The sequence below is a fragment of the Nelumbo nucifera genome, chromosome 4 (assembly GCF_055504915.1).
Source record: "Nelumbo nucifera cultivar China Antique chromosome 4, China Antique-T2T, whole genome shotgun sequence".
Lineage (NCBI taxonomy): Eukaryota > Viridiplantae > Streptophyta > Magnoliopsida > Proteales > Nelumbonaceae > Nelumbo > Nelumbo nucifera.
The window spans coordinates 29,520,922-29,593,010 of NC_142652.1; the positions used below are offsets into that span (position 1 = coordinate 29,520,922).

General features: G+C 37.3%; 2 protein-coding genes across 4 annotated transcripts in view; both read left to right on the top strand.

Annotated features, from left to right (window-relative positions):
* The first annotated feature begins 16,559 nt into the window (after positions 1-16,559).
* LOC104613330 (DEA(D/H)-box RNA helicase family protein) lies at positions 16,560-57,143 on the top strand. Its single transcript, XM_010281108.3, has 19 exons — positions 16,560-17,230; positions 25,636-25,787; positions 25,876-25,963; positions 28,327-28,572; positions 30,095-30,190; positions 34,007-34,195; positions 34,314-34,473; positions 34,552-34,682; positions 37,040-37,207; positions 37,303-37,575; positions 40,254-40,448; positions 53,269-53,472; positions 53,672-53,741; positions 53,866-54,014; positions 54,581-54,889; positions 55,371-55,430; positions 55,584-55,736; positions 55,873-55,983; positions 56,217-57,143. Exons 1-19 carry the CDS (start codon positions 16,817-16,819, stop codon positions 56,685-56,687), a joined length of 3,639 nt encoding a protein of 1,212 aa, XP_010279410.1. The 5' UTR covers positions 16,560-16,816; the 3' UTR covers positions 56,688-57,143.
* A 6,501-nt stretch (positions 57,144-63,644) lies between these two features.
* PSS1 (phosphatidyl serine synthase family protein) overlaps positions 63,645-72,089 on the top strand; it is a 21,434-nt gene continuing 12,989 nt past the window's right edge. Inside the window, exons 1-9 of one of the 3 annotated variants that reach the window (XM_010281109.3) lie at positions 63,645-63,915; positions 67,976-68,169; positions 69,215-69,280; positions 69,403-69,462; positions 69,974-70,064; positions 71,024-71,078; positions 71,207-71,286; positions 71,408-71,524; positions 71,812-71,896. In XM_010281109.3, the coding sequence (XP_010279411.1) occupies positions 68,006-68,169; positions 69,215-69,280; positions 69,403-69,462; positions 69,974-70,064; positions 71,024-71,078; positions 71,207-71,286; positions 71,408-71,524; positions 71,812-71,896 (718 nt within the window). In that variant the 5' untranslated portion in view covers positions 63,645-63,915; positions 67,976-68,005. Of the gene's footprint in view, positions 63,916-63,966; positions 64,105-64,187; positions 64,300-67,975; positions 68,170-69,214; positions 69,281-69,402; positions 69,463-69,973; positions 70,065-71,023; positions 71,079-71,206; positions 71,287-71,407; positions 71,525-71,811; positions 71,897-72,089 lie in introns of those variants that run through there. The other 2 variants (XM_010281110.3, XM_088903256.1) reach the window with 2 other exon arrangements.

Below are 72,089 nucleotides of genomic sequence, written 5' to 3' on the forward strand. Positions count from 1 at the left end.
AGGCTTTGAGAGTGACTCATAGTCCACTCCTGAACTTTGTCCATGCCGAAGAGGCAACTGGGCCTTATGAAGTGCCGAGTTGCTTGTGAGGTGTCGGGCTGACCAAGTGTCGGGCTGCCTGTGAGGTGCCAGGCTTACCAGGTGTCGGGCTGACCAGGTGTCGGGCTGCCTGTGAGGTGTCGGGCTGACCAGGTGTCGAGCTGCCTGTGAGGTGTCGGGCTGAACAGGTGTCGAGCTGCCTGTGAGGTGCCGGGCTGACCAGGTGCCGAGCTGCCTGTGAGGTGTCAGGCTAACCAGGTGCCGAGCTGCCTGTGAAGTGTCGGGCTGACTTGGTGTCGAGCTGCCTGTGTGGTGCCGGGCTGACCAGGGGTCGAGCTGCCTATGAGGTGCCGGGCTGACCAGGTGCCAAGCTGCCTGTGAGGTGCCGGGCTGACCAGGTGCCGAGCTGCCTGTGAAGTGTCGGGCTGACCAGGTGCTGACCTAGATTTATGAGCTTCGTTGCTCTTTAGAGACCTACAAGGAACTAAATGTCAGAGAACCAGGTGTTGAAGAGGCGACTGGGTCTTGAGTAGTATTGTGGCCCTTAGGCTTTGGGAGCGACTCATAGTCCACTCCTGAACTTTGCCCATGCCGAAGAGGCGACTAGGTCTTAAGCAGTATTGTGGCCCTTAGGCTTTGAGAGTGACTCATAGTCCACTCCTGAAGTGCTGAGCTGCCTGTGAGGTGTCGGGCTGCCTGTGAGGTGCCAGGCTTACCAGGTGTCGGGCTGACCAGGTGTCGAGCTGCTTGTGAGGTGTCGGGCTGACCAAGTGTCGAGCTGCCTGTGAGGTGTCGGGCTGAACAGGTGTTGAGCTGCCTATGAGGTGCCGGGCTGACCAGGTGCCGAGCTACCTGTGAGGTGTCAGGCTGACCAGGTGCCGAGCTGCCTGTGAAGTGCCGGGCTGACCAGGTGTCGAGCTACCTGTGAGGTGCCGGGCTGACCAGATGCCGAGGTGCCGGGCTGACCAGGTGCCAAGCTGCCTGTGAGGTGCCGGGCTGACCAGGTGTCGAGCTGCCTGTGAGGTGTCGGGCTGACCAGGTGCCGACCTGGATTTATGAGCTTCGTTGCTCTTTAGAGACCTGCAAGGAACTAAATGTCAAAGGACTCGGGGTGGCTAACCCGGTGAGGTCACTCCGATGCTTATGTCAGTACTCTCATAGTAGACTGCGAGCTAAAAATCACAGTCTGAGAGCTAGAACTTCCTTACTTGCTTCTGGGGTTGGTGCCTTTATACAGGCATTGTTTGGCATGGGCTTCATACACCATATCTGAGATCTCTGCGAGGTCTTATAAATGGTTCGAGATTCCTGGAGGTAACCGCCATGCATGCTGACCACCCTCCAGATCGCTCGGCACGTGGACCAACTTCCAAGGATCGTGGGAGTGTTTGGATATGCATGCCGAATTCATCGGCGAGCACATCTTGCAAGTTGCCAGGTCGGCGCATGTGCCAGGTAGCCAGGTCGCGCCTATGCCAGGATGCCAGGTCACGCTTGGGCCAGGTTGTTGGGTCGGTACCTGTGCTAGGCCGCCAGGTCTGGGCAAGGTTGAGGTGGCACGCGCGGGGCCGTCGTCGCATGGTACGTGCCTGTCAGGTGTAGAACAACTTCTAAAGGTGGCAGGTGCGACGATGTCTAACGAGGGACATGGCTGTTGTCCCCAGATTTGTCGGGTACGATAGTCGGGCAGGAGATCTTTCGGTGGTACGCCGAACTACCCTTTCGCGAGTTACCCCGTGCCGGGCTATCCCATAGGTGGCGAGCTATGCCGAGCTGTTTGGCCCGAGGTGTTTTCACCCCGGGGTGTCTAGAGGTGGGTCAGTAAGCTCCCATCGAGGACTGGACCGAAGTCCATCGGGAGGAGCTCGGGCATCGAGAAAGGTCAGGATACCCCGACCTCAGGGCACCCTGAAGTGCCTTAACCCCGGGGAGGAGATGCAGGCCAAACGACTTTTGGCGAGTTGTTTATCCACCCAGTTGCCAAGCTCAACTCGGTGAGATCCTCCCCCGAGTTGTGGTTATGTCAGTTGCGTTGTCACGCTGAATCACTGTTTGGGCAAGGTCACGCCCATGTGTACCCATGCTGCGAGGTCGGGCCAAATCACCCTCCATCACTAAGGTTTGAGAATGAGAGTGAGATTTGAGAAGTTGTCGGCTTAGAGAGTTTAGAAGAGAAAGAAGACAGAAGAAGAAGAAGAAGAAGAAGAAGAAGAAGAAGAAAGGAGGAGGAGGAGGTCACATGAAATAGCGACGACAATGGCGATGAAAGTAGATATGATCTCTCTCTCTCTCTCGTAGATATCTCTTCTAGACTGCTCTCCCAAATCTTTCTCACACATCTATCAACTAATCTCTCTGTAGTGAATCTCAGATCTAAAAGACCTTCTCTTTTCATTCTTGTTGTCATAAGTTATAAACCGCGAACCATTCCTCGGGTCGAACAGTTCAACAGTCAAACCATTTGGGTCAACAATTTTTTTACTAGGGGCCGGGTTTGGAGTAAAACGAAACCGTTCACCTAGATGTTTTCGGTCTGAACAGTTTAATTGTCTAGGTCAACGATGGTTCTACAACATTGGTTACAAGATTAACAAGATGTCTACTATGTTTCATTCACCAACTGTATTTGAACCTTTAATATATATTCCAGTGGTGCCTTGGGATTGAAAGAAGTTGGTGACTCTAAAAGTCTGAAATATAGAGGACAAGAGTGGACATAGACTCTCTCCTCTCTTCTCTCTCCACTAGAAGAGATGTGAATGTAGTAGAATAGCAATATATAAATTTTAAATCAGTTCACTTGTGAAGTTTCACTGTTGGAGGTCATGTTTAAGTCTAGTGGGGTCAACCGACAAGGTATATTTAAGCCTATTTGAAAAACTCACAACACATTTAAGTTAATTTATGAAAACTCATGGTATATTTTAAGTCTTTTACCCAAAATTTTATTATTGGGAGGGGAGGGGGGGGGAAGATTGGGTCCAAATTCATAAATGAATTAAGAGAAAAATACTAAGGGCTTGTTCGTTTGCTCTGATGTCTATCATCTAAAAGTGCAATAATTGCATTAAGAGGTAGCTTGGTGTTGGTGAACTTTTCTTTCCTTTGAATTCTGAATGCAAATAATTAATGTTATTTTGAATTCTGAATTCTAAATTATGAAAATTGTCAAATGTCCATTTTAACCTCATATATGAGAATTTTTATTTGTCTATATAATTCAATAAAAAAATATTATTATAAATAAAAAATATTATTTAATAATTCATAACAATTATTAATTAATGCTAATTAATATAATAATTAATAATTAATTAACAACTAATAATTATTAATTAATATTTGATATTTAATTTACAACCAATACTAATAATTATAATATTTCATTAAAAATTAAAAAACAATGATTGTGAATTAATAATTATTATTAATTAAATATTATAAATTACTAATTAATAACATTTACTATAATAATAATAATAATAATAATAAACTAATAATTAATTTATTACTAATACTAATTATTATAATAATTAAATAAATTTAATAAGTAATAAATTATATTAATTCATTATTAATTTATAATAATTAACTATAATAATTCTTATTAATTAATAATTAAATGCAAATAATTAATATTAATTATTAATTTTTGTAATTTAATAAACCAATAATAATAATATTTGTTATATTAATTAATTAATATTTAATAATGATTATAATAATTCTGATTAATTAATAACTAATTATAATAAATTAATAATAAGTACTAATTAATTATTAATTAATATTATTATTATTATTATTTAATATTATTGCATATTGTGCCCTTTAGTTATAAGGAAGGAGAAGTATTATGTGCTTTGGGGGTACGGAAAACAAAAAAAAATGTAAGATTCCTCTTTAAGAGAAATAAGATAAGAGGAAACGAAGAGGCCCCAAGTATTGTCCATAGCCACTAGTCTATAGGTAGAACATGTGGTGAAAATACCTTTAAGATTTAGCCTCCAAATAGTTTTATCTTCCTTGTTACCCATAGGGATCACAATTGTTCTAATTCTATCCAAATTTGATTGAGGACTAAACCTTGAATTTTGTTATCATCCATGATTTGGAGTTTTAATTGATGACATCTAATATCAAAAAAATTCTCAGCATTTTGAATATCAAGGCTAATAACTTACTACACTTAATCATTGAGCTTTATAAGGCCTTAGTGAAAACTCCTATCTACAAAAAAAATTAAAATTAAAATTAAAATTCAACTAATAAAATCCACCAAAAGTTCTAATGCAAAGAAATGGTGTTCTCTCTCAAGCAATTCTATATAATATCTATTCTTCTTTAACATCTAAAAAGGAAGAGAAATAAGAAGAATGAGTATGACTCTTAGTAAGTAACATTTCATCTCCCCAGTTGGACTAAGCATGCGGAAAAAAGATGATACTAATAAAAATAAATAATTCATAAAATCTACATAACATTCAGAGGTTTCAAACAATTTAATCAATCATAGAGAAAAGCATTCATATACTCGAAAAGTATTAAACTTCCCCACAGTTTACAAAATCATAAGGATAAGCTGGATGGAACACATGTCGTGAATTGATGCCAATATATTTAAATTAAAATTCAGAGTCACATTGCAATTTCACAAGGATAGACTACAGCCACTTTCACCTCAGTGATAAGGGACCACATATATGCCCTTTGGTGAAGGCCTAAATTCAAAATTGACTAGTTTAAGATGCCGTCGTATTCATCCCCAATGACGGGGTCCAAAACGTAGTAATATAATATTCACTATAACAAATACATCAATCCACACAAGTCTCACAAAATAAAATTAACATAAGAATGATAATATAGCTAAATAAAGGATAACAAGTTAAAAAGAAATCATTGATTCTTTTAAGGAAAAACAAGGTATCAAATATCAATGTATCAAAATAGTCAACAAAAAAATAATTGATCTAGATTCTGAATTCATAATACTCACATGCTTGGATCCCAATTCGAGTAAACAAAAACAAATACACAATACATATATATATATATATATTTGTTAATTTAATCAAGTTGACAAAAAGAAAGAAAACAAAAAAAAAACACATATAACTAGAAGATGCAAAGTCACTTACACAACATGCCGAGTTCAAAGTACCAATATAAGTGAGTCACGATATATCTAAAAGTCTATAAATCAATAAATAATTGTTACCACCAAATTCAAAACTTATATTGATAATTATAGTGTGAAAACTATATTGTATCAATCTACTTAAAACCTCCTGTAATTTACTAGCTTAGGTTTTGAGACTCTAAGATTTCCAGATTTGTTGTGTTCATGGATCCAAATTTTAAGACTCATAACTTCTAGCTCAAATGTCCATTTTGCAAGTGTGATATATCATCATGAGTGTCTCATATCCCACTACAATTTAAACATTACTCTCGACCAAAGTGATCATTAGATGACCCCATTTTAGCGGCATAAAATCTGTTAGTCATTAACAATTTATTGGATTCCCATATTTAGTAGATTTAGGATACCAAATTTAAAAATTCATAACTTCTAGTAAAAAATCCAAATGAGGAGTTGTAGGTACCATTTCAAACATCCCATCAATAACTACAATTTAGAACCAAAATCTAGTAAAAAAAATGTCACCAGAATGCCAGTTTCTAACAGCCTAAAATCGACTGATGTCCCTTGTGTTTCAATCCAAAGTTTAACATGGTTTTCCTTCTACAAATCCAAAAGACACAAGGTTGAATTTGTTGGGTTCCTAATGTCAAGAGGTCTTTATTAAAACCACTTTTTATTGCAAAAGATTGACTAGAAAATGATCATCTAGAAAATATCGTAATTTTAAGTTCAATGCACAAGAAAACGAAAAACAAAATTTCAAGGGAGAAAAAGACTTACCTAAAGAGCAATTTGGTGTCAAAAACCACAGAGATAAATTCCCACATTGATTCTCCAATGATGGATTGTCTTCACTTTCTCTTAGGTCTAGAAAGAGAAAAAAGGAAAGAGTTCTTGCATTAGTTAAAGAAATTAAGTCTTTTTTTCTCAAAACATTTTCTTCTTTTGCTGAGTGGTCCGCCCTCAAAAAGAAATTTCAAAAGCCCCTCCTATAACTCACGACCCACTCTCCCACTTTTATCATTAGTGGGCTTTTTCTTTTCTTTTTTGTTACTACACTGCCTATGGTAAAAGGAGGAAGAAGAAGAAGCGGTGTGATAGCCAAACACTATGTACTACCTATGGTGAAATAGTAATCTAGAAATTCCATACTTCAGTCTTCTATGAAGAATAATAGTTTTATAGATTTGTTGCCAAATAGGGTCGTATAGGCTCAAATTTTTCGATTAAGATTTGTTCTAACTAATTAGAACAAAACATAACAATTAGGATTTCATAGTATCCAATTTGATCACAAACATGAATTCATTAGAAAAAAGAGAAGAAGCCACAAGAGAAAGTAGTTGAAACAAAATAAATACATTGCAAAACAAATCCAAAATATATAAAAACAAAGGGAACAAAAAAGAAACATAGAGATGATTGAGGTTACTTGCAATAGCTTATCATAACTGGAGAAGAGGGCCAATCTCTATGTGATGCTGCAATTTAAAGGTTTTGAGGGAGCTTTGTGGAAAAGCAATGGGAATCTAAGGTGGCATTTGACAAATCTGAAAAGTTAAAAAAGATATTAAATGTGTCTGAAATCTAAAAAGAGGTATAGTTGCTTTTCTACTTTTTAAAAGATCTGAATCCATGAGTGTGTTTGTGTTGGATCAACCTCTTACCATCTGAAATTTATTGATTTTACTATTTTACCCCTAAAATATACAATTTGAAAATGTTGAATTCAATTTACATTATCTCATAAAAAATAATTTTCAACCTCAAAATAATATTGAAACAATATAAATAAAAAATAATAAATTAATAATTACTAATTAATAAATTAAACAATTAAAATTAAAAAATAAATAATGATTATAAAAATATTAAAATAATTAATAATTTACACAAATAAAAGTTAAAATAATTTTTAAAAATTAATGAAATAATTAAAATTTATTAGTTAATAAAAATAATTAATAATTAATAAATAACACAAGTAAATTTAATAAAAAATATCATTAATGTCTAATAAAAATATTTTATAACTAATAATTAAAAAAAATTTTAACCGAAGTACCGAACCACCTAATGTTGCTTGTTGCAACGGCGGTGGTGGTGGTGGGAAGATAGCAGGGGAGGGAGGGAGAGAGAGAGAGAGAGAGAGAGAGAGAGAGAGGAGGAGGAGAGAGGGAGATAGAGAAAGAAGACAAGGGGAGAGAGTGAGAGCGAGAAGATAGGGGGAGAGAGAGAAGACAACGGCGGTGGCAATGGTGGGAATATAGGGGAGAGAGAAAGAGAGCAAGTGAGCGAGAGAAGACAAGGGGAGAGAGAGAGAGAGGGAGAGCGAGAGAAGGCGGGAGGGGAGAGAGCTGCTGCTACAAGAGAGAGAGAGTGAAAGAAGACAGCAGGGATGGTAGGAATATAGGGGGCGAAGAGAGAGGGAGAGAGAGAGAGAGTCAGAGAGAGGTTGAATGTTTGGGTTTTCTGGGTTTGGGGTATCAAGGGTAATTCGGGTCATTTATGAAAATTTGTAAGGATATTTTGGACATTGGTCTAGCTCTGAAACACATCTAAACGCATTAAGAGCCAACCCAAGGTCTATGATTTTCAGATCTGAAAATTAGTTTCAAACCCAGTTTAAGAGGTACAACCAAACAAGGGTTGAGGTCTGAAAAGTAGCATTTTCAGATTCAGACCTCTAAAAGGTGCAATCAAATGGCACCTGAGTGTTTCAACTTACAATCCCAAAGTACAAGGGGAACTTCAACTTTGGTATTATAAAAAAAATACCTAGAACTAGAATTGACCACTAATTATTAAATCAATGGTTTGACCATATTATCACAATTGAAGCTTTCAATCATGCCACGAGCGTGCCAACTAAGTGTCTTTGTGTATGTCTTGGGTGGGATATATGTATTTTGTATGTGGGGGATTGCCAGTGGCAGTATTGTAATTATTAATATGATTTTTCAATACACTTGATGTTTACTTTTGTCACTCCCCCAAAACTTAAGATATTCTTTGATGGGAAGTAGGTAATTGAGTGGAACTAAGAACATATAAATGTTAAGCACGAGGTCCCCTCAACATGAACTTGTGTGCTTGTGTTTGCCATTTCGATTGCAATACAAAGTGCTTTTTGAATAAATTATGTGTCATCGTTGTTGCATTTGTTGCTTGTCGCTTTGTTTTATAGGATTTCTCAACACAATCGAGAACAACGTGTGCAGAGCCCAAATGGCTTGCCCCTTCATTGTTGGTATCAGAGCAAGAGCTCATCAACACCATTGGGCCTTCAACGTAAGCAACACTATAAAGCACAACAGAGACATCATGGAGGAGATCGAACATGGACTCTCCTAGTCCCACTGAGTTAGCAATGCACTGGATGATGACACTCTTAAGGGCAAAGCCCTGCATCCTTCGGTGTGAGACTACAATGGGTGAAACTCATGATCGAGTGGAAGAAATCCACTTCAATGTCAAAGCCATCGAAAATGCAGTGGTGGAAATAGAAAGCTGCTTAAATGGAATCATCAATAAAATTTGAGACATCTTCAATGACACCCTCAAGGAAGCCCTTAGGTCTACATCTCATCAAGAGGGGAGCTCCTCTCAACCAGCCCTTCAAGACTAAGCTGATGAATTAAAAGCCAAGTGGGCAGGGTGGAAGAGAGACATTCCCTCATCTACTGCCATTCAAAGCACAACTAGAAGAAATCAAAAGGGCATGCTTGACGCTGAAGGCCTCCATGTCCACTCCCTCCAACATCTAAGCCCAACTAGATGACATGAGAGGGAATTGATGCTCAAAAAGAGGTTAATGGCTAATCCTACCAACACCTCCACCACTCTGTCACTTCCTCGCATCCGAATTCGTGAGTCTAATCCATTTGCGGGTGCTCATGATGCTCGATAACTTGATAATTTCTTGTATTCGATGTACTAATTTTTCTTTTTAGCGAACCTTGATGATGAATGACCAAAATATGCACTGCAATCATGTATTTAACTAATGTTGCTATGTTGTGGTGGTGCAGGCGATACTTAGACATTTAACAAGGTACGTGTGTTATCAACACTTGGGCCAAGTTTAAATGCGAGATAAATAGGCAATTCTACCCAAAGAATGCAGAGTAACTAGCCCGTGGAAAGTTGAAAGAGCTCTGACACAAGGACTTGCTCGACGGATATATCAATGAGTTCTTGGTCTTAATGCTTGAAATCCCCACCATGTTAGAGAAATACTTACTTTTCAACTTCATGGACGAATTGCAGTCATGGGCAAAATTGGAGCTCCAATGACGACATGTTCAACATCTCATTATAGCAAAGGCCATGGCCGAGCAGCTTACAAAGACGAGATGGTGCAAAAGCCATTGAAGGCTGACCCCATGGGGTAGATTTCCAAATTGGGCCTTGGAAAGGAAAAGATAATCTATATGTTATACCCCTAGATGACTTCCAAGTTGTCTTGGGGATGGATTTTCTAATGTAGGTAGAAGTAACCCTTATGCTTAGGGATGGCATTTTTTCCAGTCCCCAATGGGTACTCGGGCTCCCCGACCCAGTGGGGTCGGGTATGGGGAGTGCTTTGGCGGGGTCGGGGTTGGGAATGGGGCTAAAACTGAAACACCGATCGGGTTTGGGGATGGGGATGGGGAATGCAATCCTCACCCCGTTCTGGCCCCGATTAATATATATGTAATATATATTATTTATACAATATTTATATTATAGTACTATATATTATTTGATTAACAAATAACAATTAACTAAACACAATTACACAAATAGCAAAAATTCAAAAAGAGTAGAAGACAAAAACTCTTGAGAGTCTCTTGACTCTTTTCTACTGACTGACCTAAGCTAATTAACTCGATAGACAAAGAACAAAGAAAAGAACTTGTGGTGGCAACTGAAACTCAAAACCCTATTCTTCTTCTTCTTCTATTCTTCGTCTTCAGTAATCAATAGTCAGTACTCTCTCTCTCTCTCTCAACTCAGTATTCACAAGTCCAATTTCTGATTTTTGAAATCTCAAACAGATGTTACAGATTTTAAACTTTGCAACTCGCAAGTCGCAATTTGGGAAGAACAGACTGATTTATGATTTATTGATTAGTGACTTATGTCATTCTAGTTTTTAGTTTTATCATATTCTGAAAATTCACGTTGATTAACCTCATTGTACTTTAATTAATGGTTTGATTGAATCCACTTAAACCATTAGGTTTGTGTTTTTGCATTTGATATAAGTTGGTAGTTGATATTCATCAATCAAAGATCATCATATACAGATATACTTATTATTTAATTCATGTTTGGTGTTTATTTTTTTAATTTTTAGATTAATAATTAATGGGATCTTTTGATTTCTAACTTTCATCTCAAGTTTTAAAATATGGAAACTCAAACTAAAAGTTCTAAATCGATGACACCTATTATTAGTAATCAATCTCCAATTAGGGTTGAATATGAGCACTCTCAAACTTTAGCTTTATCAACTCCAATTGGTTCTCCAAGTGAGTCATTCGTTGAATCTCTTGCTCAAAATTTTAATGAAATTTTAATTGATGATTCAAACTCACATAATCAAGCCATCGATGCTAATGTTGGTATAAAAAGAAAATTAACATCAGTTGTTTGGAATCACTTAAAAAAGATAAAAGTAAATGAGGAGGATAAGGTGGAGTGCAATTATTGTCATAAAAAGCTTGGAGGCAGTAGTAAAAATGGGACAACTCATTTGCATGATCATTATAAGATTTGTCCAAGAAGGTGTTATAAAGATATAAGGCAACGTGTTCTAGTAAAAGAACAGAGAAAGGCTTATGGGAAAGTGTGTGTTAGTAATTATCATTTTGATCAAGATGCTTCAAGGAAATACCTAGCCACCATGATAATTTTACATGAATACCTATTTTCAATGGTTGAGCATTGTAGATTTAGGAAATACACAACTAGCCTTCGCTCTCTATTTAAGGTTCTTTCTCAGAATACTATTAAATGTGACATCTTGAACATATATGACTATGAGAAATAAAAAACATTGCACTTGTTGGATAAGAATCCTAGTAGGGTTGCAATAACTACTGATATGTGGATAGCTAGCAACAAAAAAAAGTCTTTATGGCTATCACGGTGAATTTCATTAATGATAGTTGGGAGATGCAAAGTTGGATTATGAGGTATTTAGTTTTCAACATGTTACTTTAAAATTTAATTTTCTTAGTTCATTGTCAAAGTTCTTTTTGTATTACTAGTTTATTATAAACAAGTTAATTTGATTTTAAAACAAATATTTGAGACTTGTTCTTACTAGTAAATTAATGTTGCATTTTTAGGTTTGTTTATTTGCCTTGTCCACAAACTTCAGAAGCACTAGCTTTTTAATGTTTTAGTGGATTACATGATGGATTGGAATTTTGATAGGAAGTTGTCAACAATGATAGTTGATAATTGCTCTACTAATAATTTTCTCGTTGAGATTATCTTGAGTAAGCTTAACATTAGTGCACTTATGTTAGATGGAAAATTGTTTTACATGTGTTGTTGTGCTCATATTTTCAATTTGATTGTCCAAGATGGTTTGGGGATCATTGGAAAAGGCATAGAAAGGGTTATAAATAGTGTGCTTTTTGGGTAGCATCACTCAAAAGAGAACAAGCTTTTAGAGAAGTAGCATGTCAATTGCAAATATCACGTTAAAAAAATTGGTTCTTGATTGTAAGATCCGATGGAACTCGACATACTTGATGCTTAGTGTTGCTTTAATTTATAAAGATGTGTTTCATCCGTTGAAACAATGAGAGCCTTTGTATAAATGTTTGCTAATTGAAAATGATTGGGATTTAGCTAAAGAGATTTGTAAGAGGTTGCGAGTATTTTATAATGTGATTGAAATATTTTTAGGACTAAATATTCAACGACAAACAAATTCTTTCCATTTATTCGTGAGATTAAACTTTCATTATCTTAGTGGTTCTCATGTTCTAATGAGATTATTAGAACAATGGCATAAAGTATATTGGCTAAATTTGACAAGTATTAGTGCATCATTCATGGAGTAATGGTTGTAGCATGTGTTTTGGATCCAAGGTTCAGTTGAAGTTATTAGAGTATTTCTTTCATAAACTTTATGAATTTTTGCTTCATATGAAATTATGAGAATTCACAAACTTTGTTGTGATTTACTCCATAAATATCAATCAAGATCTAACTCTAACAAGAATATTCATCAATAGAAGGGAATTTCTTCATCTTCATTCCGTTGTTCAATAATGAATGATTCATAGATTCCAATTTTCTATGTAGGTATGGTTCATTCATTGATGATTCTGATAATATGAGGATGAAATTTGAGTTTGATCATTATTTAGAAGATAAAGTCTTGCCAAGAGATACAGATTTTGATATATTGGATTGGTGGAAGTCCAATGGAATCAAGTATCCAACACTGTAGAAGATTAGTAGGGACATTTTAGCTATTCCCATTTCAGTTGTGGCTTTCGAGTCCGCTTTCAATATCAGTGGTAGATTGGTGAATTCTCATTGTAGTAGACTTCATGTTGAAACTTTGGAAGCGTTAATGTGTGCTCAAAATTGGTTATTGAAGGAAGCACAAGGTATTGGAATTAATATTATAAAGTATTAACTTTCTTTGATGTATATCTAATTTGATGTAATTTTATTTTATTGTCTTTTATTTTTAGGTGTTCATTCAAAAGTTACAGTTGCATATTACCACACAATTGAATATAATTCAGATATTGATGAGGTAATAAATATGCTTTTTAATTTGATTATTGATGTTCATGAATTTCGTGATTCTTATTTATATTTGTAATCGATAATTACTTTAATTTTTGCAGGAAATTGTCTTGACAACAAGTCAATAAAGTTAGACTACTTGAATATTCAATGATGCCATTATAAACCAGGAATGATTTGTTTTGAAGTTAAACTTTTTTTTTAATTTAGTACATTTTACTTGATGGTGTTGAATGTTGGACAAATTTTAACTTCAATGTTATCTTGGTGACTTACTCCCTTTTTAGTCAGTTGTTTTTACTGATTTAGGTATGTTAATGGATTGCATATGTGCAATCTTTTTACTAGTTTCAGGTATGTGTTGTAACCATGTAGTATTATTCAAAAATTAGAATTTAAAATTTTTTAAACTTCATTTGTTAGTTGACTTAGTCAAGTTGGGAAAGAAGCCAAACGACTTGAATAATGGATTGCATATATCTAGTGACGTTTTCAGGTTGAATACTATATTGTTTGTTTTAGATCCAAAATATTAATGATAGATTGACAAGGTTCAATGGAAAAGAGTAACAAGGCTAAGTGGAAATATAATGAAGATGTCAAAGTCCTTCACTAAAAGGAAGGATGCTGAAGCAATCAGCTTGGCAGTTAAGTCTTTAAGAAAGGAGGCAAGGGCTTGGTTTTATGAAAAAATTGAGTCAGGTACCGAAGTTGAAAATGTGGATATATTCCTAGTAAGTTTTCCTAAAACCATTTATATATGTAGATGAGTTTGCTTGAAGAAAACAATTTAATTTAGCTAGCAATTGTTACCGATTGATATTGGTACTTTGTCCTGAGTTGATAAGTTAATATCATGCATATATATATATGTATGTATGCATATTTTATAGCTTGCAAATTTCAAAATAACATTTACGGGAAGATACAGACTATATCATACAGTAATACACCTAATGGAGCATTAACTGATTCATAATATGTTAGAAATTTATGATTGGAATTATGCAATGGATTCAATAATTGGAAAAAGATAAAAATTCAATGGTTGTAATGTTATATGGTTATGTAGTTGAGTCAGGTACCAAAGTTGAAGATGCAGAATTTATGATTGGAATTTAGCTGACAAGGATTGTGACACTTACATATGGCCAGTCTGCGTGCTATTGGTATAAGTCTAAAAGAATCTATTAATGGGTTTCAACGGTTCACCTGTCCACTATCCATGACAGTTAATTGTATGAAGAGTTTAGCAGTCCAGTTAGTTGACCTATAAAATGATTTTGATAGTAATTGGTAACAAAGTAAAAGAAAACCTATAAAATAGAGTTTAAAAAAATGACTCGTGTAATATTGTCAAAAGCAACTGGGGATCTGGGTCTTCGACGAGAAACTCATCCCCAATGAGGTCGGGGATGGATGAGCATTTCTTTCCCTGATGGGGATGGGGGATGATTTGGAAATCGGGGTCAAGGATGGAGAATGTAATCCCCACCTCGAACTCGCCCCATTGCCATTCCTACTTATGTCTAGCATTAACTCATTATGCATTATGGTGAATCCCCTTGCATGGTGCTTGTTATGACCTCCACCAGAGTCCATAGGAAACAAGTGTCAACACTGCAACTTTACCAAAGCAAAGCAAAGTTTAGAACCATCATGGAGTATGCACCATAGAAGACCCCCCACCCACCCCCCTTGACATTGCCTTGGCCACAAAGCACTAGTCAATTTGAAATGCCAATATGAAGCATCCACCTAGCAAGTTGCCCTCAACATTCCAACTGTTGTAGTCACTTAGCTTTCCATTAACAATCAAGCCCAACAGAAGACCCAAGGGCAAGGTTGACTCTAGCAACCACCATGCCTACTATCATGCTAATTGGGGAGAGCGAGTGTAGCCCAAATCAAGGTGGGACCACTTCATTCATTGCCTTGAACCAACCATCTTAGCAACATTGTGAGGAGCCACACTTAAGGAAAACCTTTTGGGAACCAACACCCCAACAATTCATAATCTAGGATCCTCTTTTGTTCCAAACCAAGACTCAAATTGCCTTCAATTAAAAACATTCCAATGTCTTACCTTCAAGCTGTGCATAAAACAATTAATCCAAACTTTAGCTATAGGACACCCCAAACCATCAACAATCCTCAAGCCTACCACCTAAGCCTTGGGAAATTCGATGTTCGTGGAGCAGTAGCAGAATCCTCTCACCGGCAAAGCAATTGATCAACTTGAAGTCAATCTCTAAGGACATTGATTGAATTGAGTGGGGGGATTGTCACAATTGAAGCCATCAATCACACCATTGACATGCCAACCAAGTGTCTTTGTGTGTGTCTTGGGTGGGCTATATATGTATATTGTATGTAGGGGATTGCCAACGGTGGCATTGTAATTATCACTACGAATTTTCGACACTCTTGATGTTTCACTCTGTCACTCCCTCAAAAGTCTAAGTTATTCTTTGAGGGGAGGTAGATAGTTGGGTGGAACTAATAACGTGTAAAATTTAAGCATGAGGTCCCTTCAACATGAACTTGTATGCTTGTGCTTGTCATTTCAATTGCAATATAAAGTGTTTTTTGACTAATTTATATCACATTGTTGTTGCCTTTGTTGTTTATCATTTTGTTTCATAGGCTTTTTCGACATAATCAAGCATTGCATAAGGCTTAAACTTTTAGCCCCATGACAATATGGTCATTATTTCGTGACATTTAAAAAAACTAACGATAAAAAAACAATTAAAATAAAACTAGCCTAAAAATATGTTCGAGTCAAGTGGGTTGATTATTTGACGACCTAGACATTGATCAATTTAATGGTTTTTGAAAAAATAATGGTTTAGAGTTGAGACAGATCTAATACCTTGATTGTTTTTTGGGCCAAACAGTCTAACCATCCAAGCGAACAACAATGTTAAATTGCCATCACACCCTTTGAAAGAGGCATTTATTGGGTAATACGCGAGAGTTCACTTTTGTTATGAGTAAAACAAAAAATCATGGCCTGGGGTCTGCTCATCACTGAGAGCCTCTCACACAGACCCAAAACAACCACATCCCACCTTATATTGGAATTTGGAATATCTCCCAATGAATAATGAATACAAGTCACTTCATCTAATTTAAGGTGCGACTATTGAGGCTCTGGACTTCTTGAATCTACTATAGAGGCCCCACCAAGAAGTAATTTCATCTAATTTAGGCTATGTTTGGTTTGAAGGAAAAGGTATGGAAAGGCAGGGAAAGACAGAAAAACCAATACAAGGGTTGTAAAGGTTTTCCTACATTTTCCTTCTGACCAAACATAACCTTAAGATGGGGGCATGGTAATAAATCAAAGGCTTTGATTTCCTTGTTTTAGGCTTTCAGCTGAGGGCTAGGACACTATCGTAGCAAATGTGGGTTGAATATGGATGTGGCCATGTGGACGAGTACTGGGTAGCTCTCTCGTTTAACCATGCTAAAGCTCAAATCCTCATTCCAGATTTTTTTAGGCAAAAAGAAATGACATGGCAATTGTTTTGTCCACGTTGGACATTGGGTGACTCACCCGCGGTGGATGCTTTTCCTTTTGGGAAGCACTATTATTTTCTTCAAGGAATCAATCAAAGGTCCGAATTTCTTCCCACTACAGAGTAAGGAGCTCTCGGTGCTTCTTCTCCACATCCTCCTTCCTCGTCACCACCTCTCCGGTCATCACCAGCACCACATAAACAAGTGACAACCTCCATGCATTCTCCATCGCTCGCTTAATCCAATTCAAACCCTAACAAAGAAAGGATAAAAGCGAGAAATGCTAGTTGAAGAACCCGGCGTCGTATCAGACATCTGAAACCACAGTCATACCATACCATGCCCTACTCCGCTTTTCTGCGGGGCTGCCTCAGAAACGGTCTTCGCCTGACCATGTCTCTGAGACCAACGGCTCTGCATTTCACAATCCGTTCTTATCCAAGAAAGCCTACGACTTTCAGAACCACACTCTTTGCCGCCATGAAACACCGAGCCCTAGCCTACGGTACTGTATGCGTTCCTCAACGCCTGAGCTCTGTCATAACATGCTCCATTTCTCCCGTAGTCTTCACTGGCTCTCTCGACTTCGATTGGCGGGAGGATCAAGGTATCGTCTTGAACCCCAGGAGCACTCCTTTCCCTTACTTTCAGACGCAGCAGCTGCAACAGAACATGCAGTATGGTAGGTATGCTTATGATGATTACTCGGAGGATGACTCTGACCAGGACGTCCAGTCGACTTCGTCGCAAAAGGTAAGGCTTTTCAATTGCTTTACTTGAGGGATTTTAGGATGCAAATTTGATTGAAATTCTCTCAGCTTAGTAAAGTAGAGATGCACTTTCTTTTGCAAGCGATGTCGTGGAATCCGCGTCGAGAACAAAGAACTGAAGAACTGATAATTCACCTTTGTTATAAAGTGAAACAGAAACTATACCAAATAGCAGTTCTGCCACGGTCATTCAAAATGTTCAATTCATTTCAGATGCCTCCCCCATTGGGTTTAATGGTTTAATGCCTTCCTACCTTCATCCGGCATTCTTCTGTAGATTGGGGAAGAATAGGCCTAAGATGTCAATATCTCTCAATGATGAGAAGGAAAGAGTCGTGGTTGAAAGTTGAAATGACTAAGATTCCCCGATCGTCTTGATTAGGGTTGTTTATGTGTGCTAATAGTAGGAGGACCAGAGGACTTCGATGGGTCTTGACACCCCCCCCAATCCTAACAATTTTTGACATGAGAATTGTAAACTTGTAATGAGAGTTCGGCAAGAGATTTAATGCCGGCTTCCAACCTGTCACAACCTTCACCTTTATTTGAGCTTGGGATCAGAAGTGTAATACAAGTTCACATTGGTGGAATGGAGTTGTTCTAGGGAAACGCTTAACTGCACAACATAGAATGATGGTGGTAAATCTGTGCATTAAAATATAAAAGGAGAAAAACTAGAACAATTTAGGGATATGCTGGTAGTAAAAGGAAAGTACCACAATTTAAACTGTGCCATTTTTGCAATTTGCGGATGGTACCATTATTTTCAGCAATCTAGATATGATGACCTGCTCTTTCTCTGATGTCTCTTCATTTGTTTTGAGGGCATTCTCTGGTTTGAAGATTAACCTGCAGAAAGAGTTAGCTGATTCTTGTTGAGGTTGTACCTCAAATATATGAGTTAGCTTCTACATCTCTACCCAGCGATGCTGGGTGGGTACTTTGCCAACGAAGTATATGAGCCTTCCTTAGGTGGCTGGCTACAACTCCATAGCCATTTGGGATCCTGTCATTGAGCATTTCAGACAAAAGCTCCTTAGATGGAAGCGGAGATATTTGTCAAAAAGGGGTAAGGTTACTCTTTTTCCGAGTGTTTTATCCAACCTTCCTACCTATTATCTAGCATTGTTCACAATCCCATCATTAGTTGCAGCTATACAGGAGAATCCGCATAGAGACTTCCTTGTGGGAAGGGCCAAATGAAGAGAAGGAGTTTCACTTGGTGGCATGGGATAAAATCTGTGAGCCTAGGGAGAAAGGTGGTGCAGGTTTGAGGAGCTAAAAATAATGAATAAAGTGTTACTCAGCATGTGGCTATGGTGTCTTGGGACAAAATAATCAGTTATGGAGGCAGGCGGTGGCCAGCAAATATGGCACTGCCCCTATGGTTTGGGAAACTACCATGCCTGTTCAATCTTATGGTTCTTCTGTATGGAAGGGATTAATGAATTTAAAGGAGGTTTTTTTGACAGGAACATACGGCTGAAACATGGGTACAGTGAGTATATTTTCTTTTGGAAGGAAAGTAGAATTTAGATGAAGAGGCTAATGATATGTGGCTTGAAATGGCTAATTGTATAAATAATGTAGGAAATAACACTTTAGGAGGATTTAAAAGAAAATGGCAAAGTGCTAGAGAAACTTGGTGGTGGAATAAAGAGGTTCAAAATATAATCAAAGTGAAACGAGCATTCTGTAAGGATTAGAAAAAGTCTAAAAATGTAGAGAATTTAGAAAAAAAATATAAAACCATAAGAAAGGAAATGAAAAAGAAAGTGATTGAAGCTAAATTTAAGTCATTTGATGAACTCTCATAAATTAGGCAGTAAAGAGGGAGAAAACGGAATATGTAAACTAGCAAAGACAAGAGAAAGGAAAAGCAGAAATTTAGAGCTTGTTAGATGCATTAAAGAGGATGGTCAAAGAGTCTTGATAAAAAGTTGAGTAAATCAAGGAAGATTGTTTTGAAAAATTACTAAGTGAAGAACATATGAAGGGTGCTAATCAGCGAAGGATTAATAACTCTAATAGTACAAAAAATAATGTGCTTTTTATAAAATTAGAATTTTTTGAGTGAAGGAGGCATTGATGGTATCCCAATAGAAGTGTAGAAAGTATGTGGGTGGTGGGCCTATTATAGCCAATTGAACTATTTAATAGGATAACAGAAGCAAAGAAGATGCTGAATGAACAAAGTAAGAGCACCATGTTGCCTATATTTAAAAACAACGGCAATATACAAAATTATAATAATTATTATAGGGTCAAACTTAGAATCACAATATGAAACTTTGGGAGAGAGCAATTGAGCAAAGGTTACAACATGAAACAAGTATATCAAAAAGTCAATTTGAGTTTATGCCAAGAAGACCAATCATGGAAGGCATCTTTCTATTTAAACAACTTATAGAAAAGTTCAGAGAGAAGAATAGAAAGATCATCACATGGTATTCGTTGACCCAAAGAAAGCATATGATAAAGTCTCTATAGAGATAACTAATCTTAAAACACTTGTAAAAGAGAAGAGACATTAAATTTTATAGTTACAGTGGGTCTTCACCAAGGCTCAACACTTGGTCTTTATTTATTTGCACTAGTCATGGATGAATTAACTAAACATATTTAAGAGGTCACATGGTGCTTGTTGTTTGTTGGTGACATAGCATAGTTTTCAATGCGTCTAGGCGATTCTGGGCAACACTGGGGTGCCTAGTCGCCTAGTTGCCTAGGCAGATAGGCGATACAAATTTATAATGTAAAAAAATAACTTTTGGTTAGTCCCCTAGTTTCATATACCATTCAGCTTGTATATTAAGTGAAAAATAGCCATTCTCTTTTATTTAGAACATTAAATTTCCTCTAAAAATGTGGAAAATCATCACGTCTAAATGATAAAAGTCTTTTACATGTATTAACGTTTTCTTAATATATTTTCTTTTTATTTATCTTCAAAAAAATTCATTATTTTCAAAAACAATACTACTATAATAAGTATTTAATAGAGAAATTTCATATAAATTAGCAGGTAAAGAAGGTTATTAACTTTATATGATAAATACTCGAGATGGAAAGTAAAATAGAAAAAACAAGGATGGGGTTTCTATTTAATTTAATTAGAGAGAGAGAATAGAAAAAAAACCTCTTTATAATTCTATTCTTTCTTTCCTCTTTGTTTCATTCATTCATTCATTTATTCTCTCTCCTCAAAACCCTTCAATCTTTTATGTTTCAATGGTAAACATTAAAAAAAAGTATATATATATAATAAAATGTATTAACACATAAATTAATATGATACAACAATATGAATAATGATATTATAAAAGGCGCCTGCCTTGTCATTTTTGTCGCCTAGACAGGCGCTTAGTCGCCTAGAAGGGTGCCTAGTTGCTAAAAGTCAAGATACCCTTGGGCGCCTAGTCGACTAGGTGATGCCTCGACAACTATGTGACATAGTATTATTAATTGATGATGTTTTGGGGACCATTGTAAATTTTGTAACTTTGTTGGGATTAGAATGAATCCTTATGAGTGGATACACCTTGTCATTGTAATATCTAGGTTCTCATTATAATATAATTTTCAAATTTCTTGCTGAAAAAAAATAATAATATTAATTGATGAAACTAATGAAGGATTAAATAAAAAGTCGGGTTTATGGACAAATACCTTTGAAAGAAGTGGTTTTAAAATAAGTAGAATTAAAATATAAAATATACAATGCTACTTTAATACTAACAGGTAACAGGAGTGCAAATCAAGGTACACATGACTAGGAGACTTGTGATTTAAGAGATGCACCTAGGTGCATAGGTGAGGCGCATTTTAGAGTCTGCACCTCGTCTAGGCCTAGGCGTAGTTGGGCCTAGGCCAAGTGATTGGGCCAATGTGCTTTTTGCCTCAGCCTAGGTGCATGCCTTTGTTATATCTTGTGCATTTTTTTGTGATTTTTGAAGCTCGGTGATTGGGCTGGGGGCTCTGCCTCCGGACCCTTGACTGATCTCCTTGAGGCAAGCCCAAAAAAGACCATGTTACGGCCTTAAATTCTTAATCCCTACAAAAAATGTTTTATAGTTTTAATTATCTTTTATTAGGAAGAATGAAAGAACAACATTAGCAAATAGTGGGGTTCTTGGATATGCAATTAAGAAAGAAATAAAGAAATTGAAAGTTTGACATACTTGAATATGTTTTATATGCTATTTTTGATTTTATTGTTTGCATTTTCATTTTGAATATGCTTTATATGTTATGGTTATGCATTTTAATTTGAGCTAATGAGCTTTTTTAAAATATTTAGTTTAAATTTAAATTTTATATTTTTAATTAATGTTAATTTTAATATTTTCTTAATTTATTTTGTCTTTTACATTTTCAAAATTTGCACTTTTTTGTTATTTTTATTTTAAATTTGATGCCTTGCTCCTCGGGCGCAAATGCTATTTGTTCTTTTTTTGTGCCTTGGGCTTTTAAAACACTATGCGAGACTAGGAGATAACTCAATGCAACCTCTTCCATTTATCTTGATTCAATAATCCAACACAAGGGAGAGATTGATGAGGATGTTTGCTATCAAATTAAAACATGATGAGAAAAATGGTGGGGTACATCTAGAGTCTGTGTGATAGACAATTGCCATTTAAGCTAAATGGGTAATTTTATAATGAGGGTTGGGTCACAGGCATTAATCTAACAAGGGGTTGTAAAATAAAAATGGGATTAATTTCTAATCAAGATGGGTTGTAAAATAAAAATGAAGCCTTTGGAGGATAGGTAGCTGAGCTTGCCTACACAAAAGAGGGGTTGAAAGCACGGTTGTATTATATGTACCCATTCTTTAATCACAAAGTTATAAAAAAAGATTGTTACAGATAGAAAAACCTTCTTTACCTTGGCCTTGTGGGAAGCATGTATAAGATCATCTCTAAGGTTTTGGCTGAGAGGATAAAAAAGTCCTTCCCTCTTTGATCTCTCCAAACCAAAAGAAGAGGAGAAAGGAAAAAAGGGTTGGTGTGCAAATTGGATTTGGAAAAGGCCTATGATTGGGTGGATTGGGACTTTTAGCTAGAAGGTTTAAGGTTGAGAGGTTTTGGAGTGAAATGGTGTAAATGGATAAAGGGTTGTATTTCCTTCTCTCATTATTCCATTGTAGTCAATGGAGTAGCTAGAGATTTCTTTACAGCTAGAAGGGGCCTTCGACAAGGTGATCCTCTCTCCCCTCTCCTCTTTACTATAGTCATAGATGTGTTGAGTGATTTGATCCCAAGGGCTGATGTTACAAATCTGATAAAAGGTTGGAAAGTTGGAAGGGAAGAGGTGGTGGTTACACATTTACAATTTGCAGATGATATTGTTATATTCTGTGAAGGGGAAAGGGAGCTGCGTAGTGGGATTAAATAAAGAGCGAGAGTCGAGAAGAGGTAGAAAACCTTGCTAGGTTGTTGGGGTGTGAGGTAGGGGACTGGTCGATATTGTACTTGGGACTACCTTTGGGGGGGACCCAAATTCCGATAGCTTTTGGTATCCAGTAGTGGAAAGATTCACAAAAAGGTTGGTAGTGTGGAAAGGAATTACATCTCTTTAGAGGGAAGAATAACACTAATAAAGTCAACTTTGACTAATCTGCTAGTGTACTATTTATCTACCTTTAAGATCCCTACTAAAGTAGCCAACCAACTAGAGAAATTAACGAGGGACTTCTTCTGGGAGCCAGGGGACACAAAGAAGGATCGCCTAGTGAAGTGGGAGATAGTGTCCAAATGTAGGGATAGTGGGGGTTTGGGGATAGGGAATATTAAACTAAGGAACGTAGCACTGTTGGGAAAATGGTTGTGGTGATTCCCCCTGGAATAAGATAATCTGTGGCATAAGGTGATTGTGAGTATTCATGACATGGAAGATAATGGGTGGGATGCTGGTCTTGACCTTAGGGCATCTTGGTCTTCTCCTTGGAAAGCGATCCATGGTTTATTGCCTTCCTTTCTTCCGTATATCAGGTATGGTGCTTGTGTAGGCAATGAAGTGTGGTTTTGGGAAGATGTTTGGTTTGGGGATTCCTCTCTTAAAGATAGATTTCTGTATATACCTGGGTCATTCCTGTTTGGACAACAAAATTTGGTCGGTGTCATCCTTTGGCTACTTTACATTTGCTTCTTTGTTCACTGCCCTCCTTCAGTCTTCTAACATTGCATGTTCTTTTCCCTTAAAAAAAGTTTGGTGTAACCCAGTACCCTAAAAATAAGGGCTTTTTGTTGGGGGGTAGTACTCCAGAAAATCAACACTCTGGATAAACTACAAAAAAGAAGACCAAATTGCTGCCTTTCCCCTCATGTTTGTTGTCTTTGTTTGGGCTGTGGGGAGACAATTACACATCTTTTATTGTCTTGTCCTTTTGCTTCTTTTGTGTGGAATTGGTTTTCCTCTTTGTTTGGCTGTAGGTGGACCCCTCCTTCTGACGTGGCAAGCCTTTTCAAACCAAGCTTCTTTAGACTACCTAAGAAAAGAGGTAGGATGATGAGAGCCATGAGAGCTGCTATCCTTTGGTCATTATGGGAGGAGAGAAATAACAGAAATTTCCAAGAGAAAAAAAGATCCAAGGAACAAGTCATTGATAACATACTTATTAAAGTCATACATTGGCTGAAATCAACTGAATCGTTCAAGGATTATTCAGTGGAGGACATTTTTAGAGGCCGGTCGCCAGTGGCAAACATTTCTACTGATAAGGATGTGGCTTAGCCTCAATGGTTACCAGCAGCACACCAAAGGATAAAATTGAACTTTGATGGAAGAAGTTCTTTGGGCAATCCGGGACCCTCGGGAGTTGGGGGAATATTCAGAAACGGGGAGGGCAGGCTAATAGCACTGTATTCTGGCCCAATAGGTATTGGCGATTATTTAAGAGCTGAAATTATGGCCCTACTTCAAGGTCTGAGGCTGGCCAAGCAATGGGGTTTCCAAAATTATGAAGTGGAGGGAGATTCTAAGCTGTTAATTGGATAGCTGCAGGCCAAAAGTCTGGGGGAATGGACTTTTAGACAGCAGATGAGGGAGATTTATTGTTTAGCAAGGGAAGCTGGAGTTATCTTTATTTGGATAAGGAGGTCAGCCAATAGTGTGGCCGATACTTTGGCAAAGCAGGGGACTCAAAGGGAAAATCCTTTTTGGGCTGTACTGTAAATCTTGGGATAAAATATGGGGTCAACACTCATGCTGAGAGTGTTTGGCATTGTATGTTTCTCAATGAAAGTTACCGTTTCCAATAAATAAAAACCTTCTTTACCTCTCCTTAATCTCCTTTTTTTTTATGCATCTTTGATGATTTAGATCTGATTTCTTAGCTTTTTTAGCATTGTTATATCTCCATAAATTTCTTTTCTCCCCATTTCTACTTGCTTGCTATGCCTTGTAGCAATATCTCCTTATTCTTATAGTTTGTTGAACTTAATGTTTTTACTTTTCAATTCTCTAAGGATTTCTTTAGTCACTTTCTTAATACAATTTGTTATCTGAAACCACATATCATTAATTTCTTCCTTTGCTTCCTATTTTCCATCAGGTTTTAAGTTATCCTTTAATCATGTTATTGTTCTCCCTAAAAACAATAAAACTTCTCCTTTAAAACAATAAAGCACAATATAAATATTTCTCAACCTAATGGAATAATACTTAAGTAACCAAAACTAGTGATTGGAGTAATATATACAATTCAAGACCTAACTAGATTAAAGAAAAAAGGAAAGAATAGAAAAAAAAAAAGAAAACTCGAACCTAATTCAAATAACTAAAGTAAAAATCTATCTTTCCAATAATTTTAGGATTAAGCCTGTAGACATGTTTTTATAAAGAAACTGAGTTCTAAGTAAGTTGACAAATCTTAGCTGTCCTGAATTTTGAATCCATAAAAACTTGGTTAATTCACTGTTGTGATTGGATATGGGCTGTTTTTGTCTAAAATTATAGCTGGTTTTTAGGTAAAAAGGTCTTAATGGTGGTGCTTTGTTAGTTGCTGCTATTGTTTCAACTGTTGTTCTGTTTGTTGGTGGGCAGAAAGGGTTGCTAAGTTAGCTTTTGGTCCATTTCTTGACCTGCTGTTTAGACTAGGTTGCTGTTAGACTTTGGTGGCTGTTTCCTTTTTGTATAGATATGATATTTGCCTTAGGCTTCTGCATCATGGGTATCAACTGACTGAGTAATGATTCCTTTAGTGTGACCCTCAACCAACTGGTTGTAACTAGTTGATACTTTTATAACACTGCAATTAACATTAGGATTTACTTCTTTTACGTGTGGTTTTCTTTCGCCTGTCATTACTTTTGGGCTTATATTGTTTTATATGAAGGATGTATTTGTTAAACCTCTAATGTTTCTCCTTATTTTGATTTTCAGGGTTCTACTCTTGATAACATTGATGAATGGAAGTGGAAGCTAACCGTGCTTCTGCGCAATAAAGATGAGCAAGAATTGGTATCAAGAGAGAAAAAGGACCGACGGGATTTTGAGCACCTTTCAGCATTGGCTACTAGAATGGGTTTACATTGGTATGCCAAACTTTCTAGTCCCAACTACTTGTCTTGCATTTTTGTCTATACAATGTCTTGGATCTTGAAATTAATTTAATTTTGGCAGTCGTCAATATGAAAAAGTGGTCGTCTTTAGTAAGGTTCCACTGCCGAACTACAGATCTGATTTGGATAACAAGCGTCCACAGAGGGAGGTATTATTCTAATTACTTGGTACTTTTGTTGACAGTAATACAAGAAATTTCATTATAAAAAGAATCGTGCAAGGGTAAGCAAAGAGCTTTCATCACAACTGCAGCAGAAAATAGAACATTGCAACTTAATTCATAAAAGCAACTTAAGATACAATGGTTTATTTCTTTCCAAATACCTCAACGTATTGCAAACATAATTAAGGCTCCATAAGATTTTTACTCTTCTGCCTCCTGGAAATACAGGCCACTTTTGAAAAATTTTGTTTGGAGCCTTTGGTTCTTGAAAGGAGAAAAGAAGCAGCCTTGCAATGAATAAATACTTCACGAAATATTCTTCAAATCTTATGCATACTTGCATAGTAGCATAAACTGGTCATCTGAAAGCCACAGCAACCATAGGTGGAACTGGAGTGCTCCATACCACTTTCAAAAAAAAAAAAAGCTCCATTTAGTTCCTGATAACTGTACCATAAAAGGACTTTAAAGAAAACTTTCCATCTGTACATATTTTCCACTGACTAGCATCTCATGTGCCTGGGTCAATTTCAGATGTTTCCAGCATGCTCAGAAAAGAGATGTACTCCTTTAACTCCCTATCTTTTTTGATGGTAAAAAGAAAGAAATTTTATTAAAGATAAAATAAAAAAGGTACAATGTTAAAAGGGATACTATACAATCTAATAACCTCTTCTTCTTTTGAAGCACTGATTAACAGTAATGCCCTCAAAACTTAAATGATAGTCAAGGCAAAGATCACAAAGCTTCTGTTCCCTACTTTACTCATTTTCCTAGTTCTTAACTCTAGACCTTTTCCCACTAGAAATTTATATTGTATACCCTGCAAACTCTTGAAATTTCATTGTTCTCTTCCACACACAAACCCCATGAAATGACAAATCTCCCTAGTATCCCAATCAAATCTTGCTACACCATATTTGCATATGGCAACCCTTCTCCATATAGCTTTTCTTTCTAACCCACAGCCTTGTTACCACCTTTAGTCATTTTCCTTATCCCTTAAGAAGTCTCTTTGAAACACCATACTTGATAAGGGTCTTTTAATTAGAGATTAGAGTAATGTGATGTCTAATCAAATAGCTAAATATCTATATTCCATCTTTCCAACATAGCTAGTTGTGATATAGAAGCAAAGCCTTTGTTCAAGCAAATCGTGCAGATCTCTCCAGCTCAAATCAAAGACTCTTCTGTTGATCGGTAACAATAGATTTTGTTAATGCGTGAAAAAATGATACATGCACTCACACACACTCACACATCAAGCACCCCTTGGTAGCTAACCACATACCAATCAAACAATTTTTCCTTGATTAACACTAAGACCAGAAAATCCTCCAAAATTTTTTAAAATTGTCCAAGCCTTTTCTGTTGATGTCTTAAGAAAAACTGTAATATCATAAGCATATTTTAAATGAGAAATAATTGGATAAATGGACCAGCTTTAAATATTTCAGTAGGTCCCAGATCCTCTCCAAATCTTATCATTTTACCAAGAACCTCAATAACTAAAGCAAATAATAAAGGGGAAACAGTATCACCTTGACAAGTGCCTCTAGATGCTTGAAAAACCTTATCCAAACCCATGTACCAATAGGGGTGCAACTTGGGTACCTGAAACCAAGTTGAAGGCTTTAAACTGCGGTGGACCCAGACCTTTGGTCCATACCCATTCAAGATTAAACAAAAACCCAACCCAAGTCTGCCCAAGTTGCACCTCTATTTACCAACAGGGAAAATGAAGCCAATGAGACACAATGCCCAATTACTTGTTTTTTTCAAATTCCATGGAATGTAAGGCTTGCTAAAGAAATCTCCATTCAACATGATCATATACCCTCTCAAGATCAATATTACATACATATCAGCCCTTGCTTCCGTCTTCTCAACCTCAAATCAACACAGTTCTGCTATCAAATCCCTCTCTAGAGAGTTTGTCTTCCTTCCACAAATGCTATTTGTTTTGAACTCACAATATTATGAAGCAGTCCTTTCTACTTATGATACAACACTTTTGGAATGATTTTATAGACACTTAAAGGGTGACTGATTGGATGAAATTCTTTCAACTCCAAAGCACCTTACTACTTTGGCAATTACATCCCTTTCCAGCTCCCATTGTAATTTTTCTCTTTCTCTCTCTCTCATTTACTAAGCAATGACATCATTATTTAATATTTTTGCAGTAACATTGTACTCTCTCTTTCTCTATTATTCTTCTTTGAAATATCTTTTTTCTTAATTTCAAGTTAGGTCATGGTTGCTTTTATGGTTTTCAAAGTAAAACTTTCTTGTTTTTTAAATCTAGAAACTGTTATTATGTCTTTGACATTCTCATAAATTGACAGGTGGTGATACCATTTGGTTTGCAAAGAAGAGTGGATGTTCATCTTAGAGAGCACCTTTACCGGAAACATAAGAATAAGGGTACTTTTTCAGATGTTGCCTTTTCAAGATCAAGCAGCAGTGGCAGTATTGCTACAGATGAAGGGCTTTTTGAGCAACATGAGCCCCTTGCACCAACTAGTGTTGTCATGGAGAAAATCCTTAGGCGGAGAAGTTTGCAACTGCGTAATCAGCAACAAGCTTGGCAGGTTTGTTTTACCCTGAGTCCTGACAAATTTCAAAGAGTGCCATCTTGTTTGTAATTAAATGAACCTGTCATGTATTTCTTTATTTTTTTGGACTTAGTTTACTGTAAGGTAGTCTCTTTTATTTGGTGGGTTGCACTTAATCAATGCAGAGTGTATTATGGAGTCAAGTTTTTCAGTTCAACTGTACTGAAGAAGAACCTTTTTTTTTTCATATTTTCCTACTGAAATTTGTTTATATTTTACTTCGAAAATATCATTGACATACTTTATGTACACATTTTGTTTTTTCTTTTTTGGACAGAAATAATTATCAGACATCTTCCCTGGGTTGCTTATGATTTATTATTATTCTATCCAATATTTGTTCCTCTTCCTTATAGTATTTTTCTTTTCTACCGGAAATGTCAATCTCTTTTGATTCCTTTTCCCTAGAGCTGGATGTAATTTCCTGTAATTACTTCGATATGTCTTCCTCTTAAAATCTTCTTTGTAGAATTGATCCTTCTGACATTTTTACCTTCTTGTGATGCTTGCTCCTAGTAAATGGTATATATAATATATTATATATATATTATGTCTCCTTTATTTGTCACCTTGGTTAATTTAGAGCTTGTGTTACTTTTCACCGCTTAAGTGACAATAGCGTAGGAGGAAATTAATGAGTGGTTGGGTTCCTTACTTTATATTTTCAATTATCAATCTTTCCTTTCCCCCCTCTGTGTATTGGTTGTCAACCTTTCTTCTTGTTTATAACCATGGTTCCACTATTTTAGTAAATTGCTATTTTCTTTTTCTTTTCCTTTAATCAACACTGTATCTGCTCATTACATTGTTGTTTGCTTGTGTGTGTGTGTGTGTTTAATTTAATGGCTGCAGGTGTTATTTGAGTTCTATATAATATTCATGACTTTGTCCTATTAGTTTTCTAATTTTCTTTTTCTTGATTGGTTATGCTAAACTTTATTGATACATGGAAAATAATGGATTAGAGTACAAAGTGTGCCAAAAACCTCTCTTAGCTTAGGTTAACACCAGCTACCTAATCCACGATCAAGAAGTAATCAATTACATACATCCTCCAAAATAACATTCTTCTATTAACCCCTTGCCTTGCTAGTGCAACATCAAAGCTATTGACTGATCTATGGACCCATGTGAATATTGCTGTCATTCCATGGCTAACTGTCTTGTTTGTCTCACTGTGTGTTAATGCCACTAGCCATTGTTGTTATTTTTAAACCAACTAGCTACTTCCTTTGAGTCCCCTTCCACAAAGAGAATTTTTTTCCAATCTCAAACCTTGTAAGACGATCAATAGTTCTTCTCTTGTGGAATTTCCATGGACAATAGGACCTGAGGATATAGCCATTATGTTTCCTGGCTGTTTCTAAAAGTCAACCTTACCTAAACAGCACCCATCAAAGTTTACCTAGACAGCCAATATTTTCTAATTTTCTTTATATACTATAGTTGTAACTTATAAAATAAAAACCTTTTTTTTTTGACACCTAATTTTGTGCAGGAATCTCCGGAAGGTCAAAAGATGCAAGAATTTCGTAGAAGTCTTCCTGCTTACAAAGAAAGAGATGCATTATTGAATGACATTTCACAAAATCAGGTTAGTCATTATGTTAATGGTATGATTCAGACATGAAAACATGGAAAGAATCCATGGAGAAGATCAGTTTTCTAAAAAGGGCAGCCCAGTGCACGAGGCTCCCGCCAATGCGGGGTCTGGGAGGGATCGATGTACGCAGCCTTACCCCTGCATATGCAAAGAGGCTGTTTCCAAGATTTAAACCCTGGTCACCCAGGTTGCAGTGCAACCCAACTGTTACGCCAAGGCCCACCCTCATCAGTTTTCTATGTTAAAGAAAATGCAAATTGGTTATTTGTCTGTACAAATTATATGTGCAAATGCTATTTGTATATTGACAATGCAAATAACTTTAATGTATACACACTAAGAACATTTTTCTTTTCAATTTCAATATGCTGCTCTCAGTGGTCACCATTAATAATGATTATGACACTTGCCATGCCACCAGCAGTAAGTGCTATATTGAAGTTTCCTTGCCAGTTGCCAGAGCCATTTTATGACACTGTGGCACTGCAACAGGGCAATGGCTCAATTTGGTGCAATGGGCAACACTAACAAATAACAATACTGGGTGGATGTGGATTCAAAATAGGGTAAAGTAACTTTCTTATATATATGTAAGTTTTTGGCATTATGTATTTTTAATTTCATGACATTTTCTAAACAGCAGAAGCAATATTACAACTTTCAATACTATTTTTTTTTGATAATTCGACTTTCAGTATTATTAATGATTTAATTTGGTTCAACCTTCTCTACTATTTATGTTGTGACTACATTTTATCAAAAAATGGTACGATTACAACTTTCAGAACATTTTGTATATAACAGATTCTATTTTTTTAGGTTTTGAGTGTGTGATTGTACATATTTTAACATTTACTTAAGTTTTATAAGTTTCATATTCTTTCTAATATTTTTTTTAATATTTAACAAATTTCCTAATATTTTCCGAATATCTGATTGAAATTTAGGAAAAGTTTCTGTAATACCCCCATATGTGAGATGACAAAGCTGAAACCTCAACCGTGCTCCCTACTTAATGGCATATTCACTAAAAGTAAAAATAATAAACGATTCAGTTCAGGCATTCAGCCATTATTTAGTGGCCCCTTAGTCAGAAAATTTCAAGTTGACCTTACTTTTATTAGAAGAAAAAGGGAGTATACAATCCTTAGGGGCACTTTGATAACAGCTGAAGTGGATGAAACTGAATGACTTATTGGTTTGCCTTTTGGCAGATACAATAATAAATATATTCAGGGGTATAGTAATCAACCCAATTTCTGCTAAATAACTTATTCTTGAAGGGATTCACAACCTTAGGTGTCGTATGTTTGGCATGTAATTTCATTTAAACTGATGCATAAGTATGGGAGTGCAAATGGTTTCATGCAAATTTTGATTATGGGAGTGCAAAGGGTTCACACCTGCAGGGCCAGAAAAGAGTAAGTTTACCTTCTCCATCTCTCAAGACCCCTCCTATTCCAGAAGGGCCTGGATTACCTTGGTTACTCCCATCAAAGTTCGGTTTAACAAAACCTTCAATTGGTGGTACCCAAACAACCTCCAAATATCATCAAAAGACTCTAAGGTCTTGGTCCAATGGATCACCCTAATCATCACACAATTCCTGATTTCTTCCTTACTTCTCTCGTTCTCTGTGAAGATTCTTGCATTCCTTTCTTCCCAGATGGTCCAAATCAAGGCTGCTCTGACACATCTCCACATTATCCTTCCCCTCTTTTTTGGCCAAGTAAGCAAAGAAGGATCAAATAGCATAGCTGCATATTAACCTCCATTGGTAAAGTCCACCTGCACCCAAGCAAAGAGAAAAACCAAAGCCAAATAGCTGCAAATGAAATTGCATTGCAAACAAAAAAAGTTAATAATTTATTGACTAAGTCATTCAGTTCAGCCATTTCAGATGTTGTCAAATGGCCCCTTAAGCCCAATAAAGGAGTAAAAAGAATAAAAGAGAAAAACAGGAGGAAATTATGTTCCTTCTGTCTGTCATGGGAACAAACATGATAAAAAAAGCAAATATATGAGAATTTTCTTTCCCCTGGTGTAGACCTGTTCATGGGCCGGGCTCGGGTTTGGCTTTTGCCAAAATTTGAATGGGCCCGGCCCGAAGCCCAAGCCCGATACAGTGTAAAGTCAGGCCCGAAGCCCAGCCCATGGACGGGTCTAACCTGGTGACACTTGAAGATTTATAATTGATATATCATTAAACTTAGTGATAGGAATAATAGAGGCAAGAATAGAAATAAGATCAAGACTCAAATAAGTATGACTCGGATTCTGTACAAAACAAGTACACCAAGACTTAAGGGTAAAATATGGAAATGAAATTCAGCTGGGTTAAAAGGACTGCTAATGCTTTTGCTGATGCTCTAGTGAAACAAGGGGTGGGAAGAAATCAAATGTTTTGGGCAGAATTGTAACCTGTACTATAAAATTAATTCCGGTGAGGAGAGGTAAGAAAGGTTACCTCTCTTCTGCTGTGTAATTCTTCTTTAATTTTAATGAAATCATTTTTTTTTTCTGAGGAAAGGTAAAGTATAATTGAATTAAAGCAAAAGGTCCTTTGTACAATGAGAAGTTGTACAAAAAGCTGTCAAAATAAAAAAGATTCTTAAGGGTAGACCAAGAGAGGGTCACGAGGACAAGAAGGTGATGTGGGGATTGATATTGAAGCACCTTGGATGCCAATCAATTTATCAAATAAACTGCAGTTTGAACTGCATCTCCCCCAAAACTATCAGACATTCATATGAAATAGTAGGCCTCTGGAAACTTCCACCATGCATTGGTTCTTCCTTTCTACCACTTTCCATTTTTTTGAGAAAAAGGTGAGGTATTGTTTTCATTAATTTAAATCATGTACAAGTATAGCCATGTACACTGAGTCACTATTTGGAAGTGTTAGCATTGCCATAGTGGCCTGCACTACATTACAAAATCAATGATGCGAGCTCAAAAAAACTATGATGGGGTGTATTACAAAATAGTTCTGTTGCAGCCAGTCAAGAGTGAACAGTTCCCAACACTTTCTTGATCACTTCTACTGTGAAATTTCGATTCAAAACTCCTTCGGTTTCTTTCTTTCCAGATACCCCATGAAATAGCTACTGGGATGATACTCCACAGCAATTTCTCTTTTCTGCTGAGGGATAATACTTTCAGATTGCAAGGGTACACCTCTCCTAAGTAAGTAGGTTGTCCCTGTTTAGGCATTTGTCTAGTAACCAGACTGATGACTGAGGGAAACTTGAGTTCTCAACATTGCAATTCTGCTTGTAGAAGGATTTAATGGAGAAGTTGCCCAGCTTCTTCCATCTCCAACACCTTGAGTCCGTCTGGTCTGGTTCCGGGCAGCTGCTACTGGATTAGAGTAAGTGGTGTTTTAGAATTAGGTTCTGAGCTGAGATGCTTTTAGTTGGCATTTATGTGTAGCAACAATTATTTACAAGATAGTTTGGTCAAAAGTCCATGTGAAATCCACCAATTACCATAGATCAGTTTCAGACTTTCAGCTTTCCAATGTGGTAACTTGTGTCTCAATTTAGGCATGTTGCCGTGCTCTATGAGGCACATGATATTTCTTCTTTTAAAATTTACTCAACTTGATTCAAGAAAGCATCCTAACCACATGGGGTGAACTGCATGAATATTTTCTGCCTTCCCAGCCTATCTAGCGTTTACTGTTGATTTCATATCACTTGTGGTTGATTCGTACACACACACACTGCCTACTTGTGTTCTTTTTTCCTTTCCACTAGATGATTTTGTACATGTAATGATAGGTGGAATCCTTATGATGATTTACAGGTTGTGATCATCTCAGGTGAAACTGGTTGTGGTAAGACCACACAACTTCCTCAATACATTTTAGAATCTGAGATAGACGCTGCCCGTGGAGCTGTATGTAGTATTATATGTACTCAACCTAGACGAATATCTGCCATGTCTGTTTCTGAAAGAGTTGCAGCAGAGAGAGGAGAGAAATTGGGTGAATCTGTGGGTTTCTGCTCTCATTGATTATTAGAGTGTTTGATAAATATTTCTATTTTTCGGACACTTTCAGCATTCACATATTGAAGAAAGAACTTATATCTTCATTTTTCTCTTATGGAAGGTTGGTTATAAAGTTCGGCTAGAGGGTATGAAGGGGAGGGACACACGTCTTCTTTTCTGTACTACAGGCATCCTGCTGAGGAGGTTACTCGTTGATAGAAATTTGAAAGGTGTAACTCATGTTATTGTGGATGAGATTCATGAGCGTGGGATGAATGAAGGTATTCATGGCTTTAATTCATGTTATGTTTCTTGGATATTTGGATGTGAGTTCTGACAGTGGTTTGCATTAATGCCAGATTTCCTGCTTATTGTCCTAAAAGACCTCCTTCCTCGTCGGCCAGATTTGAGATTGATTTTGATGAGTGCAACTCTAAATGCAGACCTTTTCTCTTCCTACTTTGGAGGAGCTCCAGTGCTACATATTCCAGTAAGTCTGAGATGCTAAAGATAAGCATCATTTATATGTACAAAAGCAATCAATTGCACATTTTCATAATTAACCTTACTAATAAATTATTATATAGGTTTTTACCTTTTTGGTTGTCTGAATAATTATTGGCAGTTGTGTTTGATACTTTGATAGGTACAGTTTTAGTGCATATGATGTGTGCATTTTATTCTGTCAAATTATTAGCTTATGGATGTGTTTGCTTTTCTATATTGTCATTCTTTTTATCTTTTAAGGTTTATTTCAGTTAGCCTGTACCTTTTATCAGGTTTTTACTGATGAAGCAAATCCCATTTAATTAGTTATTGATGCTTGTTTGTGCCTTTTTATTTCACATGTTCAATTTTAGTGCCTCAGTTTTGTTCTACAATACTTGCATGCAAATCCCATATATGCATATTTGTTGATGACTTGGTGCTCACATTAATGACTGGAGGCAATTCCTTTTTGCTTTCTTTGAATTAATTTTTATAGCTTTCCTCCCTGTGTCTACCATCCTTTTTCTTGCCTATTATTGTGTTTATTTTGCATTTTCCCCATTCTAATTTTATGGAAAGCATTTGGTGTATCAAATCCTGCAAAATTTTTGTTTTATTTTAAGATATAACAAGCTGAGAAGTGTTGATATGCTGGTACATGGCACAAGTGCCAGATATTCAGATGTCCATAGCTTTCCAACACGTAAAAAGGCCATTATCCAATGTTGGTCTTAGCTGTTTGACCCATCAACCTCAAAATTTGGTTACTAGGACATGGTAATAAATAATGTTTAATTACATAATCTAAAATATTGTAAAAATAATAGAATTAAAGTCTGGACTCTTTGTTCTTGTGATACCTTTTTTCGTGTGTTCTAAGTGCCAAGATTTTTATGTTGATTTGAGAATTAGAGCATCTCTAAGATGCTACAAGAAGTGTATACCAAGTGCCAAGTGTTGTCACAGTGTCACGGGCCTAACAAATGTGGAGATTGAAGGGGACTCAAAATTGGTGATAGGATGGCTGAACGATCCAGAGTCTATGATATGGTGTTTTAGGGATGGAATGAAAAAGTCTAAATGGATAACCAGGAACATAAACTTGACAATTTCTTGGGTTAGGAGAACAACTAATGCTATGGCTGATGGGTTAGCTAAACAAGGGGTAATAGGGATAATTTGTATTGGGCTCATTTGTACTTGTTTACTCATCTAACATATATATATGTGTGTGTGTTTGGGGGGGGGATCAGACTGGATTTTGTTCAGGTTGCATAGGGTTTCAGCCTATGCAAAACTCAGGTTTGGGCCGTATGGCTCGTCCAAGGTGATCTCTAAAAGTGGTTTATTTAGAGATGCTTCATGAGAAGTTTCTTTATTACTTGCTCAACATTTTGGCTGAACAAAGGGTTTCAGTCTTTAATTAAGGATCCAATCTTGAGTTAAGGCTTATGGTTAAAAGAAGAAGAAAGCAAGTGTTCAAAGAAAGTATCAATATATAAAAAAACAAAGTATAAGGAAAGGTTCAAAGGATTTGGTGGGAGTGTCAGTGGTGTATCATGATCTTCCATTTTGACCGAAGGATTTTATTGTTTGGATTATGCCTATTTGTTTCAATTTGGAAAGACATTAAAATTTAGAAATTGTGGATGAAACTTCTTGGAGTTCATATCAATGGAAAGAGAATGAATGTTTTTCTGTTTTTGTTTTTTTTTTGTTTTTTTGTTTTTCCGTTTTTGATAAGTACCGTAGACTTTTATCAATAAGAAGCAAAAGTGTACAAGATGTACATCCATACATTACAAAAGGTAGTCAATGCTACCTTTGCCCTTATCACATAATTACATCTTATCCCAAAACAAATAACTTTTGCTCCACCCCTTGTTTTGCTAATGCATCATCCATGGTGTTAGATGATTTCTGTAGTCTGTATCCATTGAATTCTGACTTGGATGCTTCTACTCAACCATCTAAACTTTTTAATTTTATTCCGGTAACTCCACATTGCTCCCTCCTCATTCAACAGCCACCCTATCACCACCTTTGGATGACCCTCATTCAACAGCCACCCTATCACATATTTGATGAACTCTGATCACTTATGCCATTTTAAAAAGCTTCCAGTGTGAAGATAGAGGGGAATAAATTGTTTTGATTTTCTTTGTTTGATCTTCATGGTTTGTCTGTAGCCTGTATTTGTTAGCAATTATTTAGCTTACGCTTTTGTGAAGTTTTTTTTTTTTTTGTTTTTAAACTAACCATTAGTTTTTTTGGTATTCTTAAGCATTTATTTTAATTTGTTGTTTTATTGTACCTTGAATTTATATCTGTAACATTTATGGTTTTATTTTTTTTCAGGGATTTACCTATCCAGTACGAACTCATTTTCTAGAGAATGTTCTAGAAATGACTGGGTACAGGTTAACACAGTACAACCAAATTGATGATTATGGTCATGATAAGGCATGGAAAATGCAAAAACAAGCTCTCAGAAAGAGGAAGAGCCAAATTGCTTCTGTTGTTGAGGTATATTGATTGAAGTGACCTGCAATTTCTTTGTTGGTGTTGCTTCATTCTTTCGTTCCATCTTCTTCTTTTTGATTAATTTAAACTTGTAACAGGATGCCCTTGAAGCTGCTGATTTTAGGGAGTACAGCCTACAGACAAGGGAGTCTTTGCACTGTTGGAATCCTGATTCTTTAGGTTTTAACCTTATAGAACATGTTCTTTGCCATATATGTAGAAAAGAAAGGCCTGGTGCCGTCTTGGTATTTATGACTGGTTGGGATGACATAAATGCTCTGAAGGAGCAACTTCAGGCTCATCCTCTTTTGGGAGACCCAAGTAGAGTTCAGTTGCTTGCATGCCATGGTTCAATGGCAAGCACAGAGCAGGTGATCACATATTGTTCCCTCACTGTAGTACATGATTTAACTTCATATCACTGTATTTATTCTATTGCATAAGTTGGATTTTTTTTTCAAAAGATATTATAACTTTTTTAAACATCAAACCATCTTTATTTATGGGAAGTTTCAAATTGCATATGCTAATGATCCTTCTTTGGAGGGTCACATGCCATTTACTTAGCTCAAACCATAGGTGCCTTGTCCATATTGGTTGGCTATTTTCTCTCTCTCTCTCTCTCTCTTTTTTTTTTCAATTTGTTTCAGTGTCTATAGATGCAATGTAATATCTCTATGGTGCATGCACTATCAGGTTGGCTTTATACAGTAACTGTACAGGACCCTTCCCCTATACACATTGACTAGTATGTGAAAATATGTCCCAACAGAACATATCCAGATGGCTGACATTCTGCAGTTCCCTTTCTCAATTGTTAAATAGCTTTGTCTCTCCTGCTCCTACTTTCATCTGTTTTCCTTGCATAAAGCTGCTATGAAAATTTCCCAGACCCCTCCAAATCAAGCAGCTAATAGGGCCCATCACCTATCCCTGTGTCCCAGTTGAAGTTCCTTTTTCCAAATTCCTCTGCAATAATCTGCCTCCAGAGACTTTGGGGTTAAGTGCTGAATCTCCAAAATCACTTCCCAATCAAGGCTGAATTCATTAGCCTCAAATTTTTAATTCCAAGGGCCCCGACAGCCATAGGTTTACAAACGTGTGCCAATCCACTTTTTTTGAAGAGTAAAGAAGAAATTTATTAAAATAAAAAGAAAAGTACAATCTGCATGGGTGTCAAGATGACACACCACACCAATCCACTAAATGAATTTTCTTCTCCTTCAAACCTCTCTACAAGAATTTCCTTTGAATCCTTTCCAATCCTTGTAACACCAGCTGAGAAAAGGGAATAAAAGCAAGAAATATATGGGTAATTGAGATCAAGTTTTTTTCAGCAAGGTAGTCTTTGGCTCTTTGCCTTCATGGAAAGATATTTGGCTTCTAACTTTCTACACATATGCTCCAATACTGAATCCCATATGGCTTTAGCTGTGCATTTTGTTCCAAGTGGTAATCCCATGTATGTGGTCGGAGTTCCCGACCTTGCAATTAAGTGGTAATCCCATATAATTTTAGCTTTAATCCCATGTATGTGGTCGGATGTTCCCGACCTTGCAATTAAGTGGTAATCCCATATAATTTTAGCTTTAGCTGGAGTAATCTCACTCTTACATAAATTCACCTTCAACCCTGAGAACGCCTCAAACCATTGCAGCACGAGTCTGAGATGTAGCAGCTGACTTGGCTCAGCTGAAATGAAGAATAGAGGGTCATCTGCATATTGTAATGGTTCCCCTATTCTCCCTGAGCTGCTGAGTTTTAAATCTTCCAAGGAACTGGAACCCTTATCAACTGCTCTATTTGTCAACTGGGACAGGGCCTCCATCGCCTTGGTGACTTGTCAGCAAATCTTCTGTTTTTTCTTCAACATTTACATTAAAAGTTTACTTGTTTTCTTTCTTTGTTTCTTTTTGATCAGCAACTGTTAAACTTTATTGGACGATGAAAGAATGGTTTATGTACAAACATGTTAAACATCCCTTTATAGTTTGACATATGCCACCTAACACGTACTTTAACTTTTTACATCTCATTCTCCACCAGTCCCCAAAATAACTGTTCCCTATTTACCCCTTGTTTGGGTGGTACATCTGCCAAGGTGTTTACTGACCTGTTCATCCTCAAGAAGTTTGGTTCTATTTCTCTCACCAAAGTCCTTTATCTCCTTGATGGTGTTCTGATAGTACCGTTCTGCTTGTACCCTGATACTAGGTTTTTCTTTTCCCTTTAGCCAGTCCACAACGACTCTTGCTCCTTCCACTAATAGTTATCTCAAGTTTAGAGATCTTGGTAGCTGCAGTACTTGTACTACACCAGCAACTCAGCTCTTGTAGAGTTCCCAAAACCTATAGGCCCTGAGTTAATGGCTAATATGGAACCAAAACTGTCTCCAAGAAACCACCAATTGCAAATTTCTAACAATTTTGTCCTTATAGGATGGTTCAAAAGCCTTCAAACTTTTGATCCAATGCATTATCTTTTGGCTGTTCTTCCAGTTGGAGATGGAGCATATTTGTATTGGTATGAAAATTTTAATAAATTCTCATGCAACATAATTCACTTAATCAAGTGATTGAGTTTTTATTATTTTGGGTAAGGCCCATTCAGGGAATCATACGGATTGTTCCCCTTAATTACATCTCCACAAGAAAGTAGATAACACCTTTTGATTCTGACTTGGAGAAATGAATGCATAGAACAAAAGAAAAGAACAATAGGGTACTTAAAAAGAACTTTTCATTTGCGTTTCTTTTACATCAAGTGTACAAGAATGAGAAAGAAAAAGAAAATAGAATGAGAAACTATACATCAATACATTTCTCTCTTTTCTTTTTGATACAAAGAAAATTTCCTTCTCACTTCTTTCTTCACAATAAGCTGTAGTCAATCAGATAAAATTCTGACTGTAGTGTGGTTATCTGTTGTGTTTTGTTTGCATTATGCTTTTCTTTTATGTCAATTGTGCATATGCTTGATTAGTTTTCGCTAACCATATATTGCTTGATATTCCTTTACATTGTGGTTGACTTGTTTGATTTGCATCCAGAGGTTAATATTTGAAAATCCTGAAGATGGTGTTAGGAAAATAGTACTTGCAACCAATATGGCTGAAACAAGTATCACCATTAATGATGTGGTATTTGTTGTCGACTGTGGAAAGGCAAAAGAGACATCATATGATGCATTGAATAATACTCCATGTTTGCTTCCTTCTTGGATTTCAAAGGCTGCTGCTCGACAAGTAAGACTCTCTCTCTCTCTCTCTCTCTCTTCCCCCTGTTCTTGTTGATCATTTGCGTCCCTTTCTTTTTCTATTCTTGTTGATCATTTGTGTTGTGATTAACTGTACCTGGCTCTTCTGAAGTTACATATACAATTTATGAGCATATGAAACTGTGTCTAACCTTTGCTCCTTGGTTCTGTCATTTCATCAATGAGTTGTATATTTTGTATAGTTTCTCTTTGTGTATATATTTTTTGATAAATAACTCATTTTATTAATGAAACAAGCTAATACTAGAAGAGGTTGTGTCTATATAGCTAATAAAAATTTTGAGAGATAGCCTCCACTATCTCCCCACTACAAGTTTTTACATTTGAGCCCCAAATAACTATTGCCTATTAAATCCTTATTTAGTCAAAACATCAGTCAAACATCATCTAATAAAAATTTGAGATGTTTGGTCCATTTTCTACTGATGGTATTCTCAGGAACTGGTAACAAAGAATACAAATGTTTTCTTCATTTTCTACTGATGATGTCCTTAGGAACTGGTAACGTGTGGCTCACTCTTCTAAATCTAGATCATCCCCTTCGTTGCATTGGCATCCTCAAGGTCATAATCAGATTAAGTATGACTTTATTGTGTGCAGCATGTCGTACCTGGGAGTATCAGTTATTCGTGGACTTTCCAGAAATGGTTTTGTGGAGATATTATCCATTTACTTAGGCCCTTTAGGCTCTGGGGGCCCCACTATAGCTGAAATGTCCAGAGTCTTGTAGGAACCGAGGTTGAGAAGTTAATGGTGGAACTGGCCTCCAAAGTGGTATTGGGATGACTGAGAAACACCACCGAGAGTTCATGGTAATATAGGAATTCTATGAGGTTAATGAGTTGACTGGAAAAGGACTTTCTAACTACCTATGCATGGTTCACAAGGTCAATAAATTCTGTTTTTTCTTTTCTTTTGATAGTTAAGACCAGAAAATTCTTTGGTTGACACATTGGCTAAATGAGGGCTGAATAGGGTCCAAATGTTTTGGCGATGTTAATAAAGTGTATGCAATAGATCTGTAGAGAACATTGATGTGGGCCCCACAGCTGTGGTCTCACTCTGTCCGTAGGGTAGAATGTATCTAGTCACAGTTGTGGTTTTTTTGCTATTCTGTTATTTCTAGTTTCAGTTTTATATTGTTTGTTATTTGTTAGCAGTTATGATGTAAACACCAAGGGCAGATATGTCCTTTCATGTAACTAGCATAACCTATATATATTAACTTAAAGTGGCGGCGGCAGAATATTTGACATTCTGTTCTTTTCCTCAAAATCTGTGTTCTACTGCTCTTTCACCACTCTTTCTTCTACTTCTTCTTCACTTTCTCTTCTCATCGAACCTGAAATCTCTTAGTGGTCAAGACTGCATAGCAGTCTCGAAAACCTACATGGTATCAGAGCCAAGTTAGGGTTGAGTCTAATACCAGCCGACCACATGAGAATTCCCTAGGACTGAAAGCTTAAAAGGAGGAGTTCGCAGACTGATTCTTGGAGATCGCCAGAGGTGCTAGTAGTTGTTGGAAACTTGCTAGGGTTGCAGAGTGTTGGTGGTCAGGAAGGATTAGAGAAGACTAGGGTTTAGGTAACCCTAGAAGGCAGCGAACTATTTTTTCCTTATAAGTTGTTTATTTTTTAAGAGAAGTTCTATCAGAGAAGATAGGTTGGACCTATCTGGAGGGGAAGGCTGAACCATTCTAGTTCTTTCTCTCTTCGATTCACTAGGGTTTTACAGCAAACCCTGGCCGAACTGTGTTTCTCTCTACTCTAGGGTTTGAAAGTGATCTGCGGCAAGCCCTAGTGTTTGACTGAACCCTGTGATCTACCTAGAGCTACTCTTAAGTTTATTGGTAGGTTCGATCAGATTCTAGGGTTTCTTATTAACCCTACTGCAATGCTCATCTATACAGTTTGGATTGTGCGACTGAATTGCTTCCTTTCAGGACTGATTAAAACCCTACTGCAAGCTCATCCATATAGTTTGGACTGTGCGACTGAATTGCTTCCTTTCAGGACTGATTAAAACCCTAACCTTCCCTAGCATATCAGTTTTTTTTAAAGCTGTTCTCAGAGTTCTAAGGGAGTTAGAGATCTACAGACAACTACTGCTGTGTTGGCTAGTTGGTTTTAGATCAGAATTATTTCGGTTTTGTGCACATACACTGAGAATACAGATCAGGCCTATACTGTTTTGATTGTGATTGGTGATTCAAGTGCTGTTTTGAGACTTGACAGAAATGGAGTCTAAAATTCAGGCAGAAGGCAGTCTTGGGAACATCAGTTATGGTGGTATTTCTAAGATGGGTAGTCAGATTACGACCGTAAAGTTTGATGGATCAAACTATTTGGAATGGGCCCAATCAGCCATGATGGCTATTGGTGGAAGAGGTAAATTAGGGTACCTCCTGGGAGATATGAAAGAACCTTCCAAGGGAGACCCGGCATATACCAAGTGGATGCAAGAAAACTACTTGGTTATGACATGGCTGTGTAATTCTATGCAGCCTCATATTAGCCGGAATTATTTGTGGGCAAAGACAACTAAGGAGATATGGGATGTTATGAAAGAAACTTACTCCCAACCCCTTAATGTTGCCAGAGCATATGAATTGAAATGTGAAGCGAACACCCTTAAACAAGGAGAGAAACCGGTGTCGGTCTACTTCTCTACCTTGAAGTCCCTGTGGCACGAGATTGATCACTTAGAGACTCTTGAGTGGGAGAGTCCCAAAGATGCTCAGACCCATAGAAGGCACATCGAGACAAACAGAGTGTTTGAGTTCCTGGCGGGACTGAACTCAGAATATGATATTGTGAGGCAGCAGATTTTGACTAGAGACAGTGTGACTCTCTCTCAGGCTTACTCATTTGTACATAGTGAAGAGACCAGAAGGAAGGTTATGATGCAACCCACATCAACCTTTGTAGCGGCTACACCAAGATCAGGGGGTGATTCAGAGAAGGACAGGAGGAAGGAAGACAAGAAGGATGTAGTATGTGAACATTGTAAGAAACCCAAACATACAAAAGAAACATGTTGGAAACTGCATCTCCACTTGGTTCCTGCGAAGTTAAGAAACAAGAAGGGCATTGCTCATGTAGCCATGAACACTGATTCAGCATCCTCATCTGGCACAAAAGGAACATCTTTGGAGACCTTAGCTGCAATTCGGGCTGTCCTAATACAGCTAGAAAAGGAGGTTGGAAATTCAGTTCAGCCACCACAGCCTCCATCAGCCCCTGTCACATTTGCCTTCGCCCATTCAGGTACTCGAGCTTCAGCTTATCATGCCTCAGCTCCAGGTACTACTAAACCTTGTTGGGTAATAGACTCAGGTGCATCTGATCACATGACTAGCTTGCCTTCATTGTTTACTACTTACCATTTGTCTTCTGGTAGGGATAAGGTATCTATTGCTGATGGCTCCTTGGTTCCTATTTTTGGGAAGGGTGACATCAAGCTTTCAGATACGATCTCCCTATCATTTGTTTTTTATGTTCCTAAGCTTGATACTAACCTTCTTTCAGTCAGTAGTATTACCAAGCATATGAACTGCTCAGTAACCTTCTTCCCTGACCGATGTGTTTTTCAGGACTTGGAGACGCAGAAGGTGATTGGGACTGGCTGTGAGACGAATGGGATCTATCTGCTCGGGGAGCAGTTCCGTCAGGGAGAGTCAGTAGAGAAGTTGTCTTTTGTTTCTCAGAGTGTGAGTCCGGTTATGCCAAAGCATAACCGATTAGGTCATTTGTCTTTTCGATCTTTATAGAGTTTGTTTCCTACTTTATTTGAGTCTATTGAGTTGTCTCAGCTACAGTGTGAAAGTTGTGAGTTTGCTAAGCATTGTAGAAAGTCTTATTTATTGAGTAATAAAAGGAGTGATAATTCTTTTGATATTGTGCATACTGACGTTTGGGGGCCTTATCATATCCCTTCCATGGGTGGGTATAGATAATTATTGTTATTTGTTGATGACCATACCCGTTTTTCTTGGGTTTATCTCATGCGTTCACGAGATGAGGTACCTTCCCTGACCCAAAATTTTCACCAAATGATCCTAACCCAGTTTGATGCCAAGATCAAAGTTCTCAGATCTGATAACGCAAAGGAATACTTTGCTAAATCATTGACATCTCATCTTCTTCATCATGGGGTTATCCACCAGAGCTCTTGCCCTCATACACCTCAGCAGAATGGAGTTGCCGAGAGGAAGAATAGGCACATTTTGGAAGTGGCTAGAAGCCTCATGTTTACTTCCAATGTCCCTATTCGCTTCTGGGGGGATGCTATCCTCATGGCAGTATACCTTATTAATCGGGTCCCTTCCAGGGTCCTTGATATGCGATCTTCTTTTTCGCTTCTACATTCACGTGAGGACTTGTTTTCTATTCCCCTTAAGACATTCGGTTGCACTTGCTTTGTTCAGCTTCTCAGACCCCATCCCTCCAAGTTCGAACCCAAAGCCTCCAAATGCATCTTCCTTGGTTATGCACAAACTCAAAAGGGTTATTGCTGTTATGATCCTGTCTCCGGGAGGAAGTTTGTCTCCATGGATGTCACTTTCTTTGAGGGGACACCCTATTATCCTCGGGTTGTCCCTCAGGGGGAGAGTGGTGAGAGTGGGGGTTTGAGTTCTTGTCTTCAGGGGGAGAGCAGTGAGAGTGGGGCAGTTCCTTTACCTATTCCATTGGGTGATGAGAGCTGCAATGGTGAGGGTGGTCAGAGGGATCAGGAGTTGAGGGAAAGCTGCAATGGTGAGGGTGGTCAGAGGAATCAGGAGTTGAGGGTTTATCACAGGCGGTGTAGGCAGGTTGATCTTGATCATCAGCAGTCCAGACCAGCTCCAATCTCATCTGCAGCTCTAGGTCCAAATACTTCAGTCCCAGGGCCCACAGAGACTTCCCCTACAGATGATCTTGACCTTCCAATTGCAGTCCGTAAAGGGAAACGACATTGTACCACATCCACAACCCACTGTATTTCCCATTTTTTTATCGTATGATCGCCTATCTCCTACTTACAGGTCCTACCTTAGCTCCATTTCCAATGTCCCTATTCCATGAACAATGCAAGAAGCCCTATCCATCCCTGAATGGAAAGAGGTAATGCAAGTTGAGATGGATGCCCTGTTGAAAAACAACACCTGGGAGGTAGTTGATTTGCCTAAAGGAAAGAAACCAGTTGGATGCAGATGGGTATTTACGATGAAGCATAATGTAGATGGATCTATTGAGAGGTATAAAGCTCGGTTAGTTGCAAGAGGGTTTACACAGACTTATGGCATAGATTACTTGGAGACATTTGCACCGGTAGCCAAGATGACTACTATTCGAGTTCTATTGTCCCTTGCAGCAAGTCACACTTGGCCTTTATAACAAATGGACGTGAAAAATGCCTTTCTGAATGGAGATCTGTAGGAAGAAGTTTACATGCGATTGCCTCCTGGATTCTATGATGCAGAAATAGGTAAGAAGGTCTGCCGGCTCAACAAGGCTTTGTTTGGTTTGAAACAGTCACCTAGGGCTTGGTTCGATAGATTTTGACTAGCACTTGTGAAGTTTGGATATGTACAGGCCCAGTCAGATCATACCCTATTCATCAAGAGGGTGGAGTCCTCTTTGACACTACTGGCCGTATATGCTGATGATATTGTGGTCACAGGGAATGATAGCCATGAGATTGAGTCTCTTAAACAGCTTCTTCACCAAGAATTTGAGGTGAAGGACCTTGGTGTACTCCGGTATTTTTTGGGTATTGAGGTTGCTAGATCCAAACAGGGGATCTTTATATCTCAGAGGAAATATGTCCTAGACCTGTTGGCAGAAACTGGAAAGTTAGGTGTCAAGCCTGCAGATACACCAATTGAACAGAATCACAGGATTAGTGTCGAGAGTGGGGAGCTTCTTGAAGACAAAGTTATGTTCCAGCAACTGGTAGGAAAGTTCCTATATCTCTGCCTCACTCGGCCAGATATTACTTATGCTGTTAGTGTTGTCAGCCAGTACATGCATTCTCCTAGAACCACACATCTTCTTGCGGCAGAAAGAATCTTAGCCTACTTGAAGAGATGCCCAGGTAGGGGTATACTTTTCAAGAACAACAATCACATGAAGGTGGAGGTCTATATTGATGCAGATTGGGCTGGGAGTGTTGATGACAGAAGGTCTACCTCAGGATATTGTGCCCTTGTGGGAGGAAACCTTGTCTCCTGGAGAAGTAAGAAACAAAGTGTTGTCTCCCGGTCAAGTGCTGAAGCAGAATACAGGTCCATGGCCAATGGAGTGGCTGAAATCCTATGGCTAAGATCTCTACTTGAGGAGTTGGGTATTGAGTATGAGAAGCCCCTGATGCTGTACTGTGATAATCAAGCCGTCATTAATATAGCACATAATCTAGTACAGCATGACAGAACCAAACACATTGAAGTTGACCGCCATTTTGTGCGAGAGAGGGTCTCATCTCAAGAAGTATGCCTCCCTTGCATCACATCCAGTATGCAACTAGCAGACATCCTCACTAAAGCCATATCAAGAAGGAAGCTAGAGGCGGATCTATCCAAGTTGGGAATGATGGACATATATTCCCAACTTGAGGGGGAGTGTAGAGAACATTGATGTGGGCCCCACAGCTGTGGTCTCACTCTGTCCGTAGGGTAGAATGTATCTAGTCACAGCTGTGGTTATTTTGCTATTCTGTTATTTCTAGTTTCAGTTTTATATTGTTTGTTATTTGTTAGTAGTTATGATGTAAACACCAAGGGCAGATATGTCCTTTCATGTAACTAGCATAACCTATATATATTAACTTAAAGTGGCGGCAGCAGAATATTTGACATTCTGTTCTTCTCCTCAAAATCTGTGTTCTACTGCTCTTTCACCACTCTTTCTTCTACTTCTTCTTCACTTTCTCTTCTCATCGAACCTGAAATCTCCTAGTGGTCAAGACTGAATAGCGGTCTTGAAAACCTACAAGATCTTTAGCTAAACAAGGGGCTTCAAGGGATTCTCTGTTTTTGGCTAATTTGTAACTGCAATATGAAAAGAGTTGGGTTTGGAACCACTTTTAAGGGGAGGTAACACCTCGTGCTTGCTCTTAGGGTGCTTCATGCTTGTACTATTTCTATCTCCTATTTAATAAAATACCATTTATTCATAAAAAAATGTATGCAATAGATTATATGAGTTACACAGCATGTGCTAGCATATGCGCCTATCCTGCAACTGCAAGTGTGCTGGGTGCCATCTAGACCTAGTTATGGGTCGGGTCGGGCTTTGCCTCTTTATCAACAGAAAATGTGTAGGCCCTAGCCTAAGCCCGGCCCGACCATCGGGCCTAGATCTTTTGCCTGAGGCCGACCCTTATATAAAGCCCGAAGCCCGACCTGTACACAAAATGTCTTGTTTTCAGTGTACTTTTATAAACTAATATTATATTAATTTAGTAATAATTTAATAAACTAATTTGTATTTCTAATAGTAAATTAATATTTATTAATAATTTAAGAAACAAATATATATTATATATATTTATTATATATAACATAAATGCTTTTTTATTATATGTAATCGGGTCGGGCTTATTTGAGAAAGCCCGAGCCCGTGGGCCTGAAATTTTGTCCAAGCCCGAAAAATAATGGGTCAGGTTGTCGGGTTACCCGACCCATGAACATGTCTAGTACCATCATGTACACAATCATTCTTACTCTCTAATTAATAATTTTTAACCATTACCAATAAAAATTGTCATTTTTGATATTTTCTTTTTGGTTATCCTTTAGAATCTACTATGTGCCCATTTTGGACCAATGTGATATGGGTGCATTAAAAAATTGCAATGTTTTAAAATGCTGAGGCGTGGCGCGAGGTGTTTCACTACCTAAAGGCATGAGGCATAGTTCAGAATGTAAGAGGCATAAGCCTCCCGAACACAAGGAGGCGTAAACCTCCTTAAGAGGAGGGGGGTGAGGAGGAAGGGGGATCTCATTTTTCTTTATTTTTAATAAAAATATTTAAATGCATAGCACTAGTTGAAAGGGGGGGTCTCATGAAAAAAGCGTATGGGGCGTATGCCTCTTGCACCTAAGGGTATGCCTCAGAGGTGTCAGTGCCTCTGGCATACACCTCAGGGTGTTTTGGGAGCGCCTCACCTAGAGGTGTGCCTCCAGGCGTACTCCTCTCATGCCTTTTAAAAAAATGAAAGATTGTAATCATATCATAAATGGGGGGGGGGGGATGGGGGGTAGAGGTGCAAATGGACCGGATCATGATCCGTTCCAATCTGAAATCCGATCCTATTTGGTCAAATTTGGATCACTCATCACTCCTGCTCAAATCTTCAGATCGGATTCAAATCACCCCTATCCAATTCGATATATTATGTATTTATAAATATAAATATATATAATACATATATATGTTATTTATTTATTTATAGATATATTTTTATAAATTTGCTATATTATTTATTTTATAAAAAGCATGTATATATATGATGAAAATAATTAAAAAATACTTGTATTTTTTGTTGCTTTATTTAAATTAGTATATTTTATTTTTCTTTTAATAATTTATTAGTTAGAAAAAAACAAGTTGGATTGGGTCAGATCCGAAGATCCGACTTACCAATAGGATTCGAATTCAAATAGTCCTATCAGATCCGATCTGATCAGATCTGACATGAACAGTCGGATTGGGTTCGGATATACCCTGATTCGAATATGATCCAATCCGTTTGCATTCCTAATGGGGGGTGAATTGAATCATATTTTGAATTGTATTGCTAATCATAAGATTTTTTTTTCTGATTTTCAGAAGTTAAAAATGTTAGGAAAAATACTATAAATCTCAAAAATAAGAAAAATGACTTTGCACTGTACCAACTTTCATCCTATAGTATAGACATCATATATGTGGGTTTTGATGGTGATTATACTAGTATTATATTAAGGAATATTCATTAAATAGTATGATCACGTTCAACTTAAATTATTTTGTTGTAACCAATAAAAACTATAATTGCTAAATTGTTGAATGCTATACAGATTATAGAGTTATAGACAACCAAGATAATGTGTATACAAGAACTGAGTAATTCAAAATACACATTAGTACAGTACAAGCCACAATTATGCACAACTAAAAAAATTAAATTCTTAGATCTTGCATACTTCTCAACTGTTCAAATTTAAATATTGAAATTCATTATGCATATTTTGCATACATTTCATGACAAAGGTGAAGAAATGGATAGAGCCCATGTTTTCATGAAGGGATGGGGTGAACTGGTTAACTACAATATTCATGAAGAGAAGAAATGGTTAGAGCCCTTGGTTGCCACTCCTTCGGTGGCTAGGAAATTCATTGATTCCCCAGTTGCTCAAAGGCAGATAGGCCTCCGATTGGAGAGGTAGGTCCTGTTCCTGGGTAAGTAGAGGCAGTAAATGAAGCCTGACCTAGTGATGTCCAGTCTGTCAAGCACTGGGTGGAACTTAGGATCGACCTTGGGAAGCTCCTTGGTGTTACTTTCCTAGATGGCAAAGACAGTGGGTAAGAGATGTTCTTGACTAGGCTCCTACTCTCCTAGAGCAAGATACTCTGGCTCAAGCAAGGAAGAATCATTTGATGCAAGAGGAAGATTGAAACTTCATTAAGTAGTGAAATGTCTGATTGGTCGCTTGGCAGTCTTGATTGTATTCCAGACTGCAGGAAAGAAAAGTTGTTGCTGGAACTCTATGATGATGTGGTGGTGAAATCCCCAAGTAGAGGTTCTTGCAGCACCTGGGAGAGTAGTGGTGGAAGAAGGAGAAAAGCAGGTGTGTCCGTTGTTTTGTGGCCCAGATTAATCATTCGTGTTAACCCGGGCTTTATGGGAGGTTTTCTGTGGTTATTGGTTGTCTATATTTGTATGGTTTCAATGCTGCAAGGCAAGGTTAGGCAACAGGGAGGATGCCTTGTTGTTGTTGTTGCCTAGTCACATAGGCAGGCACCTAGGTGTCGCCTAGGTGATGAACTTTTTTAAATAAAATTATATATCCTAGGGTAGTTCCCTAGGTTCCTTAGCAACTAGCAATCATATTTCCTTAACAGTGATCCATAATTTTCATAAGAAAAGTTTAAACTTCGTGTTGAAGTAAAGAAAATCAACATATTCATGAGAAGAAAAAGAAGAAAGAAAAGAAAATTCAGAAAAATAAAGGGGCTGAACGCCTATTTTTGTTATAGGAAAAGAAGAAAAGAAAAGAAAAGGTGTTTAGACAAAATTTTAAGTTCTTCCTTATTGGTTCAGATTTTGAAGTCTTTGAGGGTTCAAGATAGCATTTAGCAATGTGTTTGTTTTGATTAAAACCTAACAAATAAGAAAATAATAAAAATAAAACTAGGAAAAGAAGAAATGTTGATTAGACAACATTTTAAGTTCTTCCTTATTGATTCAAGTTTTGAAGTCTTTGAGGGTTCAAGACAGCATTTAGCAACGTGTGTGTTGACTGAACGCTGACAAATAAGACAATAATAAAAGAAACTAGTATATAAACACACTCTAGCCTTGGAACAGATCACCCCTTAATACCCCTTATTTACCTCCCCATGGAACTGAGCATTGAGCAAATAAGAACACTCTAGCCTGAATTACAATTATAAGGTAGGCAAAAACAGATCAACCCTTGATACCCCTTATTTAGTCAAAGAATCAGCCATGGCATTTGCTGATCTGCTGACCCATTGAAAGCTAACTGACATATTCGTTGTCAACCAAATAACTTTCTGCAGAAGATCCCTATAACCCCAAAAAACTGTTTCTGAATTTGACAGCCAGCCTACTACCACCTTGGGTTCCTCTTCAACTATCAAGTTCTCCACTACAAGTTGATGAGCAACCTGCATACCTTGTACCACTGCTAGTATCTCAGCCCTTGTAGAGTCACCAACTAAAACTGGTCCTGAGAATAAATATAGGATCTTGCTATCCTTCTCTCAGAATCCCTTTTATACCTGAAGGCATTGGATTACCTTGACTTCTTCCGTCAAAATTCAGTTTTACCACTCCTTCTGGAGGGGGTTTCCATTCCACTTGTAGTTTGTTCTTTGTGGAGGTTGTGGATGCCACTGCGCCCAATTTCTCCTTAAATCATCATAAGAATAATTCATGAACAGATCTGTAGTTTTCAGCCAAAAAGTTGTGCTTGTCATTATACACTCCTTTACTTCAGCAAGGCTTATTTCCTTTTCTTGAAATGTTCTTGCATTCCTCTCTTCCCAAATTGTCCACAAGCTAGCTGCTCTGATACACTTCCACATTAAACTCCTTCTCTTTGTCAATCACCCAAAGGCAGACGGTTCAAAGAGTGAATTTTCTTTGGAGGGCAAGCTCCACCTGCACCCAAATAACATTAAAACCCAATTCCAAATACTGGCAGCAAAAGAGCAAGATATCAGCACATGGTGACAGTTCTCACTCTTCACTTTACACAAAATGCACCAGTTTGGGGACAAACACATATAAGGTCTCTTCTTTTGCATGTTTTCCAAAGTATTAATCTTACCACAATAGGCTTTCCAACAGAAAACAACTATTTTAGAAGGAATTGGCCTTGACCAGATTTCTTTAACAGGGAAAACATGAGAGGAGAGGGTGGAAAAGAGGGATTTAAAGAAAGAGACACAAGTGGAGGAGCCACTTAAGTTTAGAGTCCAAATCCTTTTATCAGGTTTAGGGGGTCCAAACACAGAGTCGAGAAGAAACAAAAGCTCAGAAACACAAGCAGATTCATCATCCCTTAAACATCTATGAACCCCAAAGTCCCAGTTTAAAGCCAATGGGGGAACCAGGGGGTGGGGTGGGTAGGGGGAGAGGAACCTTGAGATAGGTTTCTTTTTAACGAAGGAGATAGAATAGAGCGAAGGGAACTTTTAGGGGTTGAGTGCCCACCCAAACATCTTCTCAAAAGAGGACTGAATTACCAGAGCAAACATCATACCTTACAAACACAAGGAATTTAGGGAGAGTGCGAGAAATTGCCTTCCAAGGTGTTAAAAACTATATTGATTGTTAAAAACTCTAGATACACAATTTTTTGTGTATTTAGATTTCAGAGAATTGATACTTTGAGCCATGATACAAGGCCATTACCCATTGTTGGTCCTAACTGTCTGGGGTCTTGGGAGGGGTGGATTGATTATGGTCCTAACCTTTGGCATTCTTTTTGCACGTAGGGCCAACATCAGACTTGAACATGCATTCTCATGCTTGCCACTCTGAGATTTTACCATTACACCAAGTAATGGCCCCTAAACAAAGAAGTAATATACATGATATATTATAGGATGTATTAACACAAATAATAATAAGGTTTATCCATAGAAATAGTACTATAATAAGGCACTCACCATGTATTTTTGTCACCTGAGCTGGCATATAAGCTATGGTGTTCAGGCAGGATGCCCAGCTAAGGGTGCCTAGTTGCCTTAGTGACACCTTGACAATTATGTTTGCCTTCCTGAATCCTTTTTACCATATGGTGATGTTGGCGCATATCATTAGGTACATGTATCCCTAGAATGAAATGGAGGATTATTCATTTGATATCATTTTTCCAACTATTTCATTTGATAAAGGCACATGGTGATGATGATCATTCATCTTTTCGATGTAGATATCATTAGATCCTGTTCTAATGTATTTAATTGTTAAAAACTATTGTGGTAACATTTATTTCTTTTTGTTTTGTTTTTTAGATGGTTTTTTGGGTTCATAACATATATCAATTTCATGGGTTTTTTATCCTTATTTAGAGAAGAGGAAGAGCTGGCCGTGTTCAACCTGGCGAATGTTACCATCTCTACCCAAGATGTCTATATGATGCTTTTGCAGATTATCAGCTGCCAGAAATTTTAAGGACACCCTTACAATCTCTCAGTTTGCAAATTAAAAGTCTAAAGCTGGGAAGCATTTCAGAGTTCTTATCTAGGGCATTACAGTCACCTGAACCATTATCAGTAAAGCTCTCTCTCTCTCTCTCTCTCTCTCTCCCCCCCCCCCCCCCCGTGTGTGTGTGTGTGTGTGTGAACATATTGACCAGAATTGGATGACATAACTTAATGATCTTTCTTTTCCTTATTATTTTTCCTCAACCATTGGCATAATATATCCATCTAATTTTCAATTTATATATTTCTGGTTGCTTGTTCCTTGTAGGTTCAAAATGCTATCGAATATCTTAAAACTATTGGGGCTTTGGATGAAGATGAGAATCTGACTGTTCTAGGTATGAAAAATTCATCCTTGTTTGTATCTGTTGATGTGCCTTATTGCTTTAACAATACTAGATATATATTGTCCCTTAGTTGTAGTCCAAGATTGTACCTAATGCTATGTAACTCATTTAACAGGACGTCACTTGTCAATGCTTCCTGTGGAGCCCAAACTTGGGAAGATGCTCATATTAGGGGCTATATTTAACTGCTTGAATCCAATATTGACTGTTGTTGCTGGTTTAAGTGTCAGAGATCCATTTTTGATGCCATTTGACAAGAAGGAGGTATTATGTTAACATTTTACCCACATGTTATGAAGGTTCAATCCCAGATTCCTTGACAATATAGTGATTAATCATTAAACTATTTGTAATTCGACTTCTTATAACATATAGCCCCAAGGTAAACCTTTACTTGGAGTAATGTTCTAAAAATCATGAGATTGTTTCTCTTTTTAGAAAATTGACAAAAACTTTTAATATATTTACGTATGTATTGTTATAGGTAGCTTTAAAATAAAACCCTTCCTAAAAAAATGGAAAAGAAATGATAAGGTAGAGAACTAAATCATAATCAATTGATTTGAATGGCATGAGTTGGACAATTTTTAAGATCCAAACAATAACCATAAGTATGTTTCAAGAAATGGATTCTAAGATTCAAACAATGACCATAAGATTTTTTGAGAGAAGGGTTCACTCTTTATATCTGAATTGGAACCCTTTAGATTTGTGATTTGAGTCCTGATTTGTATCATAAATCATAAGATTTTGACAACACTTCTTACAGTGCATGAAAAAAATCCTTGTAGCTATGAAATGCATCTGAGATCTCTAAATTCATTTTGTAGGTTGCTGAGTCTGCAAAAGCCCAATTTTCTGCCCAGGATTACAGTGACCATCTTGCACTTGTCCGGGCCTATGATGGCTGGAAAGATGCTGAAAGAAAGGAGGGTGGATATGAATACTGCTGGCGGAATTTTCTTTCACTACAAACCATGAAAGCTATTGATTCCCTTCGGAAGCAGTTCATTTCTTTGCTCAAGGATACTGGTCTGGTTGATGACACCACAGCCACGTACAATACATGGAGCTATGATGAGCACCTCATCCGAGCAATCATCTGTGCTGGGCTTTATCCTGGAGTTTGTTCTGTTGTGGTGAGTAACCAATTATTTTCTTTTCTCTTTATGCATTCACCTTATCATTCTTCTTTTATTGTTACTGCTATCAATTATGCATGTGGTGAAAAACATGCCATCACTTTCTTGCCACTTCTTAATCATTTGTACTTGTGTTGGTAGAATGATATTTCACTTCCCCATATTTAAGTGGTAAACTTAAAAATTTCAAGTTAGCATTTAGAAATAATGGTAGAAGTCATACGATTAATATCAGGTAAAGCTTTAATGGCTAATAGTGAGTGTGGACAGACCTTGAGAGGCCAATCTTTCACTCATGGCCTCATTGATCATTATCCCTTGTTGAAATGGAAGCTTAGACTTTTCTTTCATTTTCTGTTATGTAAATGTAGCATTTTCTGTTCTTTCTTCATCCTCCCTTATTCCCCTTTCCTAGTAGACGATCTGGTAGAATTTGTTTTTCAGTCTTAAATGAGAAATTGCATGAATGGTTTTACAGAACAAGGAAAAGTCAGTAGCACTGAAGACAATGGAAGATGGACAAGTCCTTTTATATTCTGTAAGTTCCTTGGACAGTATGGTTTTTTTCTAGCTGCTTTGGGGTAATATATATAGAATTGCTAAGCTAAATACCTGTTGAATTCATCACTGGATTTTTCATGGTCTTTCATCTTATTTGATTCTTTCTATGTAATTTCTTTTACTTGCCCAGAATTCAGTCAATGCTCGGGAACTGAAAATTCCTTACCCATGGCTAGTTTTCAATGAGAAAGTGAAAGTGAACTCAGTCTTCCTACGGGATTCCACAGGCATATCTGATTCTGTGCTTCTCCTGTTTGGAGGAAACATTTCCAGAGGGGGCCTTGTAAGTTTTTCATGCACCTATCCTTGCTAAATATTTAGATTATATTTGTTCTGGTCCACTTGGGTGTTTCCTTGCACATTTTCTTTTATCCAATCTTCACCGATTTTTGCCTTGATCATTTCCTTTCTTTTGACAGGATGGACACCTGAAAATGATGGGAGGATATCTGGAGTTCTTCATGAAACCTGCCTTGGCAGAAACATATGTTAACCTAAAGAGGGAACTTGAGGAACTAATTCAAAGCAAAGTATGTGAAACCTTGCCTGACAGCTGGGTAGTAAACATGAATAGAATTTCAATAACCATTCATATTTGATTTCCTATTTGTTGAAGTGAAACCCAAATTTTTTTTGTTTTCCTTTGAGCTTTTTCTGTTTATGCCCTTTTCCCAAGATCGGCTTACCCCGCTTGCTTTCTTTGTGGAACTTGTTAAACTATCTTTGTATTTATCTTAATATTTGTTTGGTTCTTGATGGGCAGCTTTTGAATCCCAATATGGAAATGGATGCCTACAGTGAGCTCCTTTCAGCAGTAAGCTTGCTTGTATCAGAGGATCAATGCGAGGGTAAGTTTGTCTTCGGCCGCCAGATTCTAAAGCCATCAAAAACGTTGGCAGCAACACTGCTACCGGGCATGTTTGCACGAAATGGCAGTGCGCCTGGGAGTGATAATTCAAAGAATCAATTGCAAACATTGCTTATCAGAGCAGGACATGATGCACCCACATACAAGACAAAACAACTGAAGAACAACCAATTCCGAGCCCTTGTGGAATTCAATGGCATGCAGTTCATGGGGCAGCCTTGCAACAACAAAAAGCAAGCCGAAAAAGATGCTGCAGCCGAGGCTTTACAATGGTTGACTGGTGGGGCACAGTCAGCTTCTGAAGAGATAGATCATATGTCTATGCTTCTAAAGAAAAGCAAGAAGAAACATCAAAGAAGAACTTGATTATGAGGTAGGAAGTAGAGTTGAGAAGCAAAGGAGGGATCGGGCCATCAGAATTTAATTCTCATTATTTTTGATCATAGAAGTCCAAAATTTCTGGTTGAGTTCTAGATGATGATGATGATTGGACCATGGGTCAAAGCCATGTCTGACACGAAGATACAGTCAACCCGTGAAATTTTCATTGGAGACAGGGTGTTATCCAGTGGTAGAAGAACCTGGAGTCGCTATACAAACAAACAACAGCAAGCTTACATGCCGAGATTATAGAAAAAAAAAAGGTGAAATTTTAGCAATATCGACCTGGAGATCACATTGATCCGAACATTGTGCTGCATCAAGTAGTTAGTAATTGATTATTACTTGTGTATATTACTAATGTAGTTAGAATCTGAGCATTCAAAGACAAAATATATATATATATATATATATATATATACATGTAACGTTCTCCCCTTCCATGTGTTCCTCTTAAATTTTAGTGGAAGAATCTCTTTTGTTAGACACCCAGATCCAGTCCAGTCAAATGGATTGAATCTGGACCTGACCAACAGCACGTGTGCCATGCGTGTGGACCTGGTGTGAAGGACCTTCCATTCCAGCCCTAATTCAATCCATGTACCAGTTAATAAAACAATCTCTGTTGGACATCTCATAGTGGAAACTTGAGCAAGACGTGGATCTACTTTGATGGCAATGTCTTGCATCTCGGGTTCAGCTTATAAATTAGTACGTTGAGAAAGACACGGAGTCATGATGATATATTATCTCTTTGCCTGTTTACCTGCAAAATTTTCCAGTACAGGGGGCTAGATGTTTCTCTCTTATGAAGGTATTTGTTCGTGTACCAATAATAGAATGTACTTTCTGCAGAGTACAGACCAGGAGACATCCATCTAAAGGATGTTGGTAAACAAACAAATACCACGAGTCCACAAGTCGCACATCGATTGTCTCTTTTCAATGGGCTCTGCATCAAACTCCTAGACAGGACCAGGAGGCCTTGACGTGATGGGCTGGTGAAAACCCAGATCAATGGCAATGTGATTTCCACTGAACGTTGGATTCGTCTTACACAGGTTGCTTTTGGCATCTGACGATACAAGGGAAGGGATGAAGGGATTCTCCATTTCCCCATCCCCTCTTCTGTCCACTCTCCAGCATCTCTGCCATTGATTCAAGAATTAAAAAAAAAAAAAAGAACAAGAAAAAACAGAACCCCCATGTGGGTGTTGTCAACAGCCCTACAGAAGCTTCTAATTTATTGCTAAAATGCCAAATAATCACTGCTGGATGCACGCCCATGGAGGCATGGAGCCATGGACTTGATGGGATCATCCAAAAAGGTCACTGAAACCCTAATAAAAAGGCAGGAGATCTCATGGGAAATTGCTGATACGTTGTGCAATAGAATAAATATATATATATATATATATATATATATATATATTTCATTCATTGAATGTGGATCAGAACGAGATGCCGAGTTTGCCAGATTTTGACTCTTTTTTCATAAAAGTCTGTTGCTTTTTTGAATTGCTTTTCCCATGGTTGGTTGAGCAGGGAACGTTTCTTGTCGCCATTAACGTTACGTACAATTATTTAATTTACTTTTCAGAAAAAAAAAAAACATCATTAATTAATTAAGCTCCAATGAACCAGATAACATCTGCTAATTCTAGTATGAGATAACTGGATCTTCTGTCAGTCTCTGTCTCTTTCTTAAATCCTACTGATTCTTTTTATTTTCTTTATTCATTCTAGGCTCTCCTTGCCACGTCATCAGACCAAGAATAGAATGGTTGGACCGGACCGGACCTTCTCTCCACCTCCCTCATTTATTTTCCTTCCGTTTCGAGACCGCATTACGCGTCCAAGGCACGTGGTTTATGCCGTTTCCTTCCTTTTTCAACGCTCTCTCTTTCCCCGTTGGACTCAGACTGACCAGAAACCCCCTCCTACATTTCCCTAATTACCACCGATGCCCCTCGCCCCACTTTAATTCCCCTTCACGACCTCTTTTCCTCTTTCGGCGCGAACGCGAATGATTACTACGTAGCCACACTCGCTGTAATAAATGAGATCCCGATGGGCTGAATCGGTATTTTGTTCTGCTCTTATTCGTTCATATCCTTTGTGTGTTTTCTCCATGCTCTGACACCTGACAATGTGCCAAACAGACAGTGATGCAATGTTGTTCGTATGGGCTTTGCTAAGCTGCAACAACGCCGCACTCCAGCAGCGCTGCTCCCTCGTCACTCACCGCCCGTCGATGTACGCTTTCTACCAGTCCCAGATGCGGACAAGGCCCCACACGTCGAAAATGAATGATCCAACGGCTCTGGCTTCCCAGCAAACGTCAACCACATGAATGAAGTTAGTACCCCACGTCCCCACCCCCGCAATCTCAGAGGCAGAGAGAGAGAGAGAGAGAGAGAGCGCACGTAAGGCGAACAGAATCCGATTATCTGAAGAAGAGTGCGGCCGGTACAAACAAATAATCCCACGCAAGAAACAAATGCCGAAACTGCCGTCGGATGGGAATCCCTGTACTGGGCATCTGACGCTTACCGCACACCTGATGGTGTGGAAATGGTACTGTCGCTTTCCTAGATTCGTATATGGGAAGGCAATGTACTATAACATATTCTTTTGAGTCTTGCTTGCTCCAAAACAACCGGAGACGACAAAAGACGGGAAGGGAAGGGTCCAAAGGGAAGTGTCGTGGAGTCCTTGTCAGGGGTACTTAAGTAAATTGACTGAGGAATAAGGGTGCACGTTTTTGGAATATACATATACAAATTATAAATGTATATCCGATTTTAATTGACTGAAGAATGGTAGTACTTGCCTACCTGGGGGAGAGCTTTCAAGTTTCAACTTTGAAGAATGAATCAATGAAGAGTAGATCAGAAGACTTGATGATGGATGATCTGGCTCTGGCTGGGGTCTCTCCTCTCAACTCTCAAGTCTCCCCAATAATAAATAGGAAATTCCTCATTCATCATATATATCATAAAGCTAAAAAGCTCAGCAACCCAACACTACAGCCATGTCGACTGTCGTCAGTGTGAAAGAAAAATTTTTAATTGCCCCACCGCTTTTAATTCTCATTTCCTTCCTACATACAACTTTCCCCCCCCCCTCTCTCTCTCTCTCTCTCTTTTGTCTCCTTTCATTTACTAGCTGGATCATTCATTCCATGTGGCCTACTTTTTGTTTGTAGTTTTACTAAATTGCCCTCCATTTTCACTTTTAATTTTACCTTTTTTTTTCATTTTTTTATTTAATAAAACATATTGTACACTTTGGAAGTATTAGTTTTCCTCTTTTCTTTTCCACTGTGGAACAGTAAAAAGATGTTGGTGTTTTTTGTTATGTGCGTGGAAAGTAAGTAGATATCAATAGTAAGTTTTTACGGAAAAGGGTCATATAATTGGGTTAAGTAGAGAGCTTTTTTTCTGCACTGACTCCTATTTTTACCACATGAAAGGTTGATGTGATGGGTTTGAACTGTGCACTAGGTAAAAGATCCTTTTGGATGAGTTGGGATTTACTGTGTAACGTAATACTTGTCATACTAGATGAAAAATGGAAAATGGAAAATGAAAAAAAAAAAAAGATGGAAAATGGAAGAGATCCTAAAAAAATTGGAAGTGCACAATAAGTGCAGCACATCTAAACTCCACCAAGATTTGCCACCTGTTCAATCTATAAGTTCCTCATTCAGTTGTCATCATCACTATTATTCAAGACTTATTGTCTTTGGCCATTCCATTCTGTTTAATGCTATATCTGATTATTCAAAAAAGTACGGACAGGCCAGTGCATATTTCTGAATTCCACAGTAGATCTATAAATATTTAAAATGTCAAAATCCTTTATTTTATACATCAATGTCTGCCCATGAATTGGTATTAATTCCAAACTGGCATCTATTCCAACTGTATTTTGAACTTAATCCCTTTTGATCTACCCCTAACCCTTATAGGCCATTTTCACTTGCAACTAATAATTTTTTATTATGACTACTATTGATGGTCTTTTATGCACTTGATCAAATCAGTAAACCTGTTCACACAACTTTGCCATGCCAATGACTTGGTAAATAAACTAAAGAATGAATATTGAATAGCCATTAAAATTTGTTTTTCCCTAGCATTATTCAGCCATATCTATCATGAACTAGCTGGTTCATGCATGGGTTGACCTTTGATGGTCCTGCATCCTTTTGCTTTTAATTTTCTAGCAGCAATAAAGAAGAATTTAATTAATAACCACAAAAGGCAAGATATTACAATAGTAAACAGCTTCATGGATTCATAGACATTAAATATTTTTATTTCCCTACTTTCATTGATTCAAACAAAAATAGCATAGCATGTCCTTACTTTCTTTAAAATACCAAAAAGTGAGTCCTTTGGAAAGGACTAAAGGACTAGGGATTAGTGGAATTTAAGTCCCCCAGCACACGCTTGCATTCCTTTTTCCTCCTTTCTTTTGTCCTTCCTTTTTGTACCTGAACATGCTAGTAGTAGTTGGTAGGTTAGTAGCTAATGATGGATTTAAACAAAGTAATAATGTGGTATCAACTTTGTGACATAGCATATTTTGAGCCCACTTCTCTCTCTCTTTTTTTTTTCTATTTCTTTAAGCTATCAAAGAGTAGGTTAATCATTTAATTTCAGAGACTCGCTGTTATTAACATGTTCTTCTCAATCTCTTAGATGTGAATTGGAATGGAATTTCATTATTATTATGGTAAATGATAACTTTTATTATTTAATTGTCTAAACCCTTGAGCTGACAACCTGATGTACTTGTATCCTTCAAAATAGAATTAGTTAGTAATATCTTATCATAACTTTGTATTACTTAATTAAGTGAAGCCACCTTCCTGCATTTATAGGGCTGGTTTGTCTATGAGGCTGAACAGGTTTTCCTTATTCCATATATTGCCCTTGTCTACAATAAACATTTGAGGACAAGATAAAGATGAAGTCAACATTTTATTCCTATAAAAGTATTTATAGGATATAATAAATTAGACCTACCCATGTCTCTTCTCCATTGTAGTTCCCACCCCCTAACCCAGCTATAACTTCATGTACCCCCTTCTGCTATCTATAATCTATTAACCAGCAAAAAAGACAAGACAAGAGATTTCCAATATGACAGAGTAGGTCTAACCACTAAAGGGAGGTCAGGGAGAGGGATGGAAATTTCAGCAAGAAAAAGATGGTTTTGGGGCTAAAGAGAAAAACTTGGATGGAATTTAGGGACTAGAAGCAGATTAGGAGAGAGATTGACTCAAATGACTCATTAGAGAAAAATAAATAAATATATCTTCATGAAATTTTATGGATTTTGAAAAAAAAAACCCTTGGTCTATGTTGCTTAACACATAGAACCCAGTTGATTCATCATCTATCAAAACAAAAATAAAAACAAAAACAAAAGTTGATTCCTAAAACATGAATATTACTTGATGCTTTGAGTTGTTGTCATAAAAGATTACTTAGGAGGGGACTATTATAAATATTCTTAAGTGAAGAAGAGACATAAGATAAAGGTGTATGAAGCAATTGGTCCCATGCTCAAGTGCCCTAGTTTGGGCTATGGCAATTGGCAAATGCACTTGTTTTTGTTCATGAAATCACTGTCCTTTGCTGTTTGTACATGCAAATGTGAGTTGTCATGTTTCCAAAAGATTTATTGTGTGGTCGGTTTATTGCCCCTTTCCACCTAGACCCAACGTACAAGCAACCCCTTCTATGGCCCATATGACAATCGAATGTTCTTCCTAACTACCCATTTTTGAATTGCCCAGCCTGTATCTATTGGAATATGTGATTGTTTCAGCTTGGACAACCTACATCTTTGATGCATACACCATTGTATCCCATTGGACAAGAAGAAGAAGAACAGCTTTAGATAACTTTAAATTGAGATTTAAGAGCGAAAAGGGCCGGCTGGAAATGCATATTCTGGCCAGAATTTTATGGTTAAACACCACCTTAATCAGCACCAAGTTAGGGAAATCATATTTCCGCCCCACAGTACATTTCCGTCATGTATTGAGAGCATCTTCTAATGATGATATCATCGGTTCTAAACTACCATCATCGAGAGATGCTTCTAATACACAGCAGGGATGTGGTCTCCAAGTTAGATGAAGAACCTACACCAGTTTTTGTCGATTTAATTTGAAGTAATTGAACCCTAATGATTCACAATTATTTGAAGATGCCAGCCATTCTTTTTAATTATAACTCTATAAAGGAAGGAGGAAGGAAAGAAAGAAGAACGGAAGGAAACAAAAAAAAAATCATAGTTTTACTCATTTGCTGCCACACATAATTAGTAGTTAAGACAGCTTTGAGGAAGAATGAATGATTACATAGTGCTTGCTCAATCAAGACAGCTTTGAGGAATGAATACTCTGTACCTCTTCACCTCTATTTTTCTAATTGAAAAATCTCCAATGATGATCTCTTGATCAATGTTAGGTATGATTAGAAAAATCAACCACTTATTTAACCAGCTCAATCAGTCATCATATGTGATTTTTTCTTCTCTTACTCATATGCGGGTAACCAAATGAATCGGTGACCCCTGTCCAACCGTTATAATGACAGTTACAGTGGCAGTTACTTTTACGATAAGACATTCTCATTGATGACTCTCTTTTCCAACGTCAGATTAGAATCCAAGTGACATTACCCGTGAGGGGCACTCTAGTCAATGGAATTACCACACTAGTGAGTAGTGTGACTGGTCCAAGCCAAACTTCATGAAAGGGCAATCTGGTCATTTGAAGAGGATAGAAAACCTTATCGAAAGTGAAACTGACCTGTTGGTGAAATTAGACATGATTTGGGAGGGTAATTTGGGCATATAAGAGGAGAAAGAAATTTTTTCAGGCGTATCTAAACATCTTCAAACCTCCCTTTGACCGTCGTACGCTCTCTCACTCTAAAACTTTTCTCTTGCCTTTTTAGCCGCTGTTGCAGAGACCTTCTTCTTCTCTCTCTCACACTCTCTCTCTCTATCTGGCGCGCGCTGGGAGAGAGAGAGAAAATCAGCTCTACTCAACTCAACCCTCTCAGATTTCGATAAGTCATTCTTATCATTTACTAATCTCACTCCGCAGAAAATCCTTATTGTCAACGGTCGTGATCTTCTCGTCTTCTCATCATACGGCTAGGGCTACCTTGTCGGCGTCTCCTACGTAAGTCTCACCACCGCAAGCAAGAAAAAATGAAGAAAACGAAGAAAAAACCTACCTTTTTCAAGCTATCTATCTTTTTTTGCTTCTTATCGTTTCTCTGTTTAAATAATTATCTCTCTCTCTCTCGCTGGTTCTTGCCATTTCTTCTTCTTCTTGTTTGCTTTTTTTTAGTATCCTCTGCTGTTCACTGTACGTAATTTTTATTATCTTTTAAGTTTATTTGCATCATCTGTTATTTATTTTGTATATGTTTTCGTAGTAGTAGTTCTGTTAACTTGTTTTCAAATTCATGGAGGCGTGAGCACTCCTTGTTTGATCCTTGTCCACTTACTGGATAATTTAGGAACGTCTCGGGGTCGGGTTCTATAACAATTTGATTTCTGGGTATGTTTTGGATGACATGCATTGAATTTTATTGAGCTTGAAACAGATTTGTTTTGAATGGCTAGGGAGCTTTGGTTTTTGTTTTTTATATTTTTAGTTTATTATGAATTGAATTCATGTTTGAATAACCACATGTTAGTTAATTTGGTTTTCTTTAAGATTGTAAACCGTGTTCTCATTACTTAATTTCCGTGTAATTTGAGTGTGGATGCTTTTCTGTTATGCTTTGCACAAGTTTCAGTGTTATGGGATTATCTTATTATTTGCAATTCATGCAATAATTAGTTTTGTGGGTTTTGAATTTTCCCAGAAGTAATATACAGGTTCTCTTTGTTTCCTTCTTTTGATCAACCAAGAAGCCACCCCGCCATCTTCAAGCTTTGGATGGAGGGGACTAGGTGAAAGACTCCGAGAATACCATCAAGGCAATCAAGAAGCACAAACAAATAAAATACTAGTCCAGGCCGCTTGCTCCCCAATACAGCTGAGCCCTTCCCGCTCCCTCTCTTATTAGGCCATCTGCTGAGTAGCTTTGAGTACATGTGAATCCATCTGAAAGCGCTTTCAACCCATAGTCCAGTGATCTTGCTTTCCTTATTAGGTGCCTAAATGGCCATGGCCCTCAAATATTGAGAGTAACCACACCAATAGGTGCGAGTCTCCTCCATGATACTCTGATCAAACCCAAGTCAAAAAAATTAGGCAAAGGCCCTTCAACAATGAGAGAGCATATATGCTCTTAAAGAACCTCAATCTTCAATTGACCCAGAGTAAACTAAAAGAATTTTACTTGCCTTTTCTGTAACAGCATATTATTAGTATTGTTTCTTTTTCATTTTTGCATACATGTGACAACATTAGCGGTTCCATACAGGAATTGAATACAATTCATGAATCTTCTCATGCATAGCTACCTATGCACTGTGAGCAAGATGCTGTTTTTGCAAGTTTCTATGCTTAGTTACACAATTTTTTGAATTGTAAATAAGCTTGCGTTCTATAAAGATGATATTTGTCATTTAGTTGTGTAGGGGATGTTAATGAGATGATAAAGCCAGATCAGTGTTGCTCCTGGTTTGGTACAAGTACATATTAACAACTCAAAAAAAAGATGTTGTTTCAAGGCAATGTAACTTAATAGGTGTCTAAGATTGGTGGTTGAATATAATAATCCTCTTATGACAATTGTCATTGTTGGTCAGTTCAAATTCTTTTGTATTAATTCAATTGTGATTTTATAATTGAAAGGGGAGTGATAGCTGTTGCATATTTTACATCTATGAACAATTAAGTTTGTTAGTTTAGTTGCTTATTCATCTTTCTTTTGGATTCCTAATTCCTTAGCTTGGACAAAAGATGGTTATGCCAGGGTGGTAGTTGGCGTAAAACTTTTGTCATGTCCATTTTGTGAGCCATGATTATGGTGCTCATGTTCAAAGGATGAGCTCTTCCTTGTCTAGATTGGTGTTGCAATTTGTATTATACATTACCAGGTGGGATTTCTTTGAGTTGCACATGGATAATTGTCTTCATTTTAAATATCTGACTCTTGACATGAGGATAGCCTAGAGTTGGAGAATACTGCCCTTTTCCCATTTTGAATGGACAATGGTGTCAGTATAATCCTGACAAATCTGGGATTTACCATCTTATTGTCATCCTTGTTCCCCTTGTTTGATCCACTTAGGATTGGCCTTCTCCATCTTGTTTCGGGGGGGGGGGGGGTGAGTGAATTTAAATTTCATACTTACATCTGGTGTGGCACTGAGCATTATATGGTGGATTTGCATGGATTTACATGACTTTCTTGCTTTTCAAAGAGCTCTTGTGTAGCACTTCTTGTTGTTCATAAAAGAGGAGCTCTTGAATCTTGAAGAGAGATTTGGTATTGTTGTTAGAATCTATTGGTTTATCTGATTTACATGGGATTAGTTATTTAGGATGATTCCCAATGTAGTCAGTTGGTCTGGGACTTGACAAAATGTTTACCTCCTATTCTTGATGTATTTGGGCATTTCTTTGCAAATAGTGGTTGAATGATAGAAACTTTTGTATTCTGGATGTGATTCCTTTTTCTTTTCTTTCTTCTTTTTTCTTGATAGGTAACTATAATTCATTATCTATCAGAGAGAAGATAAGGATATATGAACCATTATAAAAAAGATAAAGATACAAGAAAAGAAAAGAGATGGAACAGAAATGGCAAAAGCAGGAGAAAACCACCACAAAGAACCAAAATCCTTCCCGTGTTATATATGATAAATAAAGCAAAATTTTTATTAAAAAAATCCAAGATATTACAAATAAGAGGGATGGTAAGTTTTTTTTTTTTTTTTGATAATTAAGGGATGATAACATATCACCCCCAACAAAAACAAAACAATCATAAATAACCTTATCCTTGGCCTGAACTCCACTCAACAAACTCTCCACCTAGCTGAACAGAGACACTGTGTGTATAATATGAAGGCACCAAGAATGTTGACCTCCCTACCAGCCCCATACCACCAAGCCCCATAGCATCTTAATCAATCCACCACCTATCCCAATTCCTTCCACCGACCCGGCACCTCACCATCTCTCTCCTAGCTATGAAACAACCACTTCTTTAACATCCCAAACCCCAAATCTAATCTTGTACGCCACCCTGCCACACCGTCATGTAATTTAAAATGTCTCATCAACTACAAATCTATCCCTTTTTTCTATCTCTGTGAACACTTTTATAGAAAACTCTTCACCACCCAAGAACAAACCCTGTTTCTTACCAACTTGAACTTCTATTTCAATCACTTGTCCAAACCTGTCTTCTCGTCTTCCTTTCTAACTTGGTTTAATACAATATCATCATTATCCTTTTGAATCTGCAGACTTTCCTGGATGTCTTCCTCTAAATCCTCTTCAACTACATTCTCCAGTCTCCACATCTTCTTCCAAACCTTGTGTTTGACCTGAATCTTCTTTTCTGATATGATCTCCATTTCACATCCAAGAAAATTATTTGCATGTACTGATCCATCTACCAATGATGACTCAATCATCATTTCCTTCTTCAACCCAGACTAACCCTCTTTTAATAGACATGTTGAACTGGTGCCTGACACCAACAAGCTACCCTGGCATAAACCATTTATAACACTTCATTTTTCATTAATGAATTGCTTCTGTTATTGATAAAAAAACCATTTATAACACTTAATCTTTCATAAATTCATCCACGGCCACCTCTTGATCTATACTCATCCACTCTGAGATCAAATTGACTGTCTGAGATTAAAAATATATATTCACTATTTCCTGTGCATGCCCATATTCCATTTTATCCTTTTGTTTGGATCTGTTGTTCTAACATGATTACACTCAATCCTCTGTAATTTTTTGCTTGAAACCAATGCAATGGTTCTTCAAATTTTGGAAATAATGATCTGTTATCTTCTGGATGTTCCATAAAATGTGATAGGTTGGGCAAATGTGAAGGGTCTTATAAACCTATTGGTTTATAAATTCTATTAACTTTATGTATTATTTGGATATCAACCATATCTTTTTCTATTTTGGCACCATTCAAGATTCATGTTTCTGTATGAAAATGTCAAATATGGATCTATTTCTGTTCACAAGTCATTGCTGACAACTATCTATCTCACATATCAAATTATGTCCCATTGTTTTGCAGGGAGCAAATTGTACCTTTTTGATACTTCTTATGGAGCCTAATGGTCATAGGAAAACAGGAAGAAAGGAACCTACCATTCAAGGAAATAATGACATGACTTTGACAAATGATGCCAATGATCTTGACCCTTGGACTGCATGGGCATACAAGCCTCGTACTATTTCTTTGTTACTTGTTGGTGCATGCCTTCTTATGTGAGTTTTATACTCAAGAAGAAATTCTCATCTTGAACTTGTTTTGCCAAATTATTGTTTTGCCCTTTAGTAGTATAAACAGTTATGTCCTTATCTTACCTCTTTTCCTACATATGGAAGTTGATTATAGCTCAAAAAGAATTCTCAGATGCTCTTGGGCATGCCTTTTAATCTTCATTACTGTAAATTGTTTCGTTAACTTAGAAAATGTCTGCTCTTAATCTTTTTTGCAAATTAGCATTCTGGCCGGAAATGTATCTATCCTTCTTTTAGTTAGTATTATTCTATTTGTTAAAGTATACAAAACCTGTTGGAATCATTGATTTTCAATAAGTATCTCATAGGACTTTAACAATGATGCTTCAAAGTACAATGCCTAGGCATCAACCATAATATGATATGAATTTTCATGTTTTAACTTTCACATGACCTCTACCACAGATAATCATATCTCTGTGGTTGCTAAACATGCTATTGCCATGCTTCAGTGACTGCATTAATATGCTTGACATTTTGATTTTTCATTACAAGTTTCTTGGAAATTGATGCTGAGATTTAGGAGCCATCAAATTTGCTTTAGGAAAATTCAGGTCAATTTGGAACTGTTCATTAACAGGATTTGAATCTGAACTAGATGTGGAACAACCCCTAATATACCTTCTTTTCTGATTGAAACATGGCAACTTTTCTATTTTTTATTGGTTGTTTCTAGTCTATTTTTTTGTTCACATATTTTGTTTGTTTCTTTAGGATGCTTGCATTCTGCTGACTTTGTAGTGTTTTTAGATATTTCTTCTTTAAAGTCAAGTCAGATTTTTTTTCCCCAATTATTTCTTATCCAGTAATGAAGGGATTACTAAATAGAACATTTTACAACTATGGCTCCTAATGATTCCTGACTGGTTAAAAGGACTTTATGAATGGCTTTTTCACTGATATGCGAACTTAAAATGCCAATTGCAAGTATGATCTTCGTAGTGTTGTAGCTTGTCTTGAAGTACTATTTGAGTTAATGGACGCTTACCTCTCTACGTATGCTTATCAGTTGGGCAAGTGGAGCTCTTGATCCAGAAAATAGTTCATCTGATGATCTTGTTACATCTGTGAAGAGGTATATTGTTATTTGCTCCATTCTTTGATTTAGTACTATGGTTCCATTGCAGGATTTCTTCTTGGTTTCTTTATAAAATTGAAAGACTAAAATGCTCACCCTTACCCATTACTTTTTCACAGGGGCGTATGGGCAATGATTGCAGTCTTTCTTGCTTATTGCTTACTTCAAGCACCTTCAACGTAAGTTCTGAAATGCAATTACATGGAACTGCTTAACTATATGATGTATAAGACAACCAATATCCAGAAATATATCTTGGGATTTTTCCCTAGTTGGTTTCAAATTTTTGTTTTGTTAGGTGTGTTAAAAAAAGAAAAATTCAATATGGCTAGTACACTGAAAAATTGGAAACATAGGTGTTTTTTTTTTGTGGGGGAGGGGGGGTGAGGGATGACAATGATACAGCTAGGACCCAATTTCCAAAACTTGTTGGTTGTTGAACATTTTCACTTAAAATATGTATCAGTTTGCAATGAAAGATATATGTTGTTTTTCCCCAGACCGGGAAAGTAGGCTACTAAAAATGTTTTACTCAAAAAGGAAATTATTGTGGCATCTACATATATGGACATGCTTAGGGGCTTGGGCTTTATATGAATGATACCTTGTTGATGTTTCTTGCAACTTTGTGGCTTGGATAAGTACTGATAGTTAAATATTCTCTGCTTTTTTTCTTGTTTTCCCCCACAGGGTACTCATTAGGCCACATCCAGCAATTTGGCGCCTTGTTCATGGAATGACAGTTGTGTACCTTGTTTCTCTTACTTTTTTGCTCTTTCAGGTTAGTTTTCTTTCACTTTGTTGTGTAAAATTTGTATTAAGCATGCTTATGCACAATTAGATAGTCACATTCACAAGGTAACCTGATATTGTCCAGTAGGATTGGTAAAATACCACCTGGATTTTAGCCATTGTTAATCAGAACAGTGTTGTCAGATTGGGTTCAACTGAGCTTATGGTTGAATTGATAGACGTCCTGTGCTGCAACTGAAAGATTTGGATGGTTGGGTGAAGGAACAAGTACAACAGTCCTATTGCTGACTCACAAGGAAAAACATAAATCATCACCTTTTTACAAAATTTCTTCTGGGCCTTGTTTCCCCATGACCAAAATTTTCCTTGTTACCCAAGCCCTTCCAAGAGCATCAGAAATGTTATTTTTCTGATCAAGGTCTCCATCTTATTGAGAAGCTGATCAAGGCCTCCATCTCGTGTGGAAGCCTGCCTGTGACTACTTGGCAGTCTCCTTATGAGCAGGCAACTTTTTAATCCTTGCAAAAGGGAAAGAAGTGGTCAACCGTTGAGAAAATTTCTGTCTCTTGGTTTTGAGTAGCTGAAAATGATATCTCCAAATGGGGTCTAGGTTACCCGGATAACATCCCTCAAAATTTAACTTCATGCAGCCTGATTCAGGTGACACCCAGGAGACCCTCATCTGTAGATTCTGTACTCTTCTAGGAGCAAAACCAGCAATTTTATCCCATCCTCTCAAGATGGAATCCATTAGGACACTCTTAATTCCTCCCTTGTAATTATCCAATGTGCAACTCTTACAGTGATGATATCTGTAAGAGTGCTTACTTCTTAGTCCTTGCATTCATTCATTATTGTCCTTTTAACATTTTACTTCCACTGATGCCATTATATTCAGGAGCAATATTTTTTTTTGTTGTGGTTATTTTTTCTTGTGGTCTTTGTATTCGTCTTGGTTTTATTGATTGGGTGGACAACTTCTTTCAGAAGCGTGATGATGCTCGGCAATTCATGAAATTTCTACATCCTGACCTTGGTGTTGGTATAGCATTTTGAGTTCTGTGTAGTTTTATTCTCTTAATTCTGCATAAATTTCTTGAAACAACTCATTGGTCACAGTATCAAGACTAATGCAATTTTTTTTTTTTATTTATCTTTACCACTCTGTAGAACTTCCTGAAAGATCATATGGAGCAGATTGTCGTATTTACATCCCAGAGAACCCCAAGAGCAGGTTTAAGAATGTTTATGTATGATGGCTTCATTCACAATCCGTCTACTTTAATTTCCTTCAATTTTGAATTTTGTGACATGCATCACTAGTGCATTGGGATGCCATAGTCTACTGATTTGGCTTTTAGTTCTTTCTAGGAGACATTGTTTGATGAATTTGTTCTAGCTCATATCTTTGGATGGTGGGGCAAAGCTATAATGATTCGTAATCAGCCTCTTCTGTGGGTTTTGTCCATTGGGTTTGAGTTGATGGAGGTTTGTTCTTTGAACAGATTATTTAGTCTTCATTATTCATAAGATTGTCTTTTTTTCCCAGTGCTAAAGTGTTTTTCTTTGTCTGCACATGTATGCATTTGTGTGTATGCATGCATGCATATAAGCAAGCATGCATGTTCCTGTGCTTATTGTATTTTTGCTTGCTTGTTTGCATACATGCACATAGTAGATTGGAAGGAAGTGCAAATATGTTTGTGATCTTATGCATGTTTATGCATTGGAAAGCTGAGTAACAAGGTTTTTGTTCTTGTATTTAATATTTGCAGCTTACATTCCGCCACATGTTACCAAACTTCAATGAGTGCTGGTGGGACAGCATTATTTTGGATATTTTAATCTGCAATTGGTTTGGTGAGGCTCTTGAAACTGTTCTCCTGGTTTCTGCCATTTTCAATCATACCATGTCATTATTAGTGTCATGCAGTGTTAATCTGACTGCTTTCTTTGAGAGGGGTTTGGATGGTCAAAACCCATAATTAGGTCAACAGTGAAAAACTGCATACCATTTTCATTACTTCTATAAAATAGTCAGTTATGTGGTTCT

What these genes read in the sequence shown, in the direction of transcription:
- LOC104613330 (XM_010281108.3), top strand. Translation starts at nt 16,817, where the DNA reads ATGCCCTACTCCGCTTTTCTGCGGGGCTGCCTCAGAAACGGTCTTCGC. An exon ending in TGAGAATCTGACTGTTCTAG is followed by an intron (nt 53,742 to 53,865) that starts GTATGAAAAATT and finishes CTCATTTAACAG; the next exon opens with GACGTCACTTGTCAATGCTT. An exon ending in CTGGAGTTTGTTCTGTTGTG is followed by an intron (nt 54,890 to 55,370) that starts GTGAGTAACCAA and finishes ATGGTTTTACAG; the next exon opens with AACAAGGAAAAGTCAGTAGC.